At 47.0% G+C, this 72,089-nt stretch overlaps 1 protein-coding gene across 1 annotated transcript; it reads left to right on the top strand.

Moving 5' to 3' along the window:
* The first annotated feature begins 40,851 nt into the window (after positions 1-40,851).
* On the top strand, positions 40,852-59,861 carry YPEL3 (yippee like 3). Its single transcript, XM_085618829.1, has 5 exons — positions 40,852-41,428; positions 48,135-48,303; positions 56,131-56,174; positions 57,280-57,388; positions 58,361-59,861. Exons 2-5 carry the CDS (start codon positions 48,187-48,189, stop codon positions 58,448-58,450), a joined length of 360 nt encoding a protein of 119 aa, XP_085474955.1. The 5' UTR covers positions 40,852-41,428; positions 48,135-48,186; the 3' UTR covers positions 58,451-59,861.
* The last annotated feature ends 12,228 nt before the right edge of the window (positions 59,862-72,089 follow it).

The raw sequence follows: 72,089 nt of genomic DNA, 5'->3' as shown, positions 1-72,089 counted from the left end.
TGAGAAGCACATACAAGGCATCTGGAAAATAGCAATATTTTAAAAACTTTTCAGAAGGCTGAGAGAACAGACGACAGGTTTCCACAGAGCTGGAGCCAAACCAAACAAGCATTGGCAAAGCCAATAAGTCTCATCTATGCAACCACTATTGGCTTTGCCAATATGTCTTAGCTATGTTGTACACCAGCGTGGCAGCTGATCAGCATGGCTAAAAGTTAGTAGGGTAAAGGAGCGTTGAGTGGTGCAGAGTAGAGTCAGTGGTGTAGAGAGACGTAGACTGGAGTAGATTGTCATACAGTGAAGTGGCATAGAGTGGAATACCGTGGGAGAGTGGGATGGAATAGAGTGAAGTAAAGTATTGTAGAGTCGAGTGATGTGGAGTGGCACAGTGTCGGAGTGGAGTGGCATGGAGTGTAGTAGCGTAGTGGAGTAGAGTGGGGTAGTGTCAGAGAATAGAGTGGAGTAAAGTGGCATGAAGTGGCGTAGAGGGAGTTGTTCAGAGTGGCATGATTGTCCCATAAATCCGCTCACTTTAAATTCACAGAAAGAAAAGTAAACACCATAAAGACAAAAATCACGGTGTGGTGCAAAATATGGCAGCCGGTCTCCAGGCCGGTTGAGCTGGTGTGAGGCCCCCGCTCCGTCCGACCACAGTACGGATGGCGCTAATGCTAATGTGTTCCTAGAAGCCCGAGATGCACGGTGAGTATTAGATGGATTAAACGGACTTTACAGGACTTGTCCAGCATCTACTTTTAGAACGTTTGAAATGCTGTGGCGGCATGTACTGCAGCTGAATTCTACACCGCTGCTGGTTAACAGAATTTTGTCTTACCGCTCTGGCCGGGCGGCTCGTAAATCCTGGTTCAGCCGCGCTTCCCATCTTTGTACAGGCTCTTTCCTGCTTCTGACTGAGATGCTGCTGAGGAGTGCAGGAGGTCGGCCCCAGGCGAAGAGTGCTTCAACATCGAGAGCAGCAGCGGGTCGAGGCTCAACCCGCTCCGGTGGCCCTCCCAGGGCGGCTAGCGAGCCAGACTCCAGTCTGCTGGATTCTACATTGCTGATTGCTGCCCCGGGTGCCGTTGCTAGTGGGGATCAGCCGAATAAAGGTAAAGGCAGAGGCAGAACATCACAGACGGTGCCATTGATGTTTCGCAAGCCATTAGAGAAGGCTGGCTCCCCGCAACCGGCTAAAGGTAAAAATGAACGCGCAGAGGCTGTGGCTGCGACGGTGCTTATCACTAACTCAGTCAGTAAAACTGGTGCTAACTTGTTGACAGAATCTAGCGCTAGCCCTGCCGTTTCTGAAGCTAATGCACAACTGGGCCAACTCCTTCAACCATGCAATATCCAGCAGCACTGTGGCATTCTGGGAGGTGTAGTCCTGGGGGATTTGTCTAAAGCTATGCAGAATGACGCCGAGGGAGGTGATAAATTATTTTCCTTGTCGGACCATACAGTGTCCTCGGAGGAAGAATTGGAGGGTGTGAAGGAGTGGTCAGATGACAGCGAGACTGGGGAGTGGGGGAGCACTGAGAAGCTCCTCCCAGATATTGGAACAGTTCGAAAACCTTTACAAAACTCTGACTTTGCGCATCCCGATGTAGGATCTCTGGCTTGGGATTACTCTTTCTCTGGGCAGCCAGCTTCTAAGGTCCCCCCTGGTGATCCTGGGGCAAACCAATCTGCTAATGGCTTTTCATCCCTGGGCCCTCCTACAGGTGAAATGACGCTGGCAGTGATTTACCAAACAATTATGGCTCATCGCGATGAGACTCGGCAGGAGAGCGCCCGCTCCCAAGGGGCATGTCGGCGGATGCAGAACTCTATACGGAGGGTCGCCAAGACCTGTTCGGATATTGCTTCTAGAATGGGAGTGGTCGAGGAGCGAATTTCTACGTTGGAGGACGATATGGTCATACAAAGGGATATCACTGAGAGTCTCAAGGCACAAAGGGGGGACATTGTCTGGAAGCTGACAGATCTCGAAAATAGATCGCGCCGGAACAACCTTCGAGTTCTGGGTGTTCCAGAAGGAATGGAAGGGTCAGACGTTAGGTTGTTTATCATAGAGCTGTTCACGAAAGCTTTCCCAGAGGTCAAACAGTGGGACTGGCAGAGCGAGGTTCAGCGCGCTCAACCCTTTCCATTCAAGCAAAAGACCGGTCAAACTGAAGTCAAGCCTCGTGCCATTCTCATTTGTTTGAATAATTTTTGGGCCAGAGAAAAGATCTATGAATTGGCCAGACCGGATAGGAAGCGATCGGCAAAAGGTTGTCAATTCTTTGTACGGCCTGATCTATGCCCTGCCACTGTTGAGCAGAGATGGCAGCTTCGCCAACTAATTGCTCCATTTCAGTCGAAGGGGGCTCAGGCTTTCTTGCTCTTCCCTTCCAAACTTAAGATAGTCCATCAGGGGCAAGTGAAGTTTTATGCGTCGGAAGTCAAAGCAAAGGACTACCTGAACTCACTCTGAGAGAATCATGATATTGGTATAGATTCAATCAGTCGGACAGCAATTCGCTTTCTCATGACCATTATTTGTCGTATGGAGCTTATAAAGTGTTGTAAAGGGTTTGCAAAGCAACGCTGGAATATGGTGTTTTCTCGAGAGGTGGTGGGCTTGCTAGGGTGAATGGGAGGGGGGCATCAACTTTGTGCGTCTGCATTTAATCAAATGTTTTAGTTAGTCCCCCTTGTACATCCCGGGAGGCCCCCAAAATGTGGCTATCTATGCGGGGGATTCGGAGGAAGGGGGCCTAGACCAGCTCTGCTATCATAAGGACTACGGTCCTGTTGCCTTTAGTGGGGGGTGGTTGGGTTGGGGGTAGTTCGGGGGGGGTTTCGGGGGTTTTTGTTGGGGGAGGGGGGGCGGGAGGGATGGGGGTGAGGGGTGGCACAAATGGTTATAAAAAAAAAAAGCTTGTGTTTAGTTTGCAATGGTGGCACTTTAGTTGTTAAGCTCGGTCTCAATCTAGACAATTGGCTTTTTACACTTTTTTCAAACAAGGAATCCAAATTATACAGTCGAATCTTAAGAACTTGCCAGAAGTTAATGGCGCAATCTAAGGTTCGAATAGTATCCTGGAATATTTGTGGATTGAACGATGGGAAAAAGAGGGCGTTATTTTTTAAGATAGTTCAGGCTTTGCATATAGATATGATCTGCTTACAAGAAACGCATGTTGCATGGAATGACCGTGGTTTTTTGCACATTCCAGTATTTGATTTAGTGGGTTGTTCTCATCAGTCATTTAAAGACTAGGGGGGTAGCTATTTTGTTGCGGCGTGAGGTTGACTCATGTAGGAGGACTAGCCAGGATAATGCGGGAAGGTGGGCTATTTCAGAGATAGTAATAAATGATAAGCCTTTCACAATTTGTACGGTTTACGGCCCTAACTCAGACGACCCCGAAGTATTGCATTATTTGAATGTAGCATTACACCAAACAAATGATGGACGGAATGCTGACAATGCAGACATTCTCCCCCAGTCAAGAGATCTGGGTTAAATCCATCGTTCTTTTGCCCACTACGCCACCCCAGTTTAGACATGGCCATATGCAAATCAGTCTTGACCCTGTGCCTCATGGGAACAGTCCAGCCCGAACTGCCAAGCCATGTCTTCCCTGGACCGGAATCAAGCATCCTAGGACCGGTTTCTGGCTATCAGCCGTCATCAGCCAGGATAGCTTGACTCCAGTGGCGTAGTGAGCACGGGTCCCACGTCTGGGAATACCCATCCCACTTAGGGCGAAAAGCGTTACACCAAACAAATGATGGACGGAATGCTGACAATGCAGACATTCTCCCCCAGTCAAGAGATCTGGGTTAAATCCATCGTTCTTTTGCCCACTACGCCACCCCAGTTTAGACATGGCCATATGCAAATCAGTCTTGACCCTGTGCCTCATGGGAACAGTCCAGCCCGAACTGCCAAGCCATGTCTTCCCTGGACCGGAATCAAGCATCCTAGGACCGGTTTCTGGCTATCAGCCGTCATCAGCCAGGATAGCTTGACTTCAGTGGCGTAGTGAGCACGGGTCCCACGTCTGGGAATACCCATCCCACTTAGGGCGAAAAGCGTTACACCAAACAAATGATGGACGGAATGCTGACAATGCAGACATTCTCCCCCAGTCAAGAGATCTGGGTTAAATCCATCGTTCTTTTGCCCACTACGCCACCCCAGTTTAGACATGGCCATATGCAAATCAGTCTTGACCCCGTGCCTCATGGGAACAGTCCAGCCCGAACTGCCAAGCCATGTCTTCCCTGGACCGGAATCAAGCATCCTAGGACCGGTTTCTGGCTATCAGCCGTCATCAGCCAGGATAGCTTGACTCCAGTGGCGTAGTGAGCACGGGTCCCACGTCTGGGAATACCCATCCCACTTAGGGCGAAAAGCGTTACACCAAACAAATGATGGACGGAATGCTGACAATGCAGACATTCTCCCCCAGTCAAGAGATCTGGGTTAAATCCATCGTTCTTTTGCCCACTACGCCACCCCAGTTTAGACATGGCCATATGCAAATCAGTCTTGACCCTGTGCCTCATGGGAACAGTCCAGCCCGAACTGCCAAGCCATGTCTTCCCTGGACCGGAATCAAGCATCCTAGGACCGGTTTCTGGCTATCAGCCGTCATCAGCCAGGATAGCTTGACTCCAGTGGCGTAGTGAGCACGGGTCCCACGTCTGGGAATACCCATCCCACTTAGGGCGAAAAGCGTTACACCAAACAAATGATGGACGGAATGCTGACAATGCAGACATTCTCCCCCAGTCAAGAGATCTGGGTTAAATCCATCGTTCTTTTGCCCACTACGCCACCCCAGTTTAGACATGGCCATATGCAAATCAGTCTTGACCCTGTGCCTCATGGGAACAGTCCAGCCCGAACTGCCAAGCCATGTCTTCCCTGGACCGGAATCAAGCATCCTAGGACCGGTTTCTGGCTATCAGCCGTCATCAGCCAGGATAGCTTGACTCCAGTGGCGTAGTGAGCACGGGTCCCACGTCTGGGAATACCCATCCCACTTAGGGCGAAAAGCGTTACACCAAACAAATGATGGACGGAATGCTGACAATGCAGACATTCTCCCCCAGTCAAGAGATCTGGGTTAAATCCATCGTTCTTTTGCCCACTACGCCACCCCAGTTTAGACATGGCCATATGCAAATCAGTCTTGACCCTGTGCCTCATGGGAACAGTCCAGCCCGAACTGCCAAGCCATGTCTTCCCTGGACCGGAATCAAGCATCCTAGGACCGGTTTCTGGCTATCAGCCGTCATCAGCCAGGATAGCTTGACTCCAGTGGCGTAGTGAGCACGGGTCCCACGTCTGGGAATACCCATCCCACTTAGGGCGAAAAGCGTTACACCAAACAAATGATGGACGGAATGCTGACAATGCAGACATTCTCCCCCAGTCAAGAGATCTGGGTTAAATCCATCGTTCTTTTGCCCACTACGCCACCCCAGTTTAGACATGGCCATATGCAAATCAGTCTTGACCCTGTGCCTCATGGGAACAGTCCAGCCCGAACTGCCAAGCCATGTCTTCCCTGGACCGGAATCAAGCATCCTAGGACCGGTTTCTGGCTATCAGCCGTCATCAGCCAGGATAGCTTGACTCCAGTGGCGTAGTGAGCACGGGTCCCACGTCTGGGAATACCCATCCCACTTAGGGCGAAAAGCGTTACACCAAACAAATGATGGACGGAATGCTGACAATGCAGACATTCTCCCCCAGTCAAGAGATCTGGGTTAAATCCATCGTTCTTTTGCCCACTACGCCACCCCAGTTTAGACATGGCCATATGCAAATCAGTCTTGACCCTGTGCCTCATGGGAACAGTCCAGCCCGAACTGCCAAGCCATGTCTTCCCTGGACCGGAATCAAGCATCCTAGGACCGGTTTCTGGCTATCAGCCGTCATCAGCCAGGATAGCTTGACTCCAGTGGCGTAGTGAGCACGGGTCCCACGTCTGGGAATACCCATCCCACTTAGGGCGAAAAGCGTTACACCAAACAAATGATGGACGGAATGCTGACAATGCAGACATTCTCCCCCAGTCAAGAGATCTGGGTTAAATCCATCGTTCTTTTGCCCACTACGCCACCCCAGTTTAGACATGGCCATATGCAAATCAGTCTTGACCCCGTGCCTCATGGGAACAGTCCAGCCCGAACTGCCAAGCCATGTCTTCCCTGGACCGGAATCAAGCATCCTAGGACCGGTTTCTGGCTATCAGCCGTCATCAGCCAGGATAGCTTGACTCCAGTGGCGTAGTGAGCACGGGTCCCACGTCTGGGAATACCCATCCCACTTAGGGCGAAAAGCGTTACACCAAACAAATGATGGACGGAATGCTGACAATGCAGACATTCACTTTGCCACTGGATTCAAGCAAGCCCGGCTGAAGACGGCTGAAATGCCAGTAACCGGTCCTAGGAAGCTTGTTTCCGGTCCAGGGAAGGCATGGCTTGGCAGTTCGGGCTGGACTGTTCCCATGAGGCACAGGGTCAGACTGATTTGCATATGGCCATGTCTGAACTGGGGTGGCAGAGTGGGCTAAAGAACGGTGATGGATCAAACCCAGATCTGTTGACTGGGTGTGAGTGTTTGATTGGTTCTGATGCTCCGTCCATCACCACCCCCTTTTGTACCGCTTTGTTCGCCATAAGTTGGCAGGGTATGCTCAGACGTGAGTCCCTTGCTCACTTTGCCACTGGATTCAAGCAAGCCCGGCTGAAGACGGCTGAAATGCCAGAAACCGGTCCTAGGAAGCTTGTTTCCGGTCCAGGGAAGGCATGGCTTGGCAGTTCGGGCTGGACTGTTCCCATGAGGCACAGGGTCAGACTGATTTGCATATGGCCATGTCTGAACTGGGGTGGCAGAGTGGGCTAAAGAACGGTGATGGATCAAACCCAGATCTGTTGACTGGGTGTGAGTGTTTGATTGGTTCTGATGCTCCGTCCATCACCACCCCCTTTTGTACCGCTTTGTTCGCCATAAGTTGGCAGGGTATGCTCAGACGTGAGTCCCTTGCTCACTTTGCCACTGGATTCAAGCAAGCCCGGCTGAAGACGGCTGAAATGCCAGAAACCGGTCCTAGGAAGCTTGTTTCCGGTCCAGGGAAGGCATGGCTTGGCAGTTCGGGCTGGACTGTTCCCATGAGGCACAGGGTCAGACTGATTTGCATATGGCCATGTCTGAACTGGGGTGGCAGAGTGGGCTAAAGAACGGTGATGGATCAAACCCAGATCTGTTGACTGGGTGTGAGTGTTTGATTGGTTCTGATGCTCCGTCCATCACCACCCCCTTTTGTACCGCTTTGTTCGCCATAAGTTGGCAGGGTATGCTCAGACGTGAGTCCCTTGCTCACTTTGCCACTGGATTCAAGCAAGCCCGGCTGAAGACGGATGAAATGCCAGAAACCGGTCCTAGGAAGCTTGTTTCCGGTCCAGGGAAGGCATGGCTTGGCAGTTCGGGCTGGACTGTTCCCATGAGGCACAGGGTCAGACTGATTTGCATATGGCCATGTCTGAACTGGGGTGGCAGAGTGGGCTAAAGAACGGTGATGGATCAAACCCAGATCTGTTGACTGGGTGTGAGTGTTTGATTGGTTCTGATGCTCCGTCCATCACCACCCCCTTTTGTACCGCTTTGTTCGCCATAAGTTGGCAGGGTATGCTCAGACGTGAGTCCCTTGCTCACTTTGCCTTTGGATTCAAGCAAGCCCGGCTGAAGACGGCTGAAATGCCAGAAACCGGTCCTAGGAAGCTTGTTTCCGGTCCAGGGAAGGCATGGCTTGGCAGTTCGGGCTGGACTGTTCCCATGAGGCACAGGGTCAGACTGATTTGCATATGGCCATGTCTGAACTGGGGTGGCAGAGTGGGCTAAAGAACGGTGATGGATCAAACCCAGATCTGTTGACTGGGTGTGAGTGTTTGATTGGTTCTGATGCTCCGTCCATCACCACCCCCTTTTGTACCGCTTTGTTCGCCATAAGTTGGCAGGGTATGCTCAGACGTGAGTCCCTTGCTCACTTTGCCACTGGATTCAAGCAAGCCCGGCTGAAGACGGCTGAAATGCCAGAAACCGGTCCTAGGAAGCTTGTTTCCGGTCCAGGGAAGGCATGGCTTGGCAGTTCGGGCTGGACTGTTCCCATGAGGCACAGGGTCAGACTGATTTGCATATGGCCATGTCTGAACTGGGGTGGCAGAGTGGGCTAAAGAACGGTGATGGATCAAACCCAGATCTGTTGACTGGGTGTGAGTGTTTGATTGGTTCTGATGCTCCGTCCATCACCACCCCCTTTTGTACCGCTTTGTTCGCCATAAGTTGGCAGGGTATGCTCAGACGTGAGTCCCTTGCTCACTTTGCCACTGGATTCAAGCAAGCCCGGCTGAAGACGGCTGAAATGCCAGAAACCGGTCCTAGGAAGCTTGTTTCCGGTCCAGGGAAGGCATGGCTTGGCAGTTCGGGCTGGACTGTTCCCATGAGGCACAGGGTCAGACTGATTTGCATATGGCCATGTCTGAACTGGGGTGGCAGAGTGGGCTAAAGAACGGTGATGGATCAAACCCAGATCTGTTGACTGGGTGTGAGTGTTTGATTGGTTCTGATGCTCCGTCCATCACCACCCCCTTTTGTACCGCTTTGTTCGCCATAAGTTGGCAGGGTATGCTCAGACGTGAGTCCCTTGCTCACTTTGCCACTGGATTCAAGCAAGCCCGGCTGAAGACGGCTGAAATGCCAGAAACCGGTCCTAGGAAGCTTGTTTCCGGTCCAGGGAAGGCATGGCTTGGCAGTTCGGGCTGGACTGTTCCCATGAGGCACAGGGTCAGACTGATTTGCATATGGCCATGTCTGAACTGGGGTGGCAGAGTGGGCTAAAGAACGGTGATGGATCAAACCCAGATCTGTTGACTGGGTGTGAGTGTTTGATTGGTTCTGATGCTCCGTCCATCACCACCCCCTTTTGTACAACATTATTTGAATGTAGAGCTGGCATTTTATTCTCACCCTTTACTGCTGTGTGGGGATTTGAACATTATTTTGTCGGCTGACTTTGATCTTTCTACGGTTCAATCTTATGTGGGTAAGAAGCATAGAGTTCTCAGGGCACTGAGGGCTTTGGTCCAGGAACATCTTTTGATTGATTCTTGGTTTTTATCATAACCGTTTCCTGGATGGCTTTACATATTATTCGGCACCTCACAATAAAATGGCTCACCTCGATTATTTTTTTTTGTCTGAGCAGCTGATAGGACCATCTTCCGTCTTAGTCTACCCCAGGATACTTTCCGATCACAACCCTTTGGTTATAGAATGTTCTATCCCAAATTCGTCTCCGAGCTCAAGGGCATGGACATTTGAGCGGAAACTTTTGTTAGACCAACCCTATGTTGATCACATCAGGATATGGTCGGAGGAATTTTTTAATTTTAATGTTGGGTCAGCCTCAGATTTTGTGGTCTGGGACACTTTTAAGGCTGCTCTGAGAGGCGAAACAAAGAGCTTTTCATCTCATCGGCGTAAATCCGCTCATCAGCAAGTAATCCAACGCTTGGCCGAACTCAGTGAAGCTGAGATCTCATTAATAGATGCGATTAAGGAGGGATGGGACACTAACCATAGTCAGGCAATGATTGCCAAAATTAGGTCATCTCTGTTGGAGTTCTTTGGTAAAGATCTAGCGGCTAAATTTTTGCAATATCGCTCTGAGATGTTTGCGCTGGGGGAACAATCGGGCAGGGTTTTGGCCAAGCGGCTTAAACAGAAGAGTCTGGCTAACTGTGTCTCGAGGGTGTGCAACGCCCAGGGACAGGTTATGGAAACACCTGAAGGAGTTTTAGGGGTGTTTCATCAATTTTATAGAGACCTCGACAATGGTGATGGTATAGGTGAACCAGGCTTGCCCCAGCAGGCGGCTCTATACCTATCAGGTATTCCATTGACCCAACTTTCGGTTCAGCAGAATAAATTCCTTGCTGCTCCTATAGAATGGGAGGAGGTTGACCTAGCAATTAAGTCTCTGGCCAATGGTAAAGCAGCTGGCTTGGATGCCATCGGGTTTTTCTATCTATTCTTGGAGCAGCTCAAGAGGGCTCAATACCTGAATCATGGTGCTATACCAACATTATTTTTTTTAAAAAGAAGGGTAAATCAGAGCTGGACCCGTCTTCGTTTCGGCCAATCTCACTTATTAACTCAGATAACAAAATATTTTCAAAAATATTAGCCTCCAGACTGTCAGCTGCAATCGCCCCCTTGGTATCATTACGCCAGCATGGATTTACACCCGGGAGGGACACGGCTAATCATATTTCTCGCGTAGTGGCACTTTTGGACTGGGCCCAGGCCACTGAGTTACCTGTCGGGGCGATCCTGTTGGACGCCGAAAAGGCATTTGACAGGGTCTCCTGGGCCTTTCTGTGGATGGTAATGAAGTGGAAGGGATTTAGTCCGAAATATATTTTAGCAGTACAATCCTTATACATCTCCCCCAAAGCAGTAGTGTCAGTGGCTGGGCTGTCTTCAAAGGCATTCAGTATAAGTAGGGGTACCCGCCAAGGCTGCCCATGCTCCCCCTTGCTTTTTGCTTTGTATATTGAACCCTTTATAAGTTTAATAGAGAGAGCCCAAGACATATTGCCAGTTACTGTCAACCTTATTGATAACAAGGTGCTGGCCTATGCTGACGACATTGTAGTTTTGACTATGGAGGTGGCGTCCGCATTCCCCGCAATAATAGTCTTAGCAGATCAATTCGGGAAGCTCTCTGGCTACAAACTTAACGCATCCAAAACCCAGGTAATTCAATCTGCAACCATGCCTCTCTCAGCCGCCCCAATAGTACAGACCGCTACATATCTAGGGATCAAAATCACCCCTCAGGTATATCTTATTCCGGAATTGAATATCTTACCCATGATCAATTCAGTTAATTTATTGTTAAATCGCTTGGATAACTTGCATCTGTCATTATATGGCAGGTGCAATGTTCTTAAAATGCTAATCCTTCCCAAATTTCTATATTTGTTCCGTACTATCCCTTTAGAATTTTCTCAACAAAGCTTAGCCAAAGCAGACTCAATATGCAACAGGTTTTTGTGGGGCTATCGTCGTTCACGCAGGGCGGCGAAGTGGATGTGTTTACCCCGGCAGAGGGGTGGCTGGGCGGTCCCCAATCTTCTCCATTATCGTGCAGGCCCTCAATTTTTGAAATAGGATTAGGTGAAAATGCAAGGGGGATTTTATTGCGAGTACTGGAACCTAGCTACTACAAGAAAACTAAGTTCAAGGTGGCATGGTCTATGTTTTCAGTATGGCGCAAGGTTCGTAGAAAGTGGGCGGTTTCTAATTTGAATTATTATACCCCTTTTTCAGCATGGTCATTACCTCCAGTATTTTTGCCTTCAGACCTCCTATTTTTGCTAACTTAGTTTTTGCTGGCTGTGAGAAGTTGGCCTGGCATATGCTGTCTCCTAGTTATAGGGACACCTTGCACCAGTCCAATTCAACTCTTATTGATGATAGGTTTAAGACAACCTTTAAAGAAAGCTATCCTAGTGGTAGCTGTGGAGAGCAGCCTTCAGGCTAAGTCTTGAAGGAGTGTCAAGCTTATTGTTTTACCATAATAACCTCTTGAATAACCAAATGAAAGAGTAGCCCACACAGGTATATATATATAAAATATATGTATTTATTCTAGACAGAATCCCACAGTCTCTTTATGAGGCTAGTGGCAAAGTTACAATTCAAACAAGCATTTATAAACACAATAAATAGCACAGGAATCACAGGGCCCCAGGGGGGGGACCAAACCATATATCAAAAAAGTGGTATAAGAACCACGACAATTCTACAGACAATGCCTAGGGCATTTAGGGTCGCTGGCCCCTTAAGAATCCACCCCAGGTTATGAGGAAGGGGACCCACGGGAGGCGCGTGCAGTGGAAATAGCTGCTATCGGGATCCCTATTAAAGCCTCTGGAGAATGTCGCGGTTTGATTTACACAGAATAAAGTCACTTCTAGAAGGAGTACAAAGTTAAAACTTTAGACTTAAGCTTTTGAGGAGCCCACTACCACGAGAGTACCGAGGTACCACTGTTACCTGCCCCAGGGAAGCCGGGTGCATAGGTCGTTTTCGATGTCGGGTCACAGGCTGAATTTCAATGGGAAAATGTTCAAAAGTGCTGCTAGCCAAAAGTGTCGATGATGCCGTGAAGATTGAAGTTGTAGAAGTTGAAGAGAAGAACCTGAAAGCAGAGGGGACAGAGTCTGGGTCACGGCACAGTGACCAGGGAGCTCAAAGCAAAGAGCCATTCAATGTCGGGTGCTTCAAGTGGAAAGAGGTGTAGCTTGGATCTGCAGCCACGGGCTCTGGGAGGCTTCAAGGAAGGCCAGCTTCTGGAGGGCGACTGTCCCACGTCGGATGAGGGTCGCTACGGTGTTAGTGTCCGGATTGGATCCATTAAGCCTTGGCAACCGCAACCCACGCAAGATAAACAAATCAGCTACTGGTGCAGACCCACAAGGTCTGTGAGAGGTCTCCTTTGGAGAGACTGTTGAGCAGGCCTGGAGCAACCAGGGGAACTCTTAGTTGTCGAGATTGTCCTCCGCTCGGGCCCACAAGTCGAGAGACAAGGGACCGCGGAAGGCAGCAAAATGGAGTGCGTAAAAGGGAGCCCACGGGCCACCGGAGGGGGCTAGGGTGCTGATCTTTGGCACAAATGCTGCTTAGTGGTTGGCTCAATAATGGGCCAAAGCACAACTTCCCCACTGGTCAGGGTCGTGTGCTACGCAAGAGGTGGCCGGTGTGCTGGGGAATTGGGAATCTCGGCACCCACGCGGTCCACGGTACACAGGTTTGCTGTGCACACTCACTGCCCTCTGGGATGCTTAGGAAACCCACCTCAAGGGTGCTGGAAGTCGTCGAAGTCCGTGAGAGCAGCGAAGTTCCAACCGGGTCACTTGCAGTGTTTCAGGTGCCTGCCAAGCAGGGGGATAACTCCTTTATCCCAAGGGAGATTTCTTCCATTCTTCCATCAGCTGGGCAGCAGCACGTCGAAGGTCAAGACTGTAAAGTTCAAGATTAATCTGAGGCTCTGGGGCCACGTTATTCACCTTTATCCCCAAGATTAGGGGACTGTCCAGAGTAGTGTCCACCAATGAGTGGTGAGGCGGGAAAGGGTGGCTACACCCTCTCCCCTTTGTGTGTTTCCCGCCTGGGCGAGGGGCAGGATGCCCATGAACCGGTTCCAAGCGGTGTATGCAGAATGAAGGCTCTGTAGCTGCCTACGTGCAACTCTGAAAGGACATTTGGTGCACCCACCCTGTTCCAATTCACATTATCCTGTCTGGGGAGATGCTAGCACCTCCCTGCCACAGGAGCCCTATTGTCCAGCTGGCGAGGCTGGGGTTTTCCCCAGAAACAGCCAGCCAGAGCCGTGTGGGTGGCGGGTAGTAGCCATTTTGTACTACATGTGCACTTTTAAATTGGTGTCTAAATTCTGCCGCTTTTCCCATATCGCCCCTCTAGCAGGGGGGAATCGTACCCTCATGCCCATGGCTGGACTGGGGGTATGATTCCTACATGTTTGACACAAAACACGATATGGTTCTGTGTAGCCATTCTCAAGTTATCGCGTTATCGCGATAGACTTATAATGCGGTTAAGAGTATATGGTATGGCTACACTACAAACAACCCAGCAATGATTTTACGATGGTTGCAGGGAGGCCCTACTCATGTAGGGGTCCCCCCTCACACATACCTCAGCACCCTGCCTTGTAGGATTAGCAAGGCCTGCCATAGGGGTGACCCATGAGAGTACATGTGTTGTAATGGGGTGGGATATAGGGTACCTATATCCCTGTAAGGGGTGCTAGCACCACCTTACCCAGACTACAGTAGTGGTCTGGTGGTGTCAGTTTGTATGGCTGTCCCAGGGTGGCACAATAAGTGCTGCAGCCCTGGTAGGTCTACTGAGGGACCCATGCCCTGGGTACCTAGGGTACCATCTACAAGGGACGGTCAGGGCTCCCTCAGCATCCAATTGGTTGGTACCTAGGGGAACTCACATCGTTTAACAGAGGAAGCAGATAGGCTGGGGTCCTGGATAGCAGGGCCACAGCCTGGCTAAAGTCATAAAAACAGTCAAAACATCAGCAAAAAGTTGGGGGGCAACTATGCAGTCGATGCCACTCTCCTACACTGGCCTTAGGATTCTATCCACTTTATTGTTGCTAAAGTGCTTGCGCTCTTTCCTTGAAACTTGATAACATTGGCTTATCCACAAATGGCATAATTAATTTACTTATAAGTCCCTAGTAAAGTGCACTACAAGTGCCCATGGCCTGTAAATTAAATATTAATAGTGGGCCTGCAGCACTGGTTGTGCCACCCACTTAAGTAGCCTGTAAACATTTCTCAGGCCTACCATTGCAGAGTCTGTGTATGCAGTTTAAACTTCTACACACCAAAAGGAGTAGGGAGGGAAGATCGTGGTGCAGTGGTGGCATGTGCTGTGTGTCCTAATACTGCCCTCACTCACACAGATGTGTGACATGCTTCATCATAGGGCTGCTTACAATACACCCCGGCACAGCCAATGCTTGTGGTGGAGCAATAAGTGTGGGGAAGACAAACACAACACAAAAGAGAAGTGAAAGTGCAGTGTGGTGAGTGTTAAAACTAGCTTGGCGGTATCGCCATACCTCAACTTTATTTCTAGACCCTCCGGCCAGGATTAAAAACGTGAAGGATGGTGGTGATAGGGAGATATAATGTGCTCCTTACACCCCTCCTTGCTGCCAGGTCGTCAACATGTTTCGACCGTGTATCAGTGCCCAGTTTTAGGGTCACGCCGGCCTTCCTCAGGACTCTGCCGGTCCCAGTGAAACATGTTGTGCTGTAACCTCCGTTAAGGGTTGGTGGGTATCTGGGACCCTTATCCTAAAGTAACTTCCTCTTGAAAATGTGTCTGGTTTACTATAATGAAAAGGAGACATAAGAGAAAAGAGAAATTGAACTAAATAATCCCCTCTTAACTCTCAGATGTGTGAGTATACATCAATACGCACACACTCATAAACAGGTTCATTGTTGTTGTCACTGTCACCACTACACAGGGTAGTATCACCCTTAAACCAAGAAATACATTATTCGTAGTCAAGTGAAACATTCTTATACAATCTGACGGATGAACCACCCATTTGGTAGGTATTATCATCCGCGCCACTGACGTACGTTTAAAAACATTTCATATAACCCATCACGTACTCTAAAAGGGGGGCTCGGGTTGTTCTTGCTTACCAAGTTTACCCCTACAACATACTAAAAATGACGGACGGCAAGAAGAGACCCCCTGTTGTCACACTCTGCGGGAAGCAAAATCATGGAGAGAAAAGGCATCATAGTCGTTATGATCAGTGGTGAAACCATCCATTAAAAGGAGCTCTCATGCAGGTTGAAAAGTGAGAGCTCCCCCATTGCACAGCAGCGTGGTAAGAGCAAATCGGCTCACCTTGAATCATTTACCACAATATCAATAAAAGTATCGATAGTATAGTGCCATTTATGTGTTCACCTCATACGGCCTCATACGGCCCAATGCCCCCGTGGTTCACGTAATACCGAGGGAATGAGATGATGTCTTCCCCGATATTAAGGATCCCTTCGTATGCCCCCCTCTTCTCAGATTCTTTTTGGTAATCAAAAAAGTAGCTGCTGAGAGGTTGTAATGAGCGGGGCCGTCACTAACCCCCGGGGGGTAAGAATAGCCGGTAATAGGTACTTAAGCAGAGTGGGAACAGAGTGTCCCATCCTCTCTCCCCCCCTACTCCTTACTGCATCAAGGATGGTGCTCCTCCGAGTCAGTGCTCGCCTGTTCCCGCCGTGTAGGTATGCGGGGAACAGCAAGTACGTCCTAATTTTGTCAATTTCGCACTACCAACGTCACAGAGATTCTCTGGTCACATAGGACGCGTGATGACGTTTATGCCTGGTATCCAGGCAACCAATTTCCCAACGCGGGTCCGCTCCTACAGTGCAGAGCGGCCCGTAGTAACAGCGAGTACGTCCTACTTTTGTCAATTTCGCGCTACCATTGTCACAGAGATTTTCCGGTCACATGGGACGCCTGATGATGTTTACGCCCGTATCCAGGCAACCAATTTCCCAACACGGGTCCGCTCCTATGGTTTAGAGCGGCCCGTAGTAACAGCGAGTATGTCCTACTTTTGACAATTTCGTGCTACCAACGTCACGGAGATTCTCCGGTCACGTGGAACCCGTGAAGACGCTTCCGCCCGGTATCCAGGCAACCAGTTTCCCAACACGGGTCCGCTCCTATGGTGCAGAGCGGCCCGTAGTAATTGGAACTTTGCCACAGTATGTACTCATTTACGCATGCTGTGTTTAAAAGAAGGGGTAGCGGTTCTGTCTATCACTGATGTTATTCTAGGTGTATATTCTTTTAAGGGCACTTATTTCAAGTTGAAGTCCAATCTACAGCTGGTATAGTTAGTAGAGGATATCAGATCTATTCTGCTTGAGTGTACCCTAAACGCATAAGGTATTGTTTATATAACCCTTGCTAAGAAGTAAGAAGGTATAGGTCTTAAGTGTATTTCTAGAGTCTATCAGCAGGGCCTGTTACTGGATTCACTTCAAGGAATATTCTACATTAATGCAAGTCATAAGCGCAATATCCCTTTGGTCTCTTCCTCTTCAAAACTTATTTTGAGCAGCTTGTCTCAAGATGAGGGTGCCCCGCGAAGGAATTATTGGGCCTCTCCACAAGCCTTGCCGTCATGATATACAGGGATGAATGGCAGTCCCACGTTACTAAGTTGATTAGTCCAAAAGATTATCTCTATCTATTCAGGGAGTGCCATGGTATCTCATCATTCAGACCAAATCTGTGACTTTTGAGACGGTAGACTCACTTTTGTTCTCTCAGGAGGAGGGCCCTTGTCCTATCCCCAGAGGACGGGTTAAAATTGGGTTTTTCGATTACCGTCCACTTCAGATCATCAGGAGTGTGACGGTTCTCGAGGTAGTGAGCTGTAAGTTTAGTATTGGACTTCAAGCATCTTATCGTACTCTGATGCTCCATGATGCGTGTCTTCACCTTACAGGTAGTTATGTCCACATATTGCATGAGACATGAGCAGGTGATCAGATAGATCACGGAATCGGTGTTACAATTGGTCTGTGGTCTCTGTACCCATGGGTAAGTGAGTCCAATGTCGATAGTTTTGGTGTTTTCAGTCAAATGACACACGTTGCAAGATCCGCAATGTGAGTGCACACGTACCGGTGGTAAAAGGCCAGGTGTTACTGTTCTCCTTAGCTGTGGTGTGGACGGTCTTGTGTGCACTAACAGATCTTTTAGGTTGGCACTCCTTTTGAAAGAGAACAGGGGTTTTTCCACGTTCATCCCATTCGAGTTCAGTATCCTCCAGTGTCTTAATATCACCTGTTTAATTTGGTGAGAGGTGGTAACACATACTGTTTTTTCTGTTGCAGGTCTTTCTCTTTTCTCCAGAAGGTTGTCCCTGTTGGCATTGGTTGCTCTTATTTGGGCTCTCCTGATCGTCCGGTCTGGATACCCCCTGTTAGTGAGTTTACTGGAGAGGAGTGGAGCCTCCTCTTTGAAAGTTGATCTCTCCGTACAATTGCGTCTTAATCGAAAGAAGTGACCAACCGGCAGAGTCTTCCTAAGGGATTTTGGATGAAAACTATTGTAAGCTAACAGGACTTTTTTGGCCGTAGATTTATGATAAACCCTAGTATGGAGTTTACCTCCCTTAGGTTCAATCATTAAATCCAGGAAGGGAAGTCCTGTTTTGGTTTCAGTGGACGTGAAATGCAGCAGGGGGTTTCTTTGGTTTAACCAGTCCAGGAACAGACTGACTGATTCTGCGTCGCCCTTCCAAATCACAAGGACATCGTCTATATAGCGCCGCCACAGCCTTATGTTGTCCAACCAGGGGCACCGTGGGTCAAAGATCACAGTCTTCTCAAAGGCTCCCACATACAGACCCACCAGGCTTGGGGAAAAGGTACTGCCCATCGAGGTCCCGTGGGTCTGCAGGTAGAGGGTCCCCTCATATTCGAAAAAGTTTTGGTCAAGCTAGCTCAGCCAAGTTTAAAATGAAGGTTTGTGGTGTTTGATATCTCCAATCTTCCTTAAACAGGATATCCTCCAAAACCCTAAGGGTCTCCTTTTGAGGGATGTTGGTATATAAAGCCTCAATGTCAAGGCCTATCAGATATTCACTGTTGAGGTCGAAATCCATCTCCTTGATGTGGTTGAGGATGTCCAATGTATCCTGTAGGTATGCTGGTAACCTCTGAACCAACAGTTTAAGATAGAAAGTTTAAACTGCCATGCCGGCCCAGCAAGTTAAAACTCTTGCCCGGCACAAACCCTCCCTTTAAATATATCCCCCAGGATATTGCGGTATAGATTTGCAAATTTAGCGGCACAAAAATGGAAATTTAGCGGCACAAAAATGGAAATTTAGCGGCATTATTGCGGCACTTTATTTTACTCAGAATCATTCCTTTTCAGCCTTAAATCAATATAAACTGATTTAGTAGAGCATTCCACTGTAAAATAGGCATGTTTAAAGTGTCCAATCTGAACCTCATGAGAGGGGGCCCTTTTTCTATGTATGCACCTCTGCCGGGGCACTGCTGCCTCCTAAACCCGTCCAGAAATTCCACCTTCTTCCAGGAGTGAGTGGGGGGGGGGGCGTTTGATGTGGTATGTTGCATCCTGGTGTACAGCAGAAAGAAAAAGAGGCCAATCGCGGGTCTCCTGATTCATGATACCTTATATGCTGCCATTCTGGGCGCCACCTGATGGCATCACGCACGACCCTCATTTGAGGAGAAATGAACGAGGGACTCCTCCACCTTGGCGCTTGCACAGGAAGCAACTGACGTCCCACTGCTATTGCAGTGGGCACCTGGCCAGAAGGAAGCTAGGTAGTACTAAAATACCATTTGTTCATAGCTCTCAAATGACCACCGTTTAATGTGTAACCTCCTTTTACCTATGAATTCAAAGTGAGCACTTGCTTTCTGTTTGTTCATCCAGGCAACTGCTAACCTATTTGCACCTCGCCTAGGAATGACTTGTGGCTGACAACTTTAGCATGATATTAAAATTCTTTACTTCAGTCTTGTACCACATATTTACCTGACATTCTTAACTTGTACTTGCAGAAAAAAAACATATTTAAAACACAATGTTATTTTTCTTTTAATTTTTTAGGAGTTAACGTTCAAACTTTGGTGGATTGCTACAAAACTTTAGCAGTCCTTTTGGGTTTCACATTGAATATCACTAAAGTGTGATCTTAGTTTTCTCTTCTGTCCTCAATTCAGGAGATAATATATTTTACTCCTTTTCGTGTTTTTTCTTTAATTTTTACTCCATTTGCTCGCATAGGTGGGATTAGTTACCCTATATCTTAACGGCTTTGACATATTGACATTATGGAAACAGTTACTCTTGGAGTTAGACTCCAACATATGTCTACATGGACTATGTTCATACGTAATTGGAATAAATTATGCTATCATGTGTATAATTTTCAACAAACGGACTTTACTCATAATGTCATCATTTGTTGGTCTCTCTGTACTAATTTTAAAGCATCCCCTTGGCCCCGTGAAGTCACGTTTGTCTTTCTTGAATTGGCAAGAGTTGCTTTCTATCAGGGTGAAGCAAATATTTTTACATTAATCTGCAGGAGTTTTATTGAGTTATGTTTGTGTTCTTAACCAGCCTGGAGAAGTTGCTGGGTTATATATCCAAAAGAAGAAACGTTTTGGCTTCAAGGGTTTTTTGTTTTTATGAAGATGATAAAAGTTTGACAAACAGCAGAATCTATTTTGTGTGTGGAATCAACACTGAAGTACATTTATTCCCTACACATATATGGTGTGCAAACCTCCATGTAAAACAAAGTCGAAACGATGGACCTTGCCAGCCCTGCAGAATTGTTTACACCCTCCATTCCTCTATCCCCTCCCCTGACCCCTCCTGCCACGGGCAAATAGGAACTGGAAAGGGAAGGAGGGGGCTAGAGCGAAGGGAAAGCAAGAGAAGTGGGAAGGCGCCTAATAAAGGGGAGAGATGCTGTCACGGCGACGGTTAAAAGAGAGAGGCATGCGCAGCTGAGAATGCAGCCTCTTAAGGTGTACAATCGTGTCAATGGGCAGGCCCACTGACAAGACTGTACTTTTCATTTCTGTAATCCTTAATTCCGGCAGCAGTAAAATGCAGGCAGGTATTTACTGCTGTATGGCGCCACGTAGTGACTTGTGCGCGTACAGCCAATAAGATGCAATCATTTTTTTTTATGCCTGCCGGGGACCGTTTTCGCGGCCAAAAAGGTCAATATCGCAGTAATCGCGCTCCTCTGCCGATTTCGCGATTATTTTGCGAATCGTGAAATCGCGAAAAACTGGAGGGTCTGCCTAGGGTAGGCCCTGGACAGTTCAGAGAGCAGGGTGCAATGTATTTAAAGGGCAGGGCATGTACCTTTTAGTTTTACATGTTCTTGTAGTGAAAAAATTATTTGATTCGATTTTTACTACTGTAAGGTCTATATTTTCCATAGGAGAACATTGGGATTAATTTATTACATCTTATAAAAGTAATTCCCAAATGCGAAGATATCACTGGATCAAGTTTGGCGTCTCTGAAATCCAAAATTAAAATCCTAATTTATGGTGAAGTCGGATTTTAAATTACAATTCTAAAACTCCCACTTTTAGAAAGTGGGCATTTTCTTGCCTTAGCCATTTGGTTCCAGCAGCCTTTCTCTGATCACGTCTAGGGTGGATGACAGCTGGTTCTTGTGTATTCCACCTAGACAGACAAACACAAAGGGAACTTAAGTGTGACCTGATGGACCATTCTGACAGGATAGGAGGGAGGAGCAGGCCACAGCCCCTCTTACACCAGATTAGGTTGTGTCATGTCCACATGCATATGGCTACATACCCCTGTAGAGAATTTGGAGCCAGGGCAAGAAGGTAGTGCCTCCGTGCACTTCAAAGGCACCTCTTTGAAGTCTCCCCACAAAAGCACCACTGGGTATATGTACTGGACCTCAAACACCACCACTTCAGTACACTTCTGGACCTGTGGATTCTTTGTCAGAAAGAAGGACCTGTTGCCTGCTGCCCTCTTGCGTGGGTGAGAAGGACTGCACCTGCATTTCTTGAACTCAGAACCCAGAGTGACTTCAAGGGATAGTTGGCTGGCCTCCTGATCTGAAGCATCAGGGACATAACAGGCTTCCAACAACCTTGCAATTGCACCTGGAGTCTGCCATCTGTGAGTCTACCCAGCCAAGGGGTGCCACCCCAGTCCTGGACCCTTGGTAGCGGGCTTAAGGTGCTCACCAGCGGAACCAATGCATCTTCTTAGCTGAGCTGCGCATCCTTGAGCCGAACCGACACATCTCCTTGGCTGAGCAGTGCATCCTTGAGCAGAACCAACACATCGACGCTGTTGCATGGATTGGGCCTGGCGCAGAAGGTCTGCATCACCCTTGCAGTTTTCGGGACCAACGCATTGCTGAAGGCTTGATGTATCGCCAACAAGTTCCTTGCATCCCTCGTTGACAGTAGCTTGACACCAAAGCTGGCCTCTGCATTACCGCCACACAGTTCATCGGAACCGACGCATTATGCCTTAGCTGTGTACTGTATGCCCGAAGCCTAGACTTCACATCGCAGGCCCCGTCGAGGGGATTCTTGACAACGATCCACAGGAACTTGCATCGCACCCTCGCCACATCTCAGAAATCACACATCACATCAACTGCGAGATGCTTCTTGCCTCCGATCCACACAACGCTCCATAACCAGGATTTAAGGTTCTTTATTCAGCAAGCCCAATCTGGTCCCTGTAGCCAGCCCAAGCTCCATCGCGATCGGTCTGAACTTGTGACTTTGTCCCGGTCCGGCACAACCAGATATCCCTTGTTGGCTCTTTATGCTCTTTGGTCCTATGACAACTTAAATCTTTTAAATTCAATATCTCCGGTTTCCCTGATTGTATTTTGTTTTTTTTGTTTTATTTATTAAAATATTCTCTATTTTACCTAACCTGGTGTGGGATCTTTTTGTGTGACGTCATTACTGTTTTACTGTTTGAAGTGTTGCACAGTGCCTACAAGTTAAGCCTGACTGCTCTGTGCCAAGCTACCAGAGGGTGAGCACATTGATTTGGAGATTGCTGGCAACTTACCTTGGATGGGATTGTGGTTACTGCTTGACCAGGGCTCACACCCCAGTAAACCAGAAATCCAGTTTCTAACAGTGTGTTTCATGGTGCGGTGTCCATAAGGATTTGCATTCTGACTGAGATCTGAAATGCTGTTTTATGTGTATTGCTTGTGCTTATGAAGAGAGGCGCGCTTGGTGCAGTGAGTTGGAGTTTGGTTATCAGACTCCTCGCAGTCTCAGATCCCAGAATATGTATATATAGTATTTTATGTTGCAACTTGTCTGTTAAGGTTTGTGGTGTTTGTAGGAAAGTGCAGGCTTCTAAGCAGAGCTTTGGGCACGACACTCATTTTTTTATCAAATTAACCGTGTAATTTCTTATCAGCACAGGTGCCACCCACTCTACTGCAAGAACTGTAGAAGTCCCAGCCCTACCCCTCTCAGGAAAACAAAATCAACTTATAGGCATTTCTAATAAGCAGACTGTCAATCCTGTTTCAGCTAAAGTCCCTGGGAAGACAGGTCCCCTTGAAGAGGACCATCAATTTGTATTATGCAATTTGAGTCCAGTCAACCTATTGTGCAATCTTCTCTGCATATTAAACTATGTTATCTATTGAGCACAGAATGGTGTTGAGCTTAGGACACACGATGAGGATGTAGGTTTTAAACTGAGCACACAAAAGTTAGCAGTTGGACTATTCCTGGTTTAACAAAGGAGGACTTACTTATGGGCCTGAAGGACTCCGTTAAGGGGGAAGTCTGGGATCACACTGGCAAAGATATTGACCTGACTAAGGATTTTGAACCTGTGAGAATAATGATAAAAAAAACGCAGAGTATACTCGATGGCCCCAGGGCAACCTCTCACTAGAGGCGGTGGATGGAACAACTCCTGTAATACAGTCCATGTTAGAACAAGGCATCTTAAAAGAGATACCAGGGAGTCCTTGCAATTATCGGATAATGGACTTGCAGAAACCAAAATAAAAGATGCAGATAGTGCAGGACCTGCAAAAGGTCAATACTATGATGTTACATGTTCTGTAGTACAGAATCCTGCTTTGATACTCTTCCAAATAAGAACAATTGGGTCAAGGTCATCGACTTGTGCCAAACATTATTTTCCATACCTTTGCCTGAGGGCAGTCTTTGCATTATGGTGCCAAAAGAAAGTTCTGGCATGATGCCAAGTCCCACAGGGGTATATAGAATGCCCCTCAATCTTTAATCAGATACTTAAAAAGAATCTGGAGGCCTTGCAGTTGCCATGCAATTCAGTCCTGTAAATTGACGAGCTATTGGTGGCATCGACAACCCAAGAAATATGTGGACAAGACACCATTGCCCTGTTGAATTATCTGGATGAGAATGGGCATAAAGTGTCCTCCACCAAATTGCAATATTGTCAGTAGGATGTCCTGTATCTAGGACACCATAATCAAAAGAGAGCTAGAAAGGTGTCTCAAGAGGAGTCTCTGCCATAATGAAAATTAACCCTCCGACAACTCAAAGAGATGTCAGGATGTTTCTGGGAATGGTGGGCTACTGTCATCAGTGGACTCCCAATTTTTCTCTAGTGGAAAAACCTCTACAGAGGCTTACACACAGAAAGGTGTCTGAACCGCTACCATGGGACAATAAATGCATGTGTGAATTCCTCGAGCTGAGATAAAGTCTCTGCCCCACTCCGGCTCCAGAAATGCCGGACTATGACAAAAATGTTGTTTTATATTGCAGTGAAAGGGATAGGTTCCCCCTCTCAATACTCACACAGACCCAGGGCCGGATATAGCGCTAGTGGCGCCCTATGCTACAATCACTTTTGGTGCCCCGCATGACCTCTTTTTCGGATTCCCTCACTACCGCCAGGGCAAAGTGCCCTTCATCTCTCTAAAACCCCTTTCTCACAATGTATATCTACGCAAACAAACTCTTTTTTACCAATAGTAGGAATAGATAATGGAAGACTGGAGAAAAAATACATAATGTCCTAACCTACTATTTAATGCAGTATGTATTCAGCTCTTTGAAGACAGTTCACTAACAATTACTGTTCTATATGAGGTTTGTATCTTATGATCAAGTATCTCTGTGACAAAAGCAGTAATCCACTCAGCTATCCACATAAAATACAGATCTGTGATATGCACCGTGTGCGTTCTTTACAGCACACATATTAACCCTCTGCGCTACCAAATGGTGAGCCAAATCTGCCACTAGACAAAACTCTGAGCTCTCTCTCTCTAGTAGGAACATTAATCACAAGTTATCTTGACATTTTTATTGCAGCCTGAAAGCTGAACACACACGGAACTTGGCAGCAGCTATTTTTGAATTATAAGTATTTGTTAATTACAGCGCAACCCCTGAGGTCAGCGCCCTTCCTCCCAGGTCAGCACCCAGTGCGACTGCACCTGTCGCTCCAACCAAGAGCCGGCCCTGCACAGACCCATGGCTAATATAAGTGCCCTGTTGCTTACTTCTCCGCCACTCTTGACCCAGTAGCCGCCTTGTTGCCAGGCTGCCTAAAGGCAGTACCTTCAGTTGGTGTCAGCATTCAGCAACCTGAAGGGACAGTCAAGGGCTATGCCCTTGCAGTTATGTTTCCCCATTCTGTCGAGATCTTGCTTACCCACACTCTTACCCATCACATGACCAACAACAAATTAACCCTATTTGATGCCATCTCACACGCAGTCATAGTTTTAAAGACTGTGAGAGATTGGTGTCTGTGGGAAAGCCTTGAGTTGACTGAAGAATTGTCTGAGTGGCCGTACCCACGTGGTGCAGCTAGAGTCCTTTGTCTATTGAACCATAGCCTTGGACAGGGGAGTGCCACAGGGATCTGCATTGTTGGATGCGGGGGTGAGGGTTAGAGAAAGGCACCTGGAGTAGAGGTGTCTGGTGGGCTGATGGAAGTTGATGTGGTGGTTAAAGTAGGTGGGTCCACAGTTGTGTAGGGCCTTGCATGCATGGGTCAGGATTTTGAAATGGCACCCTTTCTGTCCAGGGAGCCAGTGGAGTTCCCGGAGGTAGGGGGTGATGTGGGTTTGTCTAGGGAGATCCAGGATGAGTCTGGCTGTGACGTTCTGTATGGCCTGTAGTCGTTGGAGAAGGTGAGCTGCGATCCCTGTGTAGAGAGCATTGTCCTAGTCCAGTCAGGTGGACATGAGGGCCTAGGTGATCGCGCACCTTGAGCTTTGGGGTAGCCATTTGAATATCGATGAGACAACTGACCACTTCCCAATTGCAAAGAGAAGAGGGTTATTGATATCCAGAATTTTACTTAGGCATTTGAATTCCCTCCCCTGTGGGTTGTTTCTACAGTCCCAGTGCTCATATTGCTGCTTCTGAGTGGATGCCCTGGGACTCTAAAATTTGGAACATCTGTGATGGAGTCCTCTACCTTCGAATGTTACTCCCGGAAATCTTGAGAACTTGGCAATGAGCTCTGAGCTTAATGTTTGACATGGTACTCCTGTAAGTGTGGCCATTCACTCCTTCCTTTCAGGTTCACAGTGTTGGATACTTACTAGTCTACAGCCAAAACTAAGGGCTCTGGTTCTGTAAGCTCTTGAGATTGAAAGGAGCTGATGCAGATCTGCTGGAACTGTATCAATAACTGTATCAATAATTTGTTCTGTCAAAGGAAAATAAAACAAACCTTGGCAGATTCCTAGTTTCTCCTCACATCCATCCACTCATGTTATGTGTGGTAGCATGTACCAAACCCTCCCAACTCACACGCAGTTTATAGAAGGTGTGCTTGAAGTTCTTTAAGCAGTAGGTGGGAGCCTGTTGTAACTTCCTCAATAGTTTCTTTCATGTATCCTTAGCTCTTCGGATTCTTTACATCCGATTCCATTTTTGTTTCAGTGTCACTCAAGGCCAAACACCCAAACAAATGTACTGCCTTCTCTTCTGTTCAGTGTATGCATCTCACAGCCCAAGTCAAATACTAAAATGCTATGCTAAAATCCCTGGCCTGTATGCGCTATTTGTTATGTTATGTTAGTTTGTATTTATATAGCGTCAAATCACCAAGAGGTCTCTAAGCGCTTGCAGCATAGACCAAGAACCCAGGAATCCCTTATTCCTGCCGGGCTCAGCACAAGTTAGGGTGAACTTATCCAAATGCCTCAGTGAACAAAATGGTCTTGAGTTTGCTCCTGAACTGGAGTAAGGTGGCTTCCCTGCGCATACTATCCGGTAGCTTGTTCCAAAGCTGGGGAATCACAACTGAGAAAGCCCCCCCCCCCCTCCCCCCCAAGGTAGCTCTATTAAAGCACGGGCAGGCCAACAAGCTAGACTCAGATGACCGGAGACATCGTCCGGGCACATAAGGCTTCAAACGGTCTTTGATGTAATTGGGCGCCACTTCATACTGTGCTTTATGTGCAATGCACAGGCCCTTGAACCTGACCCTCTGCTTGATAGGGAGCCAGTGTAGCTGTTGTAGCAGGGGAGTGACATGTGCTCTTCTTGCCATGAACGTAGCCTAAAAGGAACGTAGAACCTTTATGAATCGAGTAGCTATCTATCTACTGCTTGGAAATGTAAAGGTGAAAACCATTCTATTCTTTTGCCTGTCTTGTAAAACAAACAGTCTGATTAGAACAAATGTATTTCCGTGAAACCCTAAAATGAAGTATGCCAAGCCAAAACAAACCTCCTTTTGGTTGATAGTAATAAGGGTGAAATAACTTTTTGGGAAAAACTGAATAATTTTCCCAGAAAAGGTAAAGCCGACCTCAGTTGAAATCCCAGATCCGATATATGTATATGTGTACAAACACGACTTACAATTTTGTTTTTTATAAATGAGAAATTGTAAAAACAAAAAAGGACAAATGGTTGAAAAGAAGGAAATATTGGCTACTGTAGATTTTTCACTATATCTACTGCGACCCAGAAGGAAAGGAGCAGAAAATGTAATGCTCCAAGAAACTTGGGCCAACCCTATCACTTTAGGCATTTTCAAGATGGTAAAAACTTTTGACCACACTAAACGTGGGCTCTGAGGGCTAGGTGTGTGTATGGGGAGTGTATTATGCTAATCCTAGTGTAATCCCACATCTAACACTAAAATCCAGTCTGGCAACCTGTTTCCCTTCCTTTCGAATATGCCCCCTATGTTATATATAAATTACAGAGACAGATGTCAGGTAGAACAAAAGTAGGGTTTTTAGCAACCCAACAGTCAATACACAAGAATTGTATTGGCATCCTATTCCCCTTCGTTTCAAGTACACCTCCTGTGTTATACGCAAACCCAGCAGACTTGTCAAGCAGTCAGACATTTAATTTGGAATTGACACTGTAAGGATACTCACAGCCCTGCCTTCACTATTCTGTCGGGTTCAGAGAGTTTACTTCTCTGAGCCTGCCACAGTGAAAATTAGCTTTTGGGTGCTAGTAACTGTAAGCGTATATTAACATTAAAATTCTACATTATCTCATTTTAAATACCATGCACCTGTCTTGAGTACTACAAGGCCTACATAGGGATACCATATTAATATTTGCTTGGTAGGTTTTGACCAATCAAAAATGTGTATTTTTTACACTGCTATAGTCAGGCAACACTGGTAGGCCTGAAGCCATGTTTGCGCTGCCACTGTAGTGAGTGGCACAATGGGTGCTGCAGTCCATTAGTGGTATTTAACTTCCAGGCCCCTCAGTACTTTTAGTACCATACAATAGGGTCTTATATGTAAGTTAAATATACCGATCAGCAATATGCTAATCCAACCATGTTTAAAAGCGAAGACACCTAACTGATGGTTAGCAGGGTTAAAGTGCACAGCACAAATGTTTAACACCATTAAAAATATAGGGTCCAGAAAAAGGTGAAAAATAAGTGACTATACAGAAAAAGGCAGATTTCCTACGGCCGCATTGCATCAGAGTGCATGTGGAGAAGTGAGGCGGCTCCTTGACCATCGAGCATTATATTCAATTGACAAAAAATCACAATTCACTGGTTCTAACCCTTCGAATAAAAAACCATGTAAATGAATAATCATCAGCTGAATAATCACCAGCAAGAGATGGTTCCAGTGCAACGCGCAATGGAAGTCATGGGTAACAACTGGAAACTATAATGCATCAATGATGCAATGTCAGAGGAATGTCCTATAATTATACAGCTAATTCTCATGTTTTTTGGGTCTTTAGATCTCGTTGCCATGGACAAAGGTACTAAAGCTCCACTTAGAACTTTATTCTCTAGTCTGTTACAAACTGTGGTGAAGGATTTGTCTAAACCAGTTAACAGTGTTACTAGAAAACCTTTGGTTCAGAATGCTGTGCAGTAAAAGAAAGTCTGATTTGCCTAGATAAATTGAAAGCCACGGAACAGAGGGTAGTGACTCTGGCATTACATAGATTGGAATATGAAAAATTGATAAAGAGGAAGTACATTCACTATGCATCACTTCATTGGGAACTATGCAAATGTAACTTTGGCATCCCCAGGTAAGCAAAAACTTTTTTTTCCAAATATTTGCTTCGGTATTTTGCCACTTGCCAACTTTAATTGGAGGTGTTCTTCAGCAAATTCCAAGTTTCATATGTGAAGTCTAGACCTGTGTGAAGATGAATAACATTCCCTTATTTCCTGTACTTTTTACATTAGCCTAAAAACTCTTACAGGGTCTGTCAGGTTAATGATTTCACAATAGATCTCAAAACCACAACTGATTTCATCAAACAACAAAGCATTCTAGAATGCCTATTGCTGATGACTGGAAGAGATGCAGGGCTGGGCAAAGAAAACAAGTAAGTGGGGTCCTCCTCCTCTTAGCTTCAGCACGGCTGTTCGGTCCTTCTTCTTTTACTCCTGGTTGTTTCTTGTCTGAGGAGGCAAGGTTCGGGGGTGCCCCTAAATACTAGATTTAGGGATGTTACAGGTAAGTAAAGGTTGAGACCACTGGGTCCCTTCCTTGGGGTGGGTACATCCACTATTATTCCACCCTCCAGTGGGAGGGGGCATACACCTCTCTCTGGTTGGCTGGGTCCCCCCATCTGCAAGATGGTGGGGACTGAGAGTTGTGCTTCACCTCACCTCCCCCACCTGAGGGGTGGGTTTGGCACAGGTGGGCACAACTCCCTTCCTCACTTGCTTTTCCCGCTGGTTCTCCTGCCCAAAGTGGGGGTCAGAACCGGTGTGGACCAGTTGCTTGAAGCATCAAAAGGCCTGGGGAAACTCACAAAGGTGGCAAGCCTCTGAAGCTTTCACTTCGTGGACCCAGCCCATCCTGGGGGAGGAGGCTTGGTTTTCGTTCCAGGATGTGCATTTGCATTGTTTCAGACCCCCGAGAGCAGTCGGCTCTCGACCTAGGGGTCCAGAAACATGTCTGGTGGTGGCAGCTGGTGAGCAGCCACTCGCTGGACACTAGTATTGGGTCATTTTTCAGGGGGCATTTCTAAGATGTCCTCTGTGTGCATTTTTCATTAAATCCCACACTGCCATAAGTGTGGGTTTAATGTGCTGAAAAGTTTGATACCAAACTTCTCAGTTTTCAGTAAAGCCATTATGGTACTGTGGAGTTTGTAATGACAAACTACCAGCACCATGTACTCTTAATGGCAGTACTGCACTTACGATGTCTAATAATTGGCTTAGACACTGTAGGGGTACAGGGCTCATGCACCTGTACCCTCACCACTGGTATAGTGCACCCAGCTAGAGGGGTGGCTGATCTATGCCAGGGCAGTGGGTTGTAGGCATGGCACACAGGATGTGTTCCATGTCGACTCTTCACTTTTTTCTGCACCAAAACATGCAGCTAGCAAAGGCAGTGTGTGTGTGTAAAGGTACAGGGCCTCTAAGGGTGGCACAATAGGTTCTACAGCCCTTAGAGGTCTTCTCTGGTCACAGTGCCCTGGGTACCTGGGGTACCATTTACCGGGGGCTGACCTGTGGCCAAAGAGTGCCAATTGGGTTTTGTTTTTAATGCAGTTTTAGGGGTAGAACATAAGCCCTGGGTATCTGTTTGGCAGGAGCCCAGGTCACACTCAGTCAAAGTACATCAGCAGTTCAGCAAAAAGTGGTGGCAACCATGCAAAAAGAGAGCACTTTCTTACACCTCCATGACACGATGAGGTATATGGCGTTTAGTTACTCAGCCCCTGCTCTCCAATCCCTTGTTTTCCCATGAAAAAGGCATTCAGCTTTTTCCATATCTCGATGACTGGATCATTTGTTCTTCTTTTTCGAACACACAGGTTCACGTCAGGAGGACTGTAAAGTGATAAAGAGTCACGGCATGCTCCTAAACCAGGAGACATTTCAGTTGCAACCTTCTCACATTCTGCAGTTCATTAGGGGACAATTCAATACCATCAAAGGGAAGGTGTTCCTTCCACAGTTGAGAGCCCAAAGTCTAAGCATGAACTTGACAAATCTACTACTGAATCGGACTGCTCAAGCCAGGGAGTTGTTGAGGGTTCAGGGATTGAGGTTTTCTACAATAATGTTGGTTCCCTGAGCAAGAGTACATATGTATCCTCTGATCAATCACCTTCTGTCACACTGGGATCCTGTGTCACATGATTTTTCAGGAGAGATGCAGTGGTGGCGCCATGGGGACAATTTGCAGAAAGGGTCTCCATTTAGAATCAGACCAACCAAAATAATATCCAAGGATGGGGATCTAGTGGGTTGGGGGACAATTTTGGATCAAGGCTCAGTGCAAGGGTAATGGACTTCACAGGATATGGGGCTTCTTCCAATTGGAGTGAGCAGAACACAATGTAAAGAGCTCTGCATTGGTTTGCCCCATTATTAAAACCTCAGCCTGGATAGATAAAAACAAGCAAAAAGATCTTCATGAGTTAAACTGTTAGGGAAGTTTCAGGGTGAAGTCGTTGAAATTTCTGACTTGGGAAATTTGTCTTTAAACAGAACAGAATGTTCTGGCGCAGAAGGCCGTCTATCTTCCAGGAAAGGAGATTTTGATGGCAGAACACTTGAGCAGGATCTTTCCATCAATGTTAACTTTATCTTTGTCGGTGCAAACATTTCAACAGTTGGTGAAGAAGTTTGGCCTTCCACTGGTGGATCTCTTAGCCTCAAAGAATAATGCCCTTCTTCTGAGATTCTGCATGATTACGCCATCCCAAAGGCATGGAGGATAGATACAATGATTTTCATGTGGCTAGTGGGGCTTTTGGATGCCTTTCCCTCTATGTTCCTAATACAAGGGGTTTTGCAGAAGGTGAAAGAGGACAAAGCTGTGTTTCTCTTGATAGGTGTTGGTTGGAACCATTGCCCGTAGCTTCCAACTCTTACATTAGGAACTGTGTCCTCACTGGGTGGTTCTGTGAGATCAGGGGTATCCAACTATTCCAGTAACAAGAGCGACTTATGTTCAATGAAACTCATTGAGAGCTACTAATATGATTAGTACTGTAATAGTGACCACATCAGACAAGATTACATTAGTGGCCACCATATGCAAGATTACTACCAGCAATCACTTCAGTTCATCAGGCATGGTTGCAAGCGTTGTCAATATATAATGCCTTTACATGGGTGGACATAACAGCCGTAGCTGCAGTGCCTCTGGCACCACAGTAATAACACTTGTAAAACGTTTTCCTAAAGCCACAGGATTTATCACTAAAATATCAGCCTTGAACATATTTTCGAAACTTATGAGATCTGAGAAATAAAAACTCACATTTTTGTCTCGGGGTGGAGAGGTGGAAGAGATGAGGTGGGATTCATGGGGAAGAGCTAAGGGAAGAATAGGGTTGTGCGATTGTGGGATGGGCAGAGGCCCCCTCCCTGCTCATCCAACACCCATATAGCCCTTACGTTCACCTTCATTTAGCCTGCCTCCTATGAGTATAGATGTAGACCGTGTCATTTGTTTTCTTCTGCAGAGGTACAAGTTATCCATTACTGGTCTTCTTGAGAACCGTTCCAATGAGTGTTGAGAGAACATGCAGTTGAGGTGCTGACTCTTAGACCTTGGTGCCTTGTGTGTGATGACTTCAGGGAGTGTGTCTAATGTGTTCATTTGTTGTGGGGCAAGGTATACAGGCAATAATGTGGATGTCGTGCTGAGATGGCAACGCTTAGCCAAATGTGTAACTCTGGTGTTGTGCAAGTGATAATATGTGCTTTCAAAAAAGAATCACAAACCTTACAATTTACAAGTGAGGTAATGTTTAAAATCCAAGAAATTTCCCAAAACTGTAGTACAAGATTGTCCATTTAAAGCAAATTTGTTCAGCAATACTGATCTAATAAACGTAGTGTAAGATCTTAAAGAACACAGAAGCGATTAGAGGATCTTCTTCAAGCAAACTGTTTCATGGTTGGTGCAAAATTATTTATGTTACAGTACTTTGGGCATACCTCACTATAAAACTGACAGAGCTTTAAGATACTTACTTTTTGCATGCAATAAATATTGACCCATTATAGATCCAGATGTGAATTTTGCAGTCTCTGTCACTTTCTCATCAGCTGGACAGACTGTGTTTCATGGACATTCTCTCTTTTTACCTTATCTAGCTCTTCCTCCTCTTAATTATCTAACTCTCTCCGTGCGATCCTCTCATTATTCTGAGTCACTCTTCTTTTTTGTGCCTCCTTTCTCTCACTATTGCTTGCCTTCTCTATCAAGTCTGTCTTACCAGAACTGTTTCTGCATTACTGTATTCCTCCATGTTCTCCCTCCCCTTTAACTTCTGTTTTTATCACTTCCTTTCCCATTTGGGGAGAGGATTGGTCTCACGGCTAGACTGCCGACCTTGGAGCTGGGGAACCAAGGTTCAAGCCTCTGGGTCGACTCCCCATCCTGTGATTCTGGGCAAATCATAACCCCCCCTTGCCTACCAAAAAAATGAAAGTGTCCTTGTGTAACGTAACTGATGCTCATGTAAAGCGCTCCAATACCTTTGGGTCGATTCCGCGCTATATAAATCTGCAACAACAAAAAATACACCTCGTCTTTCATTTTCTCTTCACTCTTCTATCTCTCTTCCTTTGGGCTGCCATTCTCATAATTCTTCTCTTTCTACCCAACATTCTTGCTTGTAGCTCTGTATTTTTTTGCTTTGCTCTGCCCCTTCTCTGACTTTTTCTCTCCCCATTTCCCCCCTCTTACGCTTTCTGTTTGTCCTCCATATTTCTATCCCTTTCTTCCTCTATCCTCACTTTCTTTCACTTACAAATTTGTTTATCTTTTGTTTTTACCCTCATTCCCTCCTCCCGCCAACATATTCAGTTATCTCTCCTTGTCTGCTCTTTCTATATGCCGCATTCTCTTATTTCTCTCTCACTGTCCTTATTTCTTCACGACTCATCACTTTCCTCATTCTTTTTCCATCTTTCTCTCCCTCTTTCTATCTATTCTATGTATCTTTAACTTTTTGTTCTGTCACCCTCTTCGGTCTCTTTTCCTGTATATCCTTTCTCCTCGGTTTTCTGTTTCTCAACCTCTTTTCTTTCTATCGCCACCATTTTCTAGGCTAATCATTTTGAATAAACCTCATAATAGTGCTCTCTGAAGCCCCAATTTTCAATGTTCACCAGTACACCAGAAAAACATGACTTGGCCATGCACAATTTTTTTAGATGCACTTTTCTGACATATTTCAATTTCATATGAAACATTTTCTTTTTTTTAGGTCCGGTGTTAGCCAACACCTTTCGATTTTACTAAAACGTATATATAGTACACTTACTTGTAGGGGCTTTTACACATCTCTTTTTATCTATTTGTCTGTTGTTTCATTCTTATTTCTTGCGATCACTATAGCATAGAGCAGGGGGCAACTTCACAGTGAGCATCGACATTATGCCCTTTCACAGTAGTTCCATTCAGTGCCACGGATTGCTATAGCAATGTGTGCTTTCAAGACCCAAACATATTACCTGTTAACCATTTTCTTTTATATATTGACAATTGTCTAGCAGCCCCCCCCCCCCAAAAAATGAAAAAACAAGCATTGACAAAGTCAAAAGCTGATGGTCAGCACGAGACCTAGTCGCTTTGCCAATGATTGTTATGTGTTGTACTTTGTTCCTATTGCAACCTCAACTTCCGCAGAAACAGGTTTATTGATTGCACAATTATTGTGACGTGCTTTATGTAGCACTTGCTCCAGCAGATTTCTGCAGACCGCTCATTGATTCACACTTTGTAAATTTAAGAAGGATGAAAGGCTGTGAAGCCCCTGCTGAAATTAATAATTGTGCCCTATATGGTAGACACAGATTTCTCCAAAAGTCACAACAGTGGACCATGTATCCACATTAGGCCTTGGCAACAGTTTCATTACATAGACAAACTCTTTTGAAATTCAACAAATTCTATGTTTAACCAAATTTTGCAAAATGTCTTGCCATTTCATGAGTGCAACTTCTGTCTTAAATTGTGCCCACATGACACTGGTCTGAGCATAAAATGTCTTACTGGGAGAGCAAGACCACAGAGAGGTACATTTTTCCTCAAACCGGTCTCCTACTGAATTCTCATGTGTTTCTTGTACAAAAAGCATGCCCTCACGTCCAACTTTTACTCAAGATACGGAGCCAACTATTTGCAAACATTACTTACATTTTGTAAAACAAATGCAATTATGACCACTCCTAACCCACATGTACCATTATACTATGTATACTAAATAGTACTCAATGCCAGAATGTAAAATATATTTTGTACATTTCTAGTCAAATAGCGCCACGTGTTATTATCCTTGCGTTACTTAATAAAACTTTTTTTTTTTAAAACAGACTACTATTAAGATGTATTTACTAATGTGGCATGCACTTTTCTTTGTCCTTGGAAAGCAAACTGCTTTTCAGAATATTTTCATACCGATAGTAACTTCCCTTTTCTGCTTTTGTTGTAATGGGAGCCCTGGATGGCTACATCTACTGTTTTTTTATTTTATTTTTTATTTAGTGCATTTTTATAAAGCGCGGACATTACCCAAAGGTGTCAGAGCGCTGTACAATAGAGCTAGTTACGTTACAAGAGAAAAGTGGTACAGAATATAAAATTACACAGACTAAAAATGAAGGGTACACAAACACAAAATCCAACACAGCACACAGGGGAGAGGAATGTACAGGAAAAAATACAAATTTACAACGCAGAGCGAACTTCCAAGAAGGGTCTGAGAATGAAGGGTACACAAACACAAAATCCAACACAGCACGCAGGGGTGAGGGATGCACAGGAAAAAATACAAATTTACAATGAAGAGCGAACTTCCAAGAGGGGTCGGAGTATGAAAGTGTTAGTTCTGAAAGTGTCTTTGGAAGAGAAGAGTTTTGAGTTCAGCTTTGAAGATCCGGGTAGAGGAGGTGGCACGGAGCAATGGGGGAAGTGAGTTACATATTCTCACTGCATTGCCTGAGAAGGATTGCGCCATCGATCTTTCCCTTTTGAAGACGGAGGGCTCAAGCAGAAGCTTTTCCACATTACGAGAGGGTCGAGAGCCTCCGGACAATTTCAATTTATTTGCCAGGTAACGAGGGGAGAACGTGTGCAAGGCTTTGTGTGTGATACAGGCAGTTTTGTAAATAGATCTTGCCTCAATCGGAAGCCATCAAAGAGAGGACAGGATAGGAGTGATGTGGTCGCTTCGTTTAGACCCTGAAATGAAGCGAGCTGCTGAATGGAGGATGGATTTGAGAGGGGAGAGGTGGGATTTGGGTAGGCCCGTCAGAAGAGAATTGCAATAATCCAGTCTTGAGAGAACCAGCGATTGTACCAAGGGTTTAAGTCTTTCTCCGGGAAGAACCGACGGATCCCCCATAGAAGGCGCAACTGGTACCGTGCGTTCTTGGCAATAGAGTTGATGTGGGAGATTAAGTTGAGTCTTTTGTCAAGAATGACACCTAGAGATTTAGCGCTGTCGACAATGATGGGTTTGTTGTTGAGCAGGTTCAGCTGATCCATCCACGATTGAACAGGAGGAGGTGAGAGAGAGGTCGAAAGGAGGAGGAATTCAGTTTTGGCGGGATTTAGAATGAGTTGGTGAGCTAACATCCAGTTGTGGATGGAGTTGAGAGTAGAGTCGAGGAAAGAGAGATTATGTGCAGAAGACACCTTGAGGTAGATTTCAGTGTCATCCGCATAAAGATGGTAATGGATCCCAGATTTGCTTAGGAGGTTCCCTAAAGGTTCCAGGTAGAGATTAAACAGAGTGGGTGCCAGGATAGAACCTTGAGGGACACCTTGACCTACAGCCAATGGAGATGAAAGACGGTTCGCTATCTTAATCATTTGGGATCTGTCTGAGAGGAAAGAGGCAAACCATTTAAGCACTGTGCCATCCAATCCCATTCTCTGTTGAAGAGTGTTGAGGAGGGTGCTATGATTAACAGTGTCAAAGGCTGCAGAGAGATCTAGAAGAATCAGAAGACACGATTCCCCAGAGTCGATTATATGCAACGCATCATCAATCACTTGCAGCAGGGCTGTTTCAGTGCTGCAATTTTGGATGAAGCCAGATTGGAAAACATCGAGCAGGTTATTGTCCATAATATGTAGGGAAAGTTGTTTCGCAACACATTTTTCAGTGATTTTCGAAAGAAAAGGGAGGTTGGTGATAGGACGGAAGTTGTTGAGGTCGGTTGCATCAGCCGAGGGTTTTTTTTAGAAGAGGGGTAACCTGTCCTGATTTAAGGGCAACAGGGAGGGAGCCTTGACAGAGGAAGAGATTAACTAGCCCGGTCCAGTAAGAGAGAGTATGGGTGTAGAAATCGATGGCGATGATGCTAGGGATGGGGTCAGAAGAGTGGTTGGATGGTTTGGTTTCAAGGATGCATTTGAGGAGGTCATCTTCCGAGATAACGTCAAAGTATTGCCAGGTGACTAAGGATTTCCGCTCCTCAAAGGGGGTGGGGTAGGCGACTTGATCCACCAGTGCTTTGACCTTTTCATCAAAGAAAATGGCGAAATTGGCTGCTTTCTTTGTGGAGTCCTCGGGCTTAGTAGTTAGGGGAGAACAGTTTGGGTTTTGATGAGGTCAAAGAGTTTTTTGGGTCTGTTTTTGGCTGAGTCAAGGAGGGATCTGAAATGGGATGCTATTTCATGGAAGATGTGGTTGTGGCATTTGGATCTTTCTGAACGTAGCAGAGAGAGATTGAAGGTAGAAGGAGATTTTCTCCAATGTTTCTCGAGGATTCTAAGGTTTTTCCTTTCATTGTAGAGAGCTTTATTGAACCACGGTGCTGAGGGGGTGTGTCTTTTCCTTTTGCTTTGGAGTGGAGCGACATTGTCGATTTCAACTGCTAGGACTGAGAGGCACTGAGTGGTGAGAGCGTTGACACCCACGTTAGGGTCAAGTCTAGGAAGTGACCGCATAGCAGAGTCACAAAAAGTGTCAAAATCAATCTTTTTAGTGTTGCGGAACCAGGTGGTAGCTCTTTTAGGTTGGCCGAGAGTTATAACGTGCGAAAGATGAAAACGGAAGGGATCGAGGAAGTGGTCAGACCAGTCTACATGGATGGGGGGAGCAGTAGTCAGCGGTCTTCTTTGGATATGACAAGATCCAGAATTGAGCCCTTGGAATGAGTGGTTTCAGAGCAATGTTGGAAGAGATCGTTGGCTGAGAGAAAGGTGGCAAGCTTGTTGGCAGCCGAGTCTTCCAAAGAGCCCCAATGGAGATTAAAGTCACCCAGGAAGATCTGTCTGTCACTTTGAGAAAATTGGTCACTGATGAAGTCAGTGAGTTCCTCCACAAAGGAAGAGCAGTTACCTGGCGGGTGGTAGATGGCATGGAATCTAAAGGGTGAGCCATGATGTATTTGAAGTTCTAGGGATAGGCATTCGAATGTACGGAAAATGGTGGTAGGGAAGGCTTTCATTTGAAGAGAATTCCTGAAGATGATAGCGACACCGCCCCCAATTTTGTCTGATCTGTCATTTCTGCGGATAGAGTAGTCAGTGGGTACCAGAAGATCAAACAAAGTATGAGAGGAGTCATTAAACCAGGTCTCAGTGAGGAAGAACATGTCAAGATTCTGGAGGGTGATAATGTCAGAAGTTTCCAATTTATGTTTGATTGCAGATCTGCAGTTGTGGAGCAAGCAGTGCAGCTCTGACGCAACTGTTTTAGTGATGGGGGTGTTAGGGCTGTTATGGGAGATAGGGATAAGATTCTTGAATGAGGGTGCCCGGTAAGAGGGAGGCTGGTAGGTTCTGACAGAGGAGATGGTCTGAATAGTGCACTGCGTAGAATTAATGGGAGATGAAGGTAGAGGGGGAGTGACGCTGGTGGTCTTGTAGCTGGCTAGTAAGTTGGAGATGTCTGTAGAGGACAGACTGTGGTTTGCTTTATTGGGGCGCGGAAGCATGGAACTCCTCGGGAGGGTATTAGGGAAGGGGGACATCTTGGCGCTTAAAAGTGAGATGGACGCTACAAGCTGGGAAATGGAAGAGATGAGAGAATCAAGTTTATTTTCTAGGGAGAGGAGAGCTGAGCACGGAGTGTTGGGTGGCTTGATGGATAAGGGTGGGAGTGCAGAGGGTGAGGGGGGACGGGTAGGGGAACGGGATAAGGGAGGTGGAGAAGAGGGTGAGGGGGGACGGGGAGATATGGATGAGCGGGAAATGGGAGGGAGGGAGGACGGGGCAAGGTGGGGGAGGGGGAAAAGGGAGGAAGTGCAGAGGGAGAAGGAGGGAGGGGAGGGGTGGGGGAATGGGTGGGGAGTTGGGGAGCAAGGGTTGAAGGTGGGGAAAGATGGTGGGCGATAGGAGATGATGATAAAACAGAGGTGGGAAGATAAATATTTTTACTGGTGTTGAACAGAGGGGAAGAATAGAGATCATAAATAGGAGGAGACGGTTCAGGAGTCGGAAGGGGGTCAAATGAAGGCCAAAGGTAAGGGGAGAAGAGAGGAGAAGAGGCTAAACAGGGAGGGGAATGCCAAAGGTACATGGAGAAGAGAGGAGAGGGTGCTGTACAAGGGGGGGAGGGAGGGGGATCCAAGGAAGGCCAGAAGTACGGGGAGAAAAGAGAGGAAGGAACTGGACAAGTACTGTAAGTTATGAACGGTGATTGAAGGGGGACAGGCAGCAGGTGGAGTGAGGGGGAGACGAGGAAGGAATTGTCGAGGAAGGAGACGTGGTTAGGAAGCACAGGAAGAGGGAGGGGAGGTTGAAGAGAGAAGGGAGGTGGAAGAGAAGAATTAAGGGGACGGGGAAGAGCGGAAAGGGATGAGGTGGGAGGGGAGGTTGAAGAGAGAAGGGAGGTGGAAGAGAAGAATTAAGGGGCCGAGGACGGGGAAGAGCGGAAAGGGATGAGGTGAAAGGGGGAGGGAAGGGGGAAGGTAAGGAAAGTTGATCGGTAGACCAGGTTGTAAGACAGGTGGAATAATAAGGGGGGAGGTTGGTTGGATGAGGGGGGAGGAGAAAGCGTTAGAGAATCGGGCAGGTGCAGGGTGGGGAGGGGGAGTGGATGCCGGAGGCAAGGTAGAAGAGCTAGGGGGAGGAACCAATTGGGAAGGGGGAGGGGTGGGAGGGAAGGGAGCAAAGGTAGGGGGGAACAAAGGGTAGGCCTGTGACTCCCGGGAACGCGGCCTGATCGAGTATCGGGGCGTTAGTGGGGGGAGAAAGGAGATGAGCTCAAAGGAGAATCCGGGGAAATCATAGTTGTATGGGTTGGACGAAGGGAGTGGAAGAGATGATCAAAGAGGGAAAGAGAGGAGTCTGTAGCTTGTATCATGACAGTACCATTATTGTAAAGTGTAATGGTGAGAGAGCCATTAAAGCTAGCGGAGGGGGACATTTTTAGCCGCTGTCCATGCGGGATGGATGAGGAGGAGGAGACGTTGAAGGAATTGAAGAAGCTGGTGGACCAGGAAGGGATATCGTGAGTGAAAAAAATTAAGTCATTTTTGAGTTTCCCTAGGCACCCATTATGGAATTGATCAACAAAGAGGGAATCAGGGAATTGTTCAATGGTGTTGTGCTTGAACCATTTTGCTGCTGCTTTGGTCAGATTGGGTGGGTAAATGACTTTGAAGCAGTTAACTCCCGACTTAATTCGAATGGAAGCCATGATAGGGAGAGGAGGGGCCACCAGGGTAGCGATAGCGCAAAGAAGAATAAGAAGAGGAGGGCGCATATTCCGGAAGTCAAGTGAGGATAATCCAATGAGATTGTGGACAGGAGGCGACTAGATATGCACGGTCAGGGACTCTAGTCTAACTCCCCTCTAAACCATCATACCGGTGGGATAGAAGGCTAGGTAGTGTCCAGTGGCGGAGAGGGAGTGGGATCATAACGGGTCAAAACCTACCACCCAGGGAATAGGACCTCCAAGTATGGAGGTCAGCATGGAAGTGGGAGTCCCCTAGAGGATCACAGGGATAGCTGTTTATATCACATTTGGGATCACTGCTATTTTAAACCTACGCCAGGACACCTTATGTAGCCCATATGGCTAGTTATAAAGATGAAAGCGAAACCACGAGAAGTAACAACGAAATAAACTAAACGGAAGCCAGAGAAACTATAAATGTCTCTCAGACTTCAATCAGCATGAGTGACCCTTGGCCCCCCTGCTGTAGCCCAGCCTACCCCTCTTACGGACACTGACGGAGGGGGGCTGAAGCCCTTTCAGCCCGATGGGTGTTGCGCTCCTAACCCAATCCAGGTTGAAGTTGTGTGCACGAGTGTTGTACATATTCATTAAGGGACGGGATTTCTCTTCCAGTTAAGTATAGGAGAAAGGCGAACGGGAACTCCAAGCCCTACACCTGGCCGAGCACGATTATCTTAGCTGTGGACGCCTCCCTCTCGAGTGGGGTGAAGGATGGAGGCGGATACCAGGCGTCTGAATTTGCAAAAGCTTATGCTGATTGGCTAGAGTCGGGGGAAGCGTTGCCTTCCCGCCCCTGCATCGCTCCCTCCCGTCTGGTGCTTTTGTAAACAAGTGAGCAATCAGCTGCTGGGGGAAGTGAGAGCTAGTGTGTAGCAGCCTAATACACCGAGCACCCCAATAACAGTCAGGTTTCCAGGAGACGATACGAAGTGCGCTCCCGAGCTAGGACATTCTGCAGGGAGCGCGTCAGCAACGCAACGGGAGCACCCCGTCGGCAGGGAGTCCTGTTCGGGGCAGAGGAGCAACACCCCCGAAACAGTGTGGAATTGAGGGGAGCCCTGTGCAAGTAAGTAGCTAGCCTCCACCCTTCCAAAGCACACGCGTCTGTCGTGGGCAGCACCCGTTTTCTGCTCCATCGCGTGCCTTGTAGCAGCATCTTCTCTCTCTGTTGTGGGAGTGCGCGTTGCACCCGCGAGCATGTGACTGCACCCCAACATTTGCTGTCCATCATGAAAAACCCTGTCTGCAGGAAAGCGGCTGTTCAAGCTAACGCCAGACAGCTGAGAACCCCAGCTCCACCCCGTACTCCTTGGGAGGCCCAACTTTGCAAATGTGGGGACCCAAACCTTTCGGAGTTTTTAGAGGGGGCGAAACTTACCGTGATGATTCTAGTGTAGGGGGTCAGCTCGTTTCAACTACAGGGTGGATCATAGAAGCGATGCTCGGCAACAACCCGAAACACTAAACTCCACCTGCCTTTGTTCTGTTTCCATTTTTCTTGTTTCTGCACTCCTCGCTGCTCCCCCTTACATACCCCTACTTCCCATTGTCCCTTTCCTTCTCCCACGAGGGCTCCACTTCGTTTTCTGCCAGCTGTCCCTGTGCGACTGCCCCCCACCTCGTGACTCCCCTTCTCCAATTCATGGTATACCCGCTGTGCTCTGATGCCGCCCCCCACCAAAAGAACCCACGTTCTGCGGCTGCCACATATGCCTCCCCTTTGTTCTGTTCGAATCCTCCTCGCTTCCTGGTGCGCCTCTGTGCCCTCCCCCTCACTCCTGGGCCCGGGCTCTGGTTCCGGTTTCTTTGTTTACGAGTCAGACGCTGGATGGTTTGTGGGGGATCAGACCTGCTCTAGAGCTTCTGAGAATTTTGACGGCAGTTTCTTATCTGAGTAAACACCTTCCTCCCGATCACCCCTACCCCTCTGGCTACAGCCACGGAGGTGCGTGCCCTTAGCCTGGGTCTTCATAGACTGCCAACCGCAATAAAATCAGCCCAACGTGCAGATGAATGTGCGGCCCAGTATTTTACAAGTGTTGACACCTTGGGGCACACAGCATTCTGAAGCTCGTAGTATCTTTGAGTAAAGGATAAAATAATCGATCTCAGAATTTCATTGGTTTTTGGCTAAAAATCGAAACGTTTCACTTATGACGTGGAGTCATTTGGCAGCTGTGGTTGAGGCGACTCCTACCACAATTTAAAAGGGTTCTCCCACGGGCTGGGTGGAAGGGTTAGGCATAAACGCATTTCCTTTCGATGCAGTCGACTAAAATGCTCACGTTTCCTAGCTCCCCTTGCGGCAGTCTCCTATCAACACCAGCTTTTCTTTCATCTAGTAGTTGTAGTCCTGAATTTAGATAAACAGGGCTGCGATTCCAAATTGTAAACCTCAACTGGATGATCTAAATCTACCTAAATGTAAGAATTCTGACTTCACCCCTAACCTGGACCAATGTTCCCATCCCATGAATGGTTCGGTGGTTGTATTATCAGTCCCAAAAAGTGGTAAAGGTTTTGTTATTTATTTATTTAGAGCATTTTTATAAAGCGCAGACATTACCCGAAGGTGTCAAGCCAGTTACGTTGGCTCTATTATAGTTAGGTTGGCATTGGTTCTGGTAGACCTTGCTGCTCTGTCATTGGTCCTGGCAGGTTCTGCGTTTGTTATTGGCCCAACAGGTTGGTTGTGTTCCTAGTTGAGGTTGTGGTTGGTCCCTATGGTTCTGCCTCTGCTCCTATTGGTTCTTGTGCATCTGCCCCTACGTGCTAGCGTGCACTACGTCTCTGTCTTGTGCGAGTGAACCCTGTTGTTCCGTCTTGTCCCCCTTGGGTTGTGACCCCCAGGGCCCCTGCTGTGTGTTGCCCCCGTAGTCCCAGCGAGTCCTTCTAAGTCCATAGAGCCAAGAAGTCCTTTGGGTCGCTCCTTGGGTTTGCGGTTAAGTCACCAGTGTAGGTGGGCTCTATTCATCCGTTCCAGGGCCCCTGTAAGCCTGTCTCTGCTACTAACGGGTTCACCGTTCGGTATTGGTAGGCGCCTGCGGTTCTTTGGCCGCGCTTAGTAGGCCCTGAACCCTCTCCAAATTCTGAGTACCTCTTTGAAAATATTGACACTTCCTTTATTGCAGAAGGAAGTTTTGAGGCTGAAGTCATTGTTTGCAGGAAAGGGTTTCTCTGGCCTGTCAACACCCGCCTCTCGAGGCCACTGGGGTGAGCAGCAATGACACAATACGCAGTGCACATAACTCAACCCACAACAAGACACTGCCCTGCACCATGTTACGAGCGACCTTCAGCACCGACACAATCAAAGGCGCTGCTCTGTAGCACCGCCCCTTGCAAACATTACAACACACCTTGCTAGAAACAAAATACAGCCCTGTAGGACTTTACCAATAACAAAGCACTGCCGTGCAAACACCATACACTGAAATCACCCATTCTTTAACTGCAGCCCCCTCAAATAAACACCATGCAACAACGTATCCATAACAAACAATGCCCTGCCAGGAGCAGAACAGTTCAGTGCAGCACCATCCACCGAAGTGAAGAAGCACTTCAGTAACAAAGCGCTGCCCTCTTGCACGCTGCACTCAAGAGAACAATGCTCTATAGCACTTTACCCGACAACTAAGCACTGCCCTGCACTCCCCCTCCACTGCAAAGCACCGCCCAGCGGCACTTTACTCCAACATGGTTCTGCCGTGTAGCACATTGCACTTTTCTGCGGTGCCTACTTACCTACAATAATGCACTGTAAGGCGGCATTTTGTTGGTTACAAAGCACGGGCCGTCCACGCGTCGTCCCCTCCTAGGCAGTCTGCTGCCCTGGCACCTACAGGCTACACTACTGTATGGGCGCCCGGTTTCTGCCCCTTCTAGACCTGTCACTCAGGAGTCTGCGCCCCCCCCCCGTTAAACCACGTCCTTTTCTTGCCACAACAAACCGCCCATGTCCCTGCACCCCGTTTTCCTACGCCCCGTGTCTTTTCTAGTCCCAGCTACCGGGGGCACCTCTATTTCACAACCGGTTCCTGCCGCGTGAGCGTCTGTTCTCGCTTCCTCCTGGGGTTTGTTTACCTCGCTCTCGCGTCCTGGCCCAACCACCTTCCGAAAAACCGACTTCCTGGTTTCCCCACTTAACCCCTTTGTGCAACGGCTGATCATATTTACGACCCCTCAGGTTTTTCTCATGCAAGACCTGGCGCCTGGAATTCCTCGTAGGTTTTGTCAGCTCAATATTTTATCACGGATCTCCCGATTTCAGCATATATCACAACGAAACGTACGCGCTACACCTCCACATTTGAGTTTTGTGCCCACCATACATTTCCACGTTGCTTCTGGTGTTATCACAGCCCCCCCCCCCCTTTTATCACAGGCATCCTCGGCCCCACTATTCAAAATCGCCTCGATGCCAGACCAGTGGTAGATTGTGCTATATCCAAACACTAATAAGAGGGTCTGCGTATTTTGTCTGAAGTCTCGGCCTCTGCAGGGTGTGTGCCCGCTTTGCCCTTGAGGCGCACCTGCTCCTCTTGGGCACAGCTAGATTTAACTGCTGCTGAATTTCTCACATCTCCCCTGCGCCCCTCTGCCTCCTCCTTCCGTGTCACTAGGTTCAGGTATTATTAGACTTCACAGGAGTGACGCCCCCCACCCTCTGGCAGACTGTGAGGCGACCCTCTTTTTAGGTCCAAGCCTACCAGGCAGCACAGCTGTCTTTTGCTTACAACTTCTCGTGGGCAACCGGAAAGCTTCCCAGGGAATACATATCACCCATTGCTTACTATTGGGTTTGTGGTTTGCCACTCACAGTTGCTTGCTTCCTATTTGCTGGCTTTATCTTTTTCAGGCTGCCCAGCTTGAGTTTGTTCCTGATGAGCAAACATTGTTTACTGTATGCCTCCCAGTACCTGCTGCCTGCAAACAGGCCTTTAACTATTGTTCTTATCTTGTCTAATTTGCTGTGCATTCAAAGACCAAGGTCAAATGTCAGGCTTCGTATTCCAGGGAACTTGGTGTTTACTTTTCTTTTGCTGACTTCAAAGTGAGAGAATTTATGTGACAATCCACCCTGCTGAGTACCCATGGAGAGAGGACAGGCTGAGGGATGTTATTTTTTCTAGCACACAACAAGAATGAACTGTGCTTAGGCCTGGTCGGGGAGCTCTGCTCCGTTTGCAGAAAACGCATAGTGGAACTCCACGAACTACGCCCAGACCAAACTGCTAATATTTCAGAATACATCAGAATGAGAAGTAGAGATGAAGCACATTTTTTTGTAATTCTGAAGTTTGGTGGAATCAAATATTTTAAAATGATCAATGAACCAGGTGAACACTTCCCATTATCGTTTGTGCACAGTAACCCTGTATGTCTGTGCAAATGTAATGGCAATTTCAATTGGGAATGTGTTGTCTGTAATGGCAGTGCGCTACCATACCATGCATTCTCCACTCCACTTTACACTACTCCGCTCTATACCGCTTCACTCTACAAGACTCTGCTCTACTCTATGCCCTCTTCTACTTTATGCCATGCCACTCCACTGTAAGACACTCTACGACACTTCATGCGCTCCACTCTATGCCCTCCACACCACTTACCCTACTTCAATCTCTCCCCCTCCTTTTGATCCTACTCCACTCCAATCTACACTACTCCACTCTACCACATCCCAATCTACTCTACCCCTCTCCAATATACCCACTTCAGTCCAATCTACCCCACCCGCTCCAAACTACCCCACTCAAATCTATCCCATTCCAGTCTACCCTACTCCATTCCAATCTACCCGTCTAATCCACCCAATCTACCCCGCCACTTAAATCTACTCCACCTCGATCTACCCCACTCCACGTTTATCTACCCTACTCCAATCTACTCCACGCCAATCTAGTCCAGTCCAATTCTCACTCTCTCCAACTCTACTCCAATCTACCCCCCATATTTTATCACGGTCTACCCCACTCTACGCCAAGCTGCCACGCTCCACTCTACCCCAATCTATCCCATTCCACTTCAACCAATCTATGCCACTCCAATTTATCACGCACCACTCCAATCTAACCCACTTCATCCCAAACTACCCTATTCCAATCTACCTTACTCCAACTACCCCAAAGTCTAGCCCAATCTATTCCGCCCCACTCTACCCCACCCCATTCTAATCTCCTCCACTCTATTACAACCTACTCTACTCACCTAACCGACCCCACTCCAAGTACCCTGTTCCAATCTACCCCACTACAATGTACCCCAATCTACCCCTTCCAATCCAATCTACCCTTCTCTAATCCACCCAATCTACCTCACTCCACACCACTCTTCTCCAATAGACCTCACTCTACTCTGATGCGATTTACCTCCCTCCTATTTACGCCAATCCAGACAAATCTATCCCACTACAATCTACCCAGTCTACTCCTATCCACCCCAATTAAAGCTACCCGCTCCAATTTACCCCACTCTACTCCACTACAATCTACCCCGCTCCAGTCTCTCACTCTACCCCAACATACAGAACTACAATCTACCCCACTCCACGCTATCCCAATCTACCCCATCCAATGCTACCCCAATCTACCCCACTATACTCTAACACAGCCTACCCCAAATCTGCCCCATTCCATGTTACTCCAATCTGTCCCATTCCACTATACCCCACTCCACACTACCTCAGCCCACACCACAACACTAACCTTTAGCCATGCTCAACAGCAGCCACACTGGTGTACAACATGGCTACAACACATTGCCAAAGCCAGTATCTCTAGCATGGATGCAGCCTATTTGCTTTCCCAATGCTTGTTGCAAGAGCGGTACACGATCTACGCATCTGGGTGTCTCCTGTGGTATTTTATGCTTCTAGGCAGCCATAATAATTTCCCCTTACAAGCTTGGTTACAATATATGTAGATTTACACTTACCATGGCACAAACCCAGACATAACACTACTAATCAAATGGATTCTCTGCATCTCCCAGCAGCCCTAAGCCCCCTAAGACATCTGCATCCACCAGTCCCCCTTAAACCCATGCAGAGCGGTCTGCCCCCCCACCGCCCGAAACCCGCCACCACAGGCGCCATTTAGGCACTTGGAGGCCTTTCTGCCCAGTAGCATAGCCATTGTGTCATAGACCCTAGTGCGAGAAAAGCTAAGAGGGCCCTGGCTGCTGTTTGAATGATAATATACATCCATAATCAGACTTCAGTGGGCCCCTCGGACCTCTGGGCACCAGTGCCACTGCACCGTTGTACCAATGGAAGCTATGCCCCTGTTTTGCCCCAGTCTTCCAACACCACTAATGCCCTTTCACGTGCTATATTTCCTAACTCGGGCCTCGTCAGACCCCTGCTTCCCTGCACCAGGAAAGCTGTATGCTTTGAGGGACCACCAACACATACAGAGCAACCAGTCTGCCTGAACTATAAAGTAGATGTGTCTTTGTGTGCAAGATCTGAATATTTCCACTGCTGAAAGAAAAGCACATGATTGGTGAGGTACATCTAGAGGCAGGATGGTGTGCAGGTAAAGAAGACAGTAATTATGAGGATTTGTACCCACAATTTTAGAATGAAAAGCAGGTGGTCAGGGTACCTTGGACCCTGCAGTCGCCAGGCATCAGAACAGCCTCTAGTCTGGTCTGTAATTTGTGTTGTTTGGGATCTGAGGATTCAGTGGGACTCTCCGACCTGGTTGGGCTGGGGAAGAGCAGCCTTCTGTTTCAGGCTTGTAGTTATCACCCAGCCTTTTATTTTTCAGGCATTTTTCATCCCCACTGTAAGTTCTGAAGCCCCTGCCTTCTTCTAGCAAGATGGTCCGACTCACAAAGCCCAAGACATTCCAGGCCTATCTAGACAACTGCCACCGCAGATACAGCTGTGTGCACTGCAGGGCCCATCTGGCCAACCACGACGACCTCATCTCCAAGGTATTTATTTATTACATCTTTATATGCTGCTACACCTTGCCTTGCAGGTACTTCAGAGCGTTGTGCGTGAGCAGGAAGGCTGGATGCTCCCCTAAGGGGAAGCTGGTTCAGTTGGTGAAAGGGAGAGACGCTGACCAGTATCCTTATATCCCTACCACCACACTCGGAAAGTCAGGTGTAGACGATCTGAACACCTTGCTTGAGGGGTCCTGTCCCTCATGTGCAGTCTGTTAATGCCTGACTAGAGGAACACTTCCATGCCCAGCAGAGCGCACTGCTCGAGGGCCACAGCCCTGGCTAGAACTGTAAAGACTGGCATTACTTGAGGCAGCTCCTAGAAGGCCCTTCTGTAGTGAGCTCACATACCATGGAAGTTTACCTTGATGGAGTCACACAGTGAATGTGGAGTGCGTCCCAGGCTCAGGCGAAGCAGCTACTCTGCGGAAGATGCTTATACTACTGAGGAAGGTGAGAGCAGCGCAGGGGGGTGTTGGCCCTGGGGTAGGAGCCTGTACTGCTGAGGAACTGTATAGAGGCTGGAATCCCATTGCTCCGCCTGTGAGCTTAAGGGGTGAGCAGTGATCGCTCGTGGATGGGACCGCCGGAGAGCTCACACCTAGGATGCTGTGGGAGGACGTTAATGTGGGGTGCTGCTGAGGAAGGGTACACTGATGAAATCCCTTAGCACTGACGGGGAAGTTCTGGGGTCGCTGCCGCATCAAACTCCTATTGAGGCCACCAATAGAGAAAGCCCGCGTTCCCGGAGTACCCCAGCCCTGGGTTGGCATTGCTGTGAGAGGCCTTCATAGAGGGCAGCACTGGAGGACCCTGGCACTGAGCTGTAGCACTGATTCCCTCCTCGCACCCCCTGCAGAGATTGCTTTGTTTGGGCACCAGGGCTCTTTTATGATGGGCGGGGCGGATGGAAGGGGGGAGGGGTCAGATCTGTCTTGTATGTCAACAGAGCCTGCTGTCTGCACACATGCTTCGGCGGGTAACTTATTAACTATTTCACCAGTGGAGGACGAGGAAGCGACGGAGCGAGGGATGGAAGTGGCAAGGAGAGGGAGGGGAAGGCTGGGTGGAGAGAGGTCAAGGGCGGCGCAGTGCAACTAGAAACCGAGCGCTTCAATGGTGTATGGAAGAGAAAAGAACAAAGGATTGTTGTGAATAATTCACCTCTTCAGCAAAAATGTGCTGATGGTGTAAACCAGCCTTGTAGATCTCTTCCTAAGGGAGCGATATCTGGGCCAAAAGAATGCATAAAACTAGAAGACTGGGATGGCGTAACTAAGGAAACTCGGCACTTATAGAAACCATAGGTACTGTTGCATCACAAAGGGACAGTCTGCACCCAAAGCAATGCTAAAGCAACGTCCATTGTTTTCCTCCCTTGTAGACTTCCCGCAGCCATAAAAAGCTCCCTACATCGAAGACACTGCACACGTAGAAAGTTTGCGCCAATAAAAATTCCACAACAATAGATTTCCACCACCTCTAGAAATCTTTTGAATTTCACCCACAGAAACCTTGCCATTATGGAACCCATTCACCATGCAAAACCTTGATGCTTGGCACCTATATCGCATTGATTCCCTATGACAGTAGAAATAATTTACCCATAAATATAGTCCACCCATAGAAACCCACTACCCATATGGATGCCAGTCACCCAAACTTTGCCGTGACAGGATCCATCCACATATAATTGAGGTAGTTAGAACAACTGCATGCTTGTGTAAACTCTGTATCCATAAAGAACCTGCACTCCCAGAAGCTAGCCGCTCTGCGAATCTTCACCACCTAGGTAGCCCACACTTACAGCAGCCACTTGCCTGTGGCAACTAGCCGCTTTCAAATTTCTCCCTTGTCCATAATTTGCACCTATCAGTAATCTGTGACCATCCTTCCCTAGTCATACCCTCCACTTTTGATTTGTCGTAACTTAAAGTTCTGCCGGACAGTGCTGTTCACAGCCAGGACCATTACATCATTCTTGAATATCGGGGGGATGTGGGACTGGAAGAGCTAGATCAGGCGTTGGGGCGTTTGTGTACGTGCCTCTGTCACAGAGGGACAGTTTGGGTTTAGGACTGCTGGTCTCGCATATAGAATCCTGTGTATACCAAACAGACGAAAGCACCTCCTCTAATACAGCAATTAACAGTGAAGACATTCACCAGATGCAGACTCGCCATAAATGAAGGACTGAAACTGGTCAACACCAACAAAAGATTAAGACCAAAGAATACAGGTACTGCAAATACTTAGGGCGAGATCAGCATAAAAAGGCCGGGTGCTGCTGGTAATTTGACAGGAATGAGGAAGGAATAGTGTCTCTATCGTGCAGGAGACTGGTGGTGGCCAAGTTATGCACCAGCCTGATGGGAGAGAGGATTATAAATAAACCTGGCTCTGCGGTTAGTGTGGCAGTGGAAAGAGCTTGATTGTCCAGGCTGTGAAGCTTGTTTGACAGCAAACATGTCCAGAGTGGGTTGGCGCAACAGTCCTGGCGGCTAAGAATAGGACAGCCTCAACCTTTACAGTGAGCTTGGCAGGGAACTGCTCCAGGCTCGAAGACTGTAGCCCTACGTGCTGAGAAGTCCTGTGTTATCACTCTTTTAGGTGTGTTCACGAAGCTCACTTGAGGTAGTTTCCCTGCAGAAATATTAGCAGAAACTGTCCACAAAAGGCTCTGTCAGCTGTGGGAGGGCTATGAACCGATGATTTTATAAACCGAGAATGCTCACGTGCCTCAAGGAATTTGTAAGAGTTCTAGAAAAATACATTTGTAGTCAATGCATTGGGGGATTGGAAAGTCCCAACTTTCCTCTGACAACCTTGTGATTCTAGCTAACCCACATTTTCCGACTCCTCAGGGCTAATCCACTGCATTCTGATCTTGGCTATTAGTTTGTTGTGCTGCAAACATTTTTTAACAAATACACTGAAATGAATCGGTGTGTGTACTAATGGAGCTGTACCCTTTGGCCAGCCGTAATCACTCTGTTTCATGGCACGCTTTCTCGATCTGCTTTGTAGATATTATCAAAGGCCCTAAGGTTTTTATTGTATAAAACAGTGTTTGATGATGAAATGTTGGAACGGAGAAACCTTCCATATGTTGCAGCACACCTGGCTCGAGTCTGTCAATGTTGATTTTTAATATATATTTTACCTAGTGTCAGTCGCCACTGGGTAGATGCAGTTAGGATTATTTTTCCATTGAAGATTTGTTTGGTTTGCTTATACATTCGGCTCCGTTTGACAAATCTTCAATTAAAAAAAAAAAAAAAAAAAGCCTCCTCCACCTCAGTTGTTTCCTGGAAACTTTCGGGGTGATCCATCGGGGGGGGGGGGGGGGGGCATGTTTTCCCCATTAATTTTTCCAAAGGAAATGTAGACACAGTTACAGCCCAACTGGCTGAACGGATTTGCACCACATTTGGCTGAAAGCTAGATCTTGGTTGGTCCAAATGCTTATTGTGATTTAGTGTAAATCTGGTCAATAGTTTTTGAGAAATTAAAGTCCAAGCCTTATAGACATCTGGACTTGGCAAAGCAATATAATTACCAGGGAGCAACTTGTTTTGCTAATAATTTGGTGACATTGGATCTTCCCAAAACGTTCCCCAAAAATGTTCCTTCCTGGAATGTTTGGGGTGATCCATCAAGTAAGGGCCAAGAAAAAGGGACGGGGGGTTGCAGTCCCAAAATGCAATTTCCATATGGAATTTTAGACAGTGCTATAACCAAAGTGGTCAAATGGAATTGCACTAAATTTGGCAGAAAGCTTTATCTTTACCCAGAAAGCATGCATTTATGATTTGGAGAAATCAAGGGTCAACATTTTTAGATATCGGCACAATTGGGTATATAAGTCTCGCAGGATTCCAGCAGCCATGCAACTTCAAATAATGGAGCGATCTAATTGGCCGCAAGGGGATTTTTTTCCCCATCAGCCATCTCACTCTTGCAGGAGAGATATGCGTCTGTGAGTCTCACTAGAGTGCTCTTCCTGATTGGCTGGCCAGAATACAAACAGATGTGTTGTAACCACCATTACACGACTTGGGGATAAAGTCCCACTGTCCTCAAATAACTAAGTTATAAGGAAGCAGGGTAGGGATACTCCAGGGTAGGGATACTCTGACCCCCTAGCCCTTGTGCGGGGAGGTCCATAAGAGGAGGGTTAAAATTTTGAGAATAACATTTAGAGCGCTGCAATCCTTCAGGAGTCACTCGGCAGCCAGTGCATCCCCCTGTGCTCCCAAGAGAAAGTCTTGTGGAAGAATTCCTCGAGTCCCATGGGATCGAGACATAAATGGAAAAAATGGCCGTGCATGTGCGGGGACCTGTATGGTGGTGGGGGGGTTGAGAGCAAGGCCTGGACCCAAGCAAGGCCCTCCGGCCAACCCAATGCCATACTCGGCCAAGACCGTGTGCCTTGGGGGTTGACATAGTTATGTATGTTATTAATACTTTATATTAAAAAAGAAATTACATTTTCTGGAAAAAACGTCAAAGTGACATTATACTTGGGTATGGTAAAAATATCTTACTTTTACATTAAAAAGAAACCATAGACATTTGAAACTCAAAAAACACTGACATTTACCAAATATATTTAACTAAAGAAACTATAATTTGCTCCCTTGCCATATATGACTTATGGCCTCACATATTACTTCACTCATGAAGTTTACTGACATCATTGATACATCATTGATGATGTCTGCAATTGTATCGTGGCTGACAACACTGTGCATGGTCGGGCGCGAGTTATTTTGTCTTCAGTTAACTGCAACTGGTTAATTTCAGTCGGTTTTTTATAGTTTTAACATTTTAAAGTTTTGTTTTTAATATAAAGTAAGATATTATTACATACCTAACTATAGCATCATATTAAGCTTTACATTTTTCAGTGAGTACATTTTATTTTTTTATATGTGTATGTATACATATTCGGTTAAAAGGTGTTGAAGCCAAATCTTAAAATCCAATGCTTTTATTCTAAAATTCAAAGGTGGCATCGTGCATCAAGCTGTAGTCCTTACGCGTTTCAGCTAAATCGTGAGCCTTTAAATCGTGAGCCTTGATCAAAGGTGAGGCAGGTTACAGTTGTTGGGTAACCACGTGATTTAAATACAAGCTGCAGTGTGTCACTAGAAAACCCATCATGCCTCTGAAGAATATCGAAAATTACTTGTGGTGCTTTCAAAGTACAGGTTAAATGCCATCCATGACACCACAAGTATATATAATGCTTTATTTTCGATGCTGGTAATATAAAATAAAGTGACTGCATGCATTTATTAATATCCAGTAAGTGTGCACTGTGCCCCATAGAAATAGTCTTTTATAAGACACTTAAATTCCAAACCAAAAGAAAGCAGTCACATCCTGCTTCTTTCTCCCTTACTCGCCTCTCTGCATTTTCCCAGGATTATGGCAATTGGAGGCGAGTAAGGGAGCATGTGACTGCTTTCTTTTGGTTTAGAATTCTTTCCTGCTCGTTTTTCTGCCCACTGTTTTGACTTTTCTTCTAGTTTTCTGCCCTCTTGTTTTGCGTTTTCTGCTTGTTTTTCTACCCCCGTTTTGCCATCTCTGCTCTTTTTTTTCTGCCATCTGTTTTGCCCTTTCTGCTGTGTTTTCTGCCCTCCCTTTTGCCTTTTCTGCCTGTTTTTCTGACCTCTGTTATTCCCTACTATGTACAGGGGAAGGTGGCCGTGCATCCTCCCCACCGTGTCCTGGCAACACAGCTCCCTGTGTGCAAGAGCAATAGTTTCATCTCTTTCCAAGCCTGCATGTCTGCAGGGAGGAAAAGAGATGAAACCTCCGCTTCCAATGGGCAAGAGCACTTTGACAGCTCCTGCCCCATGGAACTACAGTGTTTGCTTTTGTTCGGCAGGGGCTGTCAGCTCCCACCATCTCCTGGGTGTGGGTACCCTGGGACATACCAGGAGCTGGCCCTGGGGGGTGGGGGTCCCCAGAGCCATTAAAGGCTTCAGGAGGCCCCCCTTCTTTATGCTTCAGGGCTGGCCCCGGGGAGGTGGTGGTCCCCGGGGCTGTTTATGGCCCCTCTCCTATTGTAAAAGTATTTGGCCCCGGGGAAGGTCAGTGATGATGGGGGTAATGGGGAGGGGGGCTGCATGCGCCCCTCCCCATAATACACTTAAAGATAAGCTCCCGGGTCCTGGGACAACTAGGGGCTCTAATAAAAACAAGCGCAGAAGACTGCACTTAAAAAAGAAAAAAAATGTTTTGTCCCTGGCGGGGTTTCTGGGAGACCCCAGCACTACGCCTAGGCGGGTCAGGGCCGGACTGGCTGTAGGAGGCACAGGGCATTTCCCCGGTGGGCTGCCATGGTGGAAGCCGGTTTTGGGCCCCTGGGGGCCGTTTCTGTAACCGAGGGCTGGCAATTTCGGCCCCCAAGATGACTGCCAACACTTCCTGCTTGAAGCGTTGTCAGTCAATCAGATCTCAGCACGAGATCAGGAGGGTTCGCAGAGCCTATGCGTCCCTAGATCGACAAATGTGGTTTTCTTTTCATAACTCTAAAATTACTGGACGGATTTACTGAAAATAACAAAAATCACTCTTACTAGCCCAAGAGCTAGCTTTCTGACAAATTTGGAGTAATTCCATCCAGCAGTTCGGGCTGTAGTCGTATTCAAAATACCATTGGGAATTAACATGGGGAACACACTTTTTTTTTTTTTAAACCACCTCTCCTTTTTCTTGATCCCCCCACTTGACGGATCACTCCAGAACTTAACATGCACATCTAGAATCACTGGCATACTTTTTTGGGCAAATTTAGTTGAGATTCGTCAAACGGAGCCAAAAATATAGGTTAGTCAAAAAAAGCTTTTTCCTATGGAAACATGGTCCTAACCTTGTCTGGGCCACTTCATCCATTGATGTTTGTTTTGCCGTTCACATTTCTCTTCCACATGCTACATTCGACAGAACGGGGCAGTGCGTCAACCCACTTTAGCTTTTGGCTAGCTTCACTGTGAATGCCAACATAATTAGCCATTGAAAGGGGCACATTCACACACACAAATAGTTCCCTTCGATGCCAGAGACTCCTATGGCTAGGCTTGCTGTTTGAAACACCAAGATATTTTTGTTTGTAGTCAATTTTTAGGTTTCGCCTAAGACGGCGCACTTGCTGTCGGCAAAATCTCTCGTTAAAAAAAGAAGCTTAAGAAAGGCTTGGAGCCCGCCCATAGATGTGCTGTGTGTGTATTTTTATGCATATACCATGACTGAGTTCTTCTTATTTTTGTACCTGTTGGAGATGGAATGGAGCCAGCCCCTGTCTTCTTGAGAGCCGTGACTGGGTAGCAGCAAGAAGGTCTAGAGTAGGGTCCATCGGTTTGTGTTGTAAATAAGGCAGTCAAACTCCGAATCACTGAGCTAGCATAGAGAAGGAATGGAACTACGCCTACTGTGTGTGTGTGTGTGTAGTGTGACAATGATTAAGACGCACTCATTTGGATCTTCTATCTGGCGAGCTTGGATTCATGGTTGAGACATTATTTATGTGGGTGTATTTATAAAATGGTGAATACATCAGCAGTACCCCAGGAATCAAAAGTGCTGGAAGACTGATAGAATGAGTAACATTTACAGATGTCTGTTAACATTACTGCTGTAACTTGGGGAGTTTTGGGGTGATCAGTAGGATACCCGCACAGGGAGACTGATTACTTTCATGCATGTCCACAGTGATTGTCCGACGATCTTTCCCCCATTGTATTTCACGTTTCTATTTTTTCCTACTGATGACAACGTTGCTTCGTGTCTTTGTCTTTACAGTCATTTCAAGGTAGCCAAGGCCGCGCCTATCTCTTCAACTCTGTGTAAGTATGAGCAACACAAGGGCAACTAGAATGTCTCTTCTTCCTTCTTTTAAGTGTAATCGAATTGCTTTTCTGTCTGTATCTGCTTTTCTTTCATAAAACTCTTGGCTTGTATGGGGTTGGAGGGAGAATCAGTACTAGGACTAACCAGTTGTGGACATGTTTCATTGACTGTCCCTCCCTGGGATGTTCCGTGCAGATACCGTAAATGTACCTGTCTCCGCCAGGCGTAGTCCGTACTGACCCACCCTGGTGTATCCCGCCAATTCCTCCTGGCATGCTTTGTGCAGATAGTGACTGTGTCCCATCAGTCCCTCCCCGGCATGCTCCATACATGGACCTACTAGAATTGTGTGCCCACCTTTCCATCTGGGTTCATTTTATATTGCTAAATTTAACCCATCCTGTCCTTAACAGGTGTCTGAACCCAGAATGTGTTCAGCCTGCCCCTGTAGGTATGTTCTCAATGGGAAGACACCAGTTGCTGTCCTACTCATCAGCAGTGATGTATATTTTTCATGTTTGATGAGCCTGCAGTATGAACGCTCCTGTAGGCTTCTTGAACAAAGTATATACTGGTGTTAACCTCCAACAGGCAGTGGTTTACCCCTGTAAGAAACTCTGAATGAGAGCGAAACGGGCGTGGGGGGGGGGGGGGATGTTGGATACAAGCTACAAAGACTATCATTTCGAAATAGTCAGAGAAAAATCATGGATAGATGTTTAAATCAAAATTAGGACAATGGTGGGATTGCAGCGGCTAACTCCATGAAAAATGAGGCTTCTAGAGCATTGCGTATTGGAGTCCCGTAGTATTAAAACATTAAGGATATTGTAAAAGCAGGACTGTTGGATGTTCCCACTTGAATGGTTTGTTTAGTGCTAGTGAGTAGTAGTCCGGCTGTTGTCTTCTGTCTGTTGTTTGAGTTCTGGATACCTTACACCTTCGGCGCTGAAGCGCCTGGGTCCTGTTCCCTTGCAGAAAGCTTTGTGTGAGGAAAGTGGAGCATGTTTTTTTATCCCGCATGCAACAACATGCCCTAGTAATTCTGGTGCCTACTGTGCTGCATTGACAGACAGGTTCCTTCGTTCCTCTCCCATGCAGGGTGAATGTAGGTTGTGGACCGGCCGAGGAGAGAGTGCTGCTGACTGGTCTTCATGCCGTGGCCGATATTTACTGTGAAAACTGCAAGACCACCCTGGGCTGGAAATATGTAAGTATCCTAGGATGCAGAATCCCTTTACGTCTTAAGAGCATCCCCAATCTCACCAACATTTGTGGTACACAGGAAAAGAGCAGTAAGCGCTATATTGACTTGGTAGATCCTGCTTCAATGTAGTATGGTAGGGGTAGTCTTCAGACTTAGTATGGAATCAGTCATGGTCTCATTAAAGTTGAGCCCCATCCACTCATGGGGCCCAGATGTGTCTTGGAGAGCTACTCTGTCCTTAAAGCATTCTCTATTTATTCAGGTGTGGCTTCTCCCTCCCTACAAACTGAGCATAACATATTTCCTGAGTTCCTCTCTCTCTCACGCTAGAGGTTTCATACCTGCTCCAAGTCCTTATACTAGTGTGTTTCATCTGGCCTGTCTTGGAAATTTCTCCACCATGGAGAAATGCAAGCCCTTGTTTGCCCCAACTTGTTAACCTCTTGATCCTTTCTAAACAAAGCCATCTTTCCCAGAACAGAGGCATTTTTTTCCCAAAAGCTATTTAACTAGTTTCCTTAATGGTGTAATCTTTAAGCATTGAGTTTTCCTGAGGTCACAAACAGGTTTGGGCATCCAGGGTAGATTGTGGTGTGTCATCCTGGTCTCTACCCTTTTTTGCTAGTGCATCGACAAAATTGTTCTAAAATGAGCTCAGTCATGAGTGAGGGGTGTTGGTCCTGTAGCCATGGCTGCTTGTCAACTCAACTGATCTTATCAGAATGTGCCTGTGCAACTGTAGTGAGGGACAGTGGGGTTAACTTCCATGCACATTCCTTCTTCGTCTCTGTTTTCAGTGTTCATGAACCTTTTGGTCTGTTTGCATCCTAATACTGTTCTTAGCCAAACAGTTAAGAATAGTCTGAACAGGTGAATTCTTTCTTACTTTCCTGCCTGGTCCAGCCTAGGCTGTTTGGCCACCACTCTAGGAGCCATCCTCCCCCTGACGTGGTTTTCGTGTCCTCCCTCTTGCAGGAGCAGGCATATGAGAGCAGCCAGAAGTACAAAGAGGGCAAGTACATCATTGAGCTCAACCACATGATCAAAGACAATGGCTGGGACTAGGCGCCCGCGTGGTTTGGGACGGAGAGAACCAATGTCGCGATTCCATCCCTGATGTTCCATCTGCGCCCTGGAGCCAGATGCCCAACACCATCACTGCCGGCTGGCAGACCTTCCAGAACCTTCCATCATGGACTGTTTTCCTACAAGATTTTTTGTGTGTGAAAAAAATAGTGATTATGGACTGGGGGGTGTTGAGGGTGGGGGAGTGGGGTAACTGTTTACATGTTGAGTCATGGCGAGAAAAAGCATTCTCTTTTCTCCCCTCCCCTTGTTGTCTGTCCTCATCTTTCGTGACAGGGCTTGCCAGAGCAATCCTGAAATGCAGTGGAATACAAGAGACGGGTGTCTTCTCTTTGTGCTGTGCAGCAGTTCTTGGAGTTGGTGGATACAAGTGTTGTGTGCTTCTTTCACTGTGGTGTTCTTACTCCACATTTCCACGTCATATAGGCCTTGTGGCTCAAGCTTGCTTGCTGGAGAGGGTTTTTGTAAGGCCAAGATCAGGACCTTAATGGGAGCTTAAGAGATGTAATGCTTGAATGTAAGCTGAGCGCAGAGCGGAATTTCATCACAAGTTTGGATTTTTATCTTCAGAGGCCTTCATGATTTCCAACCTTGAGACATTGTCTTCAAAGTACAGAAATAGGAAATGAGGTTTGGGGTAATTATTCACCCTTTTATTTTATTGCACCCTCACAACCAAAGATGTCCTCTGTTTCAAAAAGTGGCTGAATGTCCTTCCCTTACAGTACTACTTTTGATCACAGATCCAACCACACTGGTGAACATATGGACTTGTGTTGGCCAACACACAGCTTTAGATATAGCGGATGGTGCCCTGAATGGGAGGCGTCTGAGACTCTGTTCAAAGGGACGGTGCCCTGCATAGTGCAGCAAGTGAAAATGTGTTGTGCTCCCATCTCATGCTTTCTGCACACAATGGCTGGAAGAGAACCCCAACATTTAAGGAGATGTTTATATGGGTTGTTGAGAGGGCGGATGAACTGGAGAGACTGTTGGGGTTCAATCTGCTGTTACAAACAGGTGTTGCCTTCTGTATCAAGCCTGTCTGAGCTTCTGCATTGGATGTGAGTGGTAGGAGGAGTCCTCTTCCAGGGGAGCAGTTAATAGGAGGAGAGTCCCACAACGTGTGGGACAATGCCGGAATGTGTGCTGGTCACGCCCGGAGGTGCATGCGTATTTAGCAGCACATGTGTGTTTGTACATATTTTTTTGTGATTATATATGTTCTGTTACGTCAGACTGTTTGTATTTGATAACCTGAACACCCGGCACTTATTAGAGTGCAGTGCATGTTGCAGATGTGGTAGGTGTATCTTATGAAAGTACCTGTTTGTCATTTTATATTTAACATATGTAACATTCATTTGGAATAAATACTATGTTGTTCATGCTTGTGGATTTTCTGACTTATTTCGATTTTTACATATTATCCCAAATACATTTAGAGATGCTTGCAGTGGAATAGCTTTAATATTAAATTCAACCGCATTTGATATTTTAGTTTGCTCACAGTGAAATTACTATAATAGTAAAACGAATATTGCGAATATTGGATAAAGCCAGTTTATTTTATAATCTAATTTCCAACACGGAACTGACCTGTTTACTGCAATTTACATGCAATTCGATATATCGATTATTATGGTAATTTACCAATGCATTGCTGATCAAATAGTAAATGTAATTAATACTAATTCTAATTGATCCTCAATAGAATAGGTCCAATATGAAGTGTAATGAATTCAAAGTGATCCTCACTAGAATTATTCCTACAATTCTAAATTGGTTCTAACTAGGGTAGGTCCAATATTAAAGCTAGCCGATTTGTCATTGCAATAGAATAGCCCCAATATTACATTAATATGATTGTATTGTTTCATAGTATGAAAGCGCTAATAAATGTGGAGTCTAATTTTTATTGTGATCCAGCCAGAGCTGAATCAGTCAAACACCACTCATTTCAATGTATTACGTACACGATCAGTTAGCAACATAATTTACTCTGAGCCAGTTGATCGTTGTGATATAAGGACAGTGCTATGTTTATCCCTTTACTAGGTTTGTGATAAGTAATTACCACAACATACTTCCGTTCATTTAGTAGCAAAGCTGCCATTTTAAATCTATTCCACTATATTCTTGTAAATATGTCACAGAGGGATCACTCCAAAGCTAGGATTATTATTATAATTTCGTTTTATTGGAATTGCTCCCATATGAAAGTTAACTCTATTTTTGAGAATTTACTCACATGGTTCCTACACTAATTTCAAGGGTTCACTTATTATGATGCCATTGCTCTTCTCATCTTCGAAAAGTACCCATGTTGAAAATTTGGAAGTGGATTGCTTCCATTTGATTCACTGAAAACATTAAGTTTCCACTCTTTGCAAATAGTGGTTGGTCCAGCGAGCAGGTCATTTGGAAGGGCGAGTATGCTGTGCCAGATGAAAGTATGTGTGAATCCAGTTCTTTGGTTTTCCCCTATAAACCGTGTTGGTTTCCTTGGTTTGATGTATCCTTGAAGCTCTGTTTCATAATGAGTTGACTCGGGGGGTAGCCATTGATTAATCTGGAGTGAATGGCCATTGTTTGACCTTCGTGACCAGTATGTGGGTAACAAAGGTGGTGGCCATTCTGCATCCCAAACCAGTATAAGGTGGTAAAGCAACCTCTTTTCCACTCACTTTAACCTAAATCGCCTTTTGTTCCAAAAGCACCCGAAGTGCCCTTCACCTCTATGCCTCAATAGATGGGTTGCAGTGAGGCGAGCGAGTCATTGCGTTGGTGTATAAATGATTGCATTTGGTGTGTTGTCCTGATTCTTCTGCTGTTTGTGTAGGACCATCAAAGTTGCATATCTTATGACTCGAAGCAGATTCTTCGATATCGCATATTAGGTGAAGACCGTGCGGATCATAGCTCATGCCTGGCTCAAATTGCTCTGGTTCCATGATAATTTAACTTAACTCCACTGACTTAATTAAATATGAGTGTTGCTGTTTCACTCTCATCTACAGCTCATAATCAATGATTGATTAGGAAGCCCCCGGTCTGCATGTACAGAACGTTGCTCTGTCAGCCTTTTTCCTTCTCTTCTCCACATCCCGATGCACTACCCAAACTTGCATTCTTCTGTTCTAGTTGTTGTAACATTCTTTTTTAGTTATGATCATCCGAACGAGTCTGGGATAGGCTAACCCAGGGCATTGACACAATATGCAGTCTGCGCCTTATGGGACTAGATGGGCTTAGTAGATCTGCACGGACATGTTACATTCAAGCCTTTATGAACCTCTATGAGAATGAGCCTGCCGCTTCAAGGTCAGCATGGGGTATAGGAATTCAACAGGGATGTGGAACTTGTTGCCTTTAGGGCCTGATGGCTCCTGATTTGGCTGGGAGCAACAGTGTGGTCCCTTGAACTGGCTGGCTCACTGAACAGCACCGAGCTTCAGAGTCTTGTCACCTATAGGACAAAATGTCTTGGTTAGTTAGCAAGGGTTGCGAGGCGTGTCACTGTAGCTAGATGGCTCACAGATTAGCGTAGGGGTACATAGCTGCTTATTTTTAGGTCTGAATTGATTTGAGAGGGGTGGAAATAGGCCCTGAGATTTAGTCTCACTTTGAGAGCTAGCTTGGCACCACAATAGGTTTATCACCTTTAGGGAATTGTGGGCTCAGAGAATTGCTACATGGACACGGAGCGGATTCCATCCAGTAGTGGTTCACCTCCTACATGTGCAACAGCTGCCAGTTAATCCAAATGAAGATCTCCAGTTCAGACTGGCACTGAAGGTGATGGTGCCAGTCTTGAATGTGATGTGGGCAGAAGCTAGGAGCCAATGAAATAAGTGTAGGAAGGCTCCAGCGCCCCTTCGCAGTTGCTTGCTTCGTCAGTGGGTGAACTGGAGACCTTCACAGGCGACTGTCCGGGATACAGAGCAAGCGAGAGCGAAGCACAAGATGGCAGAGTCTTCTTCGCAATGTGTCTCGCCACTTGAGACTGCTGAGAATTCGTAATCAGAGAATCTTGGTGCTGTAAAATGTTTGCAGGAGAAAATCTTCCAAAGGTTTATTCCTTCGAGTTATTCTTGTACCCTAAACCAGCTTCACCCGCCCAGGCTCCATCCTATCGATGGTCCTCCAGGTGGAACTATTCTGAGCCCTCCTGGCTGTCCACCATCGTCCTGATCCATCAAGAGCTGGATCGGGAAGATTTTCTCCTACAAAAATATTACAGCAACAAGATTCTCAGTTTACGAATTCTCAGCAGTCTCAAGTCGTGAGGTGCATTGCGAAGAAGACTCTGCGATCTTGTGCTTCGCTCTCGCTTCTGCTATGAATTGTGGTGAACCTCACATCAGAACTGTAGTGCATGCATTAGTCCGATGGCGCCTGGACAGAGGCAAAACCCTGCTGTCGGTACCCCCAGACAGCAGCCTGTAAAGGTCCCCCGTTCACCTACTGACCGATCAAGGGGCGCTGGAGCCTTCCTACACTTCGTTCATTTCATTGGCCCCTCCCTTCTGTCCACGTCACATTCAAGATTGTCACCTTCAGAGACTAGAGTGTTGTCCTCCCCAGCAGAGGAGATCGAGCTCTCCTTTTGTCAACACAACCGAGTGACCGCATCACCAGACCTGAGGCCCTTTACATCAAAAAGGACACGGGAAGCTTTCCACTTTGTATCCAGGCTCTGGCTCTCCTTGCCTTCATAGTCAGTCCTGCCCCATCTCCCCTCCTGTCCCGGAAGGAACTAAGGTCGAGCCTCTACAGCGAGCACCTGCTCTTCAGGTAAATACGGCGGGGAGTCTGACCCTGGCCTTGACCTAACTAAAAACTTTGTAACAGTCCATCTTGAAAGCCTACGTGATTTTCACTAAACACAAGCTTTGGCTAAGCTAATACGCCTCACCTTTGAGACCTATTGGCTTTGGCAATAGTTTTAACCACGCAGTATCGCACACAGACTGGTGAAATCAGGGCTGGCTTTAGGGCAGTGCAACTGGTGCAGCCGCACTGGGCGCTGACCCGGGGAGGGGGCGCTGACCTCAAGGTGGAAGAGCCGATTAGCAATAACGTACGATTTAAAAACACCTTCAGCAGAGTTCCTTGTGCGTCCTGTTTTTAGGTAGCATCAAAAATATCGATAACTCTTCTGATTAAAGTTCATTCTAGAGAGCGATCAGAGTTTTGTCTAGTTCTGGTTTTGGCTTGCACTAAAGTAGCGCAGAGGGTTAATATGCCTGCTGCAGAGAACGCGTACCGTGCAGATCACAGATCTGTATTTTATATGGATAGCCGAGTGGATTACTGCTTGTGCCACAGAGATCCTTATGTTACCGCAGTTCATAAGATATAACCCTAATATAGAACAGTGACTGTTACGAACTGTCATCAAAGAGCTGCATGCAAAAAGCGTAAAATTGCTTAGGACGTTCTGTCCCCGTACCCCCCCACCCCACCCCCAAGTCTTTTATTATCTATTCCTAATGTTGCGGAAATGTGTTTGTTTGGGTAGATACACATTCTTATTAATAAAGTCAGCCTTTGCCAGTGCTTTCAAATAAATGAAATGTATGTGAGGGAGGGGCTATGGAGAAATGAGGGGCACTTTTGCCTGGTGGTTATGAGGCAATCCGAGGAGGTGGTCATGAGGCCAACAGCTCTAAAGCCGGCCCTGGGTGAAATCAATATGGGGGTGGTTGGGGTGCATAAGCAACATGGAGGGTGTGGGGGGTCCATAACAACACCAAGCATGCACAAAGAAACACAGGGCAGAGGGGAATCAACCCAAAAGAGCGAGATAGAAATGCGTGGAAAACAGCTGGAAAGCATGCACTCCAGACGAGTGCTTAACAAAAAAAAAATGAGCACTGCCAAATCCAACAAATCTCGCCTGTGCAAGAGCTATTGGCTTTGCCTATGTCGTTTAGACATGTTGTACACCAGTGTGGCTGCTGTTCAGCATGACTAAACGTTTTTGACATAGAGAAGAGTGGCGTAGAGTGTCAGAGTAGAAGGGCGAAGAGTGGAGTAGAGTGGCATAAAGTGTTGTGTATTTGAGTGGAGTTGTGTAGTATGATGTACCGTGGAGTGGAGTCGTGCATAGTAGAGTGGATTGGCCTAGACTGGAGTGGGGAAGAGTACAGGAGTGTAGAGTAGAGTGGCGCAGAGTGAAGTGCAGTGGCATGGAGTGGTGTAGAGTGGAATATGCATGATGCGGAAGCACACTTCCATTACAAAGACATCTTCAATTAAAGTCACCATTACATTTGCGCACATACAGTTTCACTGATAAAGGTATGTAACAATAATGTGTGGAAATGTCATCCAGTAGTGTATTGATTTGTTTTTGCAAAATATTTGTTTACACCACATTTCAGAATTACCCAAAATGTGCTTTACTTGGGCTTTTGTAAATCTGAAATATCTGCACAGTTCCTTTACAGACATTTACATTTTCTTGTGTGCTAGAAAAAAATATAGGAAAGCCGTCCTTGAGCACTACACCCCCCCCCGCCCACCCCCCCCCTCCCAAGACAGCATGATTGTCACATAACTCCTCTTACTTTGAAGTCAGAGAAAGAAAAGTAAACCCCAAGCTCCCTGGAAGAGAGAGCCTGACATTTGACCTCTGTCAGAAAGCAAGCAAATGTGAGTTATAAACCACAAAGCCAATGGTTAACAGGCAGAATGCATTCCCAGGGAAGCTTTCTGAAGGTCCCCAAGATGTCGTTAGCAAAGCAGACAGCAGTGGTGTCTGGTTGGCTTCAACCTAAAAAGTATTGCCTATTCATGACGGCAGGGAAAGGGTATTAGCAGTACTCAGTAAAGCGTCCATGCTCTAGTGGAGGGACACACTCGGGCAGTCACTGTAAAGTGCACAAAAGCCAGCAATTGAGAGAGACAATGAAGTCAATCGATGGTAAATAGTAATGGATGGCTCTAAGCCTCTAAATCTAAGCTTCTATGGGCCTCATGTAGGTAGCCAAATACCGGTCGGTAACGGCCGATTTTCGGTAAATATGCCGTTACCGACCGGTATCCAGACAAGTGAGATGTAGGAGTCCAAAAACGACTTTTCGGTAAATATGAGGCGGTAAATACCGAATCATATTTACCGAATTCTAAAATACCGAATCAGATTTACCGAATACATACTTAACGAATCGGTAAATATGAAGTGGTAAATATGAAGTGGTAAAAATTAAAATGACATGTAGGAGCACTCGGTAATTAAGAAATCCAAGAAAATCGGTAAATAAGAGTCGGTAATTAACACGGATTGAAAGCAGGTGGTAACCATCAACAGTGCATATAAGCAATCCCAAAATGCAACAGCGTGGACAACATGGCCGCTATGTATGTCATTGCAAGGCGCCTACGTCTACAGGCAGCAGGACTGAGGGTTTGGCGACGGGAGGAACGCATCTACAGACAGCGCATCACACTATTCCACCTGACTGATGCAGAGATACATGAGAGGTACAGGCTACACCCCGAAACCATCATGGACTTAATCAGGGACCTTCACCCACTCCTGGACCAGCCAATAAGAAGGGCGCACGCCATACCCCCACATGTGCAGGTGCTCTGCAGCCTACATCTGCTGGCATCCGGCAGTTATCAGGTGGTGATAGCTGCGGTGGGTGGTGTATCCCAGAGTTGCCTGTCACGTTTCTTCAGGAAGTTCCTGGATGCCATGATGCAGAGAATGCACCACTACATCAGCTTCCCCAACACACAGGCTGCACTGCAGAAAACAAAAACAGACTTTTATCACATGGCACAGTTCCCCCATGTCATCGGCTGTATTGATGGTACACACATCCCAATCTGTCCACCAGCTGACACAGAGCACATCTACAGGAACAGGAAGTCCACCCACTCCATCAATGTGCAGGTGATCTGTGATGCAGGGAACATCATCACAGATATTGTTGCAAAGTTTCCTGGGAGCACCCACGACTCGTACATCTTCCAGAATAGTGGGATCTACACACGACTGAGTGCCGGAGAATTTGGAGAGGGATACCTGCTAGGTGAGTAACAGTGACGCCCCTTGCAACCTGCAAATCATAGTGTAAAGAGGCATGTGACTGATGTTTCCCTTTAACTCATCTAGGCGACAGTGCATATGCATGCCGGTCATTCATCCTCACTCCCTACCTACACCCAGCAACCCAGAGTGAGAGACGATACAACGTGGCACACAAAACAACACGCAATGTGGTGGAGCGCACGTTTGGACTACTGAAGAGCAGGTTCCGCTGCCTCCACAAGAGCGGAGGCGCACGCCAGTACACACCCATCACCTGCTGCAAGATTATTGCCACTTGTGCAATGCTGCACAACCTTGCCACGAAAAAAGGTACAGATGTGGAACTAACATATTTTGAGGACAACGAGGATGAGTCAGGCCAGCCACAGGGCAACGCAGCTAGAGTGCCAACTGCAATCGATGGGAGAGAGAGACGGACAGAGATCACATGCAACTATTTCTGAGTAAGTAAGGGGACACAGCCAGTTGTGATTAGTCATGACGTAGTTTTAATGTGGCACCACGCCATGAACACATGAACAAGCCAATCTGGCAATATACCATCTATACAAGGAGTATGTCCAGGGTTACGTCACCCATTGGGAAGTGGCTAAGCAGGGCCACATCAATGTTTGCGCATACGCGCTGCAGTGGTGGATGGCACGGCCTGTGCATCCTCACTAGAGCCAACCCCAAGGCGCCTGCTGCTCCTGCGTCCTTCTGGGACGGGGGGTGTGATGCTGCTCCTGCTGCTGGTGTCGATGCTCTCCGCAGCATCCCCTGCAGCAGTTGTCGACGCCTGACTAGTAAATAGCACCCCTAGTGCACTTGTCACCTGCACCATCCCCCGAGACAGGTCGCTGCAGCAGTGTGTTAGGCCCTCCTGCATCGTCACAGAGTGCCGGCACAGTAGAGAAGTCGCAGTTGCCAGACGGTTGAGTGCCCTGTTGGTAGTGTCCCTTCTCTGCCGTTCCCGGCGCCGTGTCTCGATGTCAGCATCTAATTTGCTGCACAACTGCTGGATTGACTGGGACATGTCCCGAATGCCCGCAGCCATGCCACTGATGTTATTGTCCATGTTGACTAATGTAGTTTTCATCACCCGCATGTGCCTCTGGACTGTCATGACTGCCTTTGTTTGCAGGCGCTGTTGTTTCAACATTTGGCCCTCGAGACCCAAGAAGACACCATGGCCGTCAATGGGTGCTGGTGGACTCTGGACACGCGACCTGCGGCGCCCTCTTGCTCCCGTCTGTGCTGCCTGTGAGGTGTGGGGCACAGTGGCATGGCTCCCTTCCTGGGGCCTGGTGAGTTCTTCATGGCCCATGCTGTCGTCTGACGAGGTGTCTAAGGCTCGTAGCCTGGCTGCTGGACGCCTCCTCATTCCCACACCTGCAAGCGGAGATGTGGCCGGTGATTCAAACATGAGTGGCGATGCTGGCTCTGGGTGAGGTGATGCTGGCTCTGGGTGAGGTGATGCTGGCTCTGGGTGAGGTGATGCTGGCTCTGGCTGCGGCGAGGCTGCCTGTGTTGGTGGTGCGGCTGCCAGTGGGCCTGCTCCCTGGTCTGAACTTGTGCTGGCTAGAGGTGATATTTGTGGCCGGTGTGCCGTCTCTCCTGCAGCATGCCCTGTCCTGCATGATGTCACATCTGTGGACAGAAATACAACATTGGCTCAGTGTCCCCGAAGGGCTGCATTGAAAGCGTCACAATAAATAATTTCACATTCCAAAATGTCCTCTGTCTCCTTGTGCCTCGAGTGTGTGACATGCCTTGTTGCCCTGTAACATTTACGTCATGGTTGGTGTTTCCCTGACTACATCTCCCGGAATGCATTGCCTGTCTGCACTGACACGTGTGGACTGCAGTGTGATTCTCGTTTCACAATGGGGGATGTGGGATAGGGATAGGGGGTGCTACATTGCTGTGCTTTCGTCTTACCTTGTTGTGTGGCGGCTCTGGCAGAGCTGTCGGCGTCCCCAAGACCCACGACGCTCTCTTGCTCGATTGTGGCCCCCACCAGCTCCTCCAGTTCGGTGAGGGCAGGTGCCCTGTTGGTTCCACCTCCAGTCTGGCTGGCCTCCTTCTGGATGTCGCCCATCTTCCTCTTGGTTACAATCCTCAGGTCATACCAGCGCTTCTTTAGGAACTCTATGTCCCTGTGGGTCACTCCCACAGCATTCACATGGACCTGGATGGCCAGCCATATGTTGCGCTTTTCAGCCTCAGGCACTTGCAGGGATTGCCTTCCAAACAGCTTCTGGTGCTGCTTCACCACCTCCTCCACCAGCACCTGGAGTTCCTTGGGGCTAAATTTCAGCTTCCTCCTCCTTTCCCCTCCGTCTCTCTGTGTTCTCTGGCTGGACATGATGTTCGTTTTCCCGCTCGCACAGGCACCGGCTCCCTGCCTCTCCTCTGCACTCCAAGCCTCTCCAGGGTCGGCTAATTATGTACACCTGCCTGGGTGTGGCCACTTCCTGGTTGGGTGGGCTGTGGTTGCACAGGATTAGCTGTTTCGTCAAGTCATGTGATTTTATTTACCGATTCCGTACATACCGATTCGGTATTTTCCGATTCGGTAAATACCACCTCGGTATTTTCCGATTCGGTAAATACCACCTCGGTATTTACCGATTCGGTGAATTCCGATTCGTGATTACCGAATGTTACCGAATCGGTAACTGTTACCGAATTTTTACCTACATATAACTTACCGATTCTAATTTACCGATTCGGTACGGCTCGGTATTTAAGAAACGGTAAAATTTATTTACCTACATGAGGCCCTAAGTGAGGTAACACAAGTCTTCACAAGCTAAAAACTTTGTAAATAATTAATATTCTCTTTGTTTCAGTAGTCAATTTATCCACCTCAGAAGGGAAGGATAAAAGCCTAAGTTTACCCTGCCAGGTTTTGTACTATAAAATTCAAGGTCACACTTGATCCATTCTGAACTCCTTCCATGCGCGGGGAATTCCCGCGCCGTGCGGGCGTTTTTATTAGTGGGTGGGGATTCGGACGGCCGGGAGCCGTCGTGCGCACACGCCCACCGTGACACGTGATGGCTCCCGGCCGTCCTGCGCATGGAAGAGGTTAACTAGTTCAGCCACCTTGACAGCGATTACTCAGTATACATGCTTAATCTTACATACACATCAGCAGAGCCAATGCCACTTTGGTGAAAATATTTATTTCTGAATTATTCAGAAAAGTGTGATACTGCGTATAAGAAATCTGCTGTTTCTGCGTAGTTACCCCATATTTTCTGCTTATTTCTGGATCTTTACATTTAGCTGGTTTTAGAACTCTGCACTTTAACTCTGCTAACCTGCAGTAAAGTGCCTGTGCTTTTCCTTTAAACATGGTTAAACTGGCATATTCCTAACTGGAATATTTAATTTACCTATAGGTCCATAGTTTATGGTACAAGATAAACCCAGAGCATTAAAGGTAAATGCCACTAGCGGACTGCAGCACTTTTTGTGTCCTCCCCAAGAGTGACCTGACTGTAGCAGTGTAAAAGCGGTAGTTCGACCTATCAAATTAATCTTCTTGACATGTTACAACCTCCATATATTTTAAATATTAATAAGTCACATCTATATTGGCCTTGTTCACAAGGTCGGGTGCATAGTGTGTAGTAAAAGTAGGACATGTTAATGTTACATTTCTACATGTCCTTACAGTGACTTGTTCCTCAAAGGTATTTTTCACTGTGGTCATCCTAACTGTCCTTTGTAGAAAACAAGAGTTCAGATTAAAATCACAATACTGTAAAATCCTAATACAAAGACGATTTGTCTCGTTCTCCGTGTTCAGGAGCCATTGGGTTAGCTTTGGGAGGAGACGGAGACCAGACCCAGATGCCGAACGAGCTGTGACCTGTCGGCATAAGAGGATGCTGCAGTTGGTGGCTGGGTCTTTAGCTCAGTCAATGAGGAGGGCATATGGGCAGGCATTGCAAAAGCTTTTGGATTCAGGAGCAAGGAGGAGAAACTGCAGAGGAAGAGTTGATGAGAAGAGAAGACATGGTAAATTTCATTATGGGTATGATCGAAACAGGTTGGTCTCGAGTGACGCTTGCAGACAAACTCTCAGGCTTTGCATTTGTAGGTTAGCTATTGTGTGGCTGCGCGCCTATCACGGGTAAACTGGAAACATGGTTGCTGGATGGATGGGCCCAGGGAAAAGGGGTGGAGAGCGCCTGAGGAAACCACTGAGGTTGGAGTGAGCAGCAACATGGCAGAGTGCGCCCTGTTTTCGTGCCTGATGTGTTGCAGGTTTTTTGGGGCTGTGGGAAAGTGCCTTTTTTGACATGGTCACCCCCACTTTTTGCCTGGTATTTGATGCAATTCTGATTGGAAATACACTAGGTTCTTGGTAACCAGCACCCCAGTGCCAGGTCTTTTTCCCCAAAACTGTGCCATGGGACACCAATTGGCAATACCTTTTGCATTCCCAGTCAGTCCCTAGTAAGTGGTGCCCCTCGTACCTAGGGCAAGGAGGCTAAAGAGGGACCTTAAAGACTGCAGCATGAATTGTGCCACCCTAACGGACCACTCACCACCGCAGACTGCGTATCTTGGTACAGACAAAAGTGAAAACATGACATGGCACACATCCCTGTGTGCCATGCCCACAGACACTGCATGAAGTATAGGTAAGTCACCCCTACGGCAGGCCTTACAACCCTACAGCAGGGTGCACTATGCTACATGTGAAGGCCTATCTGCACAAGGAGATAAGCCCTTGTGCTGGTCAGCTCTATTTCTACCAGTACAAGTGAACAGGTAAGCCATTTTGAGTACATGTGCTGGACACTAATGAAAGTGAGTTCCCCAGCTATATGACTTCACTGAAAATAGGGACGTTTGGTATCAAACATCTTGTATCAATAAACCCACATTGATGCCAGTGTTGGATTTATTGATACATGCACACACAGGCGCCTCCTGAAAACCTACTAGATACTGCCGTGCTGACTGACTGGTTTTCGCCAACCTGCCACCACAGAAAAGTTTCTGACTCTCAAGGGTGGGGGCCTGTGCTCTCAGGAGGCCAGAAATCAAGCCTGCTTGAGCAATTGGTGCTCACCGGATGACCTGCAGATTCACATTCAAGGCAGGGTAGCTTCAAATAGCCCACCGCCTTTAGTATGAGAATCTGGCTTCTCTCACAGGAGAAGAAGCGGACCCCCTTTGTCTAGTGCTTTTGGGCACCTGGACAGGCAGGAACATTAGCTAGTCAGATAGGCGTATCCACCCTCAAGCCAGTACCACCCCTAAGGTGGGCTACCTGAAGTGGAGGCAACTTTTCAGATTTAGCCATTTTGGTAACTGAAAACTTAGGAACTCTGGGACATTGCCATGCCCTTTCCCCACAGGAAGTGGTCATATTGGCGGCGTAGTGACCCCAGTGGTAAGAAGTCCATTGACTACTATCCTCCCCTCCCCTAGAGCCCCTAAATTCAGTATTTACAGGAGCCCCTGGCTCCATAAAATTAGATCCTGATGACATACGAAGAAGAGCAACACGGAAGAGCAACAAAAACAAAAGTCTGTAGAAGAGCA

This window comes from Triturus cristatus, chromosome 7 (assembly GCF_964204655.1).
Source record: "Triturus cristatus chromosome 7, aTriCri1.1, whole genome shotgun sequence".
Taxonomy (NCBI): domain Eukaryota; kingdom Metazoa; phylum Chordata; class Amphibia; order Caudata; family Salamandridae; genus Triturus; species Triturus cristatus.
This window is presented reverse-complemented; position numbering and strand designations above follow the sequence as displayed.

Excerpts from the sequence above, each read along its gene's own strand:
- YPEL3 (XM_085618829.1), top strand. The coding sequence starts at position 48,187 with ATGGTCCGACTCACAAAGCCCAAGACATTCCAGGCCTATCTAGACAAC. Across the intron at positions 48,304-56,130 it reads ACGACGACCTCATCTCCAAG|TCATTTCAAGGTAGCCAAGG; the intron begins GTATTTATTTAT and ends TTGTCTTTACAG. Across the intron at positions 56,175-57,279 it reads GCCTATCTCTTCAACTCTGT|GGTGAATGTAGGTTGTGGAC; the intron begins GTAAGTATGAGC and ends TCTCCCATGCAG.